This window comes from Diabrotica undecimpunctata, chromosome 8, assembly GCF_040954645.1.
Source record: "Diabrotica undecimpunctata isolate CICGRU chromosome 8, icDiaUnde3, whole genome shotgun sequence".
Classification (NCBI taxonomy): Eukaryota; Metazoa; Arthropoda; class Insecta; order Coleoptera; family Chrysomelidae; genus Diabrotica; species Diabrotica undecimpunctata.
In genome coordinates this window covers 52,285,566-52,357,654 of record NC_092810.1, presented here as the reverse complement: position 1 = coordinate 52,357,654, position 72,089 = coordinate 52,285,566, and the positions used below count along the sequence as shown (strand labels likewise).

General features: G+C 34.0%; 3 protein-coding genes across 3 annotated transcripts; 2 read left to right on the top strand and 1 right to left on the bottom strand.

Moving 5' to 3' along the window:
- The first annotated feature begins 21,765 nt into the window (after positions 1-21,765).
- LOC140448819 (uncharacterized) lies at positions 21,766-22,317 on the top strand. Its single transcript, XM_072541938.1, has one exon. It carries the CDS (start codon positions 21,766-21,768, stop codon positions 22,315-22,317), a length of 552 nt encoding a protein of 183 aa, XP_072398039.1.
- Positions 22,318-27,199: 4,882 nt separating this feature from the next.
- On the bottom strand, positions 27,200-42,685 carry Sgf29 (SAGA-associated factor 29). Its single transcript, XM_072540253.1, has 6 exons — positions 42,515-42,685; positions 42,203-42,456; positions 41,802-41,921; positions 36,694-36,852; positions 36,249-36,483; positions 27,200-28,532 (listed from the first exon to the last, which is right to left on the bottom strand). Exons 2-6 carry the CDS (start codon positions 42,365-42,367, stop codon positions 28,333-28,335), a joined length of 879 nt encoding a protein of 292 aa, XP_072396354.1. The 5' UTR covers positions 42,368-42,456; positions 42,515-42,685; the 3' UTR covers positions 27,200-28,332.
- Positions 42,686-42,925: 240 nt separating this feature from the next.
- On the top strand, positions 42,926-70,059 carry LOC140447544 (lanC-like protein 3 homolog). The gene is made up of 4 exons (XM_072540252.1): positions 42,926-43,218; positions 58,976-59,341; positions 65,784-66,083; positions 69,591-70,059. Exons 1-4 carry the CDS (start codon positions 43,041-43,043, stop codon positions 70,037-70,039), a joined length of 1,293 nt encoding a protein of 430 aa, XP_072396353.1. The 5' UTR covers positions 42,926-43,040; the 3' UTR covers positions 70,040-70,059.
- Positions 70,060-72,089: the final 2,030 nt, after the last annotated feature.

Below are 72,089 nucleotides of genomic sequence, written 5' to 3'. Positions count from 1 at the left end.
TTCTTTCTTGTGTGTAGTAGAAGTAGGTACTTTAATTTTTCAGTAAAAAATAAAAAAAAAACAAAAATTGCAGTTTTCTTCAATATTTGTCTAGCAATTCTATAATTAGCAATGATATGCGAGCATTATATGCCACAGCAGTCGTACTCTGTATCTCAAACCATTCTAAATACGACTGTTAGCAAATATAGACCCAATTTGTCAAAATAACTGTCAAACTTAAGGTGAATTTTGGAATTCTCCCGGAAAAATATTAATTTTTGGCGGTTCTCTGAAGAGATTGTAATTGTGCTAACTAATTATTAATCTTCTCGAGATTTTGTATATTTAAACTGGTAATGGATTATTGATAAATAAATGAATTTTCATGTATTCAGTCAATGTGAAATAAAAGTGAGCTCTAATTGAAGTGAAAATATTTCCAACAGGAAACGGACCAGGATCAAGAAGTGATTTTCAGTACGCAATAGTACAGTTTCCAATTGTAATGCAGAACGAGCCAACAAACCAAATACATCCGTATTACCAACTAAGGCAAATAAATACTTAAGCTCCACCATTGTGTTCAAATCAACCAACAGTAAACCAAATGATACCTTTTGATAATTATCAACAAAAATATCAGGTACAGCCAATAGTTGTCCAGCAAACCACTTTTGTCATTCTACATCAAACTCTCAAGCCAGCATCAAAAACAATCCAGAAACACAGAATGAATATGATTCGATGTCAGATGAAGAACATGAAGACACTCAAAATAATAAACACCCATGGCAACCAATAAGATCAAAAAGAAAAAAGCTTAAACGTCAAGATCCAAAAGAAGAAGAAGCTCTAATTACACTCTCAAATAGGTTTCAGCCACTTCCACAGGAAAACTCCGTAAATGTTTTCTCGTTCGTGATACGAATAAAAACCCACCAATCTCAAAACCCCCTTCAATTTTTTTATAGGCGTAAATGATTATAGCAACTCCGCCAAAGCCGGTCCCAAGCCCGGTTGAGAAAGTAGGAGGGTGAAACGGCTGACTTTAGATCTTGGGGTACTCACTGATGCCGATATGTGGGTATCACAAATACCAAGAAACGTCTCAAAGTATAGAACAACTAACACATAGTCAGCAAATCCTATCTCAGAATGAGAAGGGTGAGGACGAGTCTCCAGCGCCCAAAAACTGGTGCCACTCGGCTAAGGGTAGAAGGCCCCTACAGAAATCTTCCCGGTCCACCAGGATTGGAGGTTGTGGCGATGGGCCTGCTCCCCATCACACGGAAAAAAAACTGTATTGCAAAAAATCCTAGAAAGAAAACGCCGGACGGTCTTAACGGAAAACGACCCAGCTTACGAAAAAGGTTAATGAGTTTTGGAACATGGAATGTGCAAGGTATTCGGACTAAGCTTGATGAGGTGTTGAAAGAAATTAAGAGATTTCAATTAGATATACCAGTCCTTACAGAAACAAAAAAGAAAGGGAAAGGGACAGACGAGTTTAAAGATTTTGTTCATTTCTATAGTGGAGTAGGAAAAGACAGAAGAGCAGCAGCAGGTGTAAGTATATTGATAAAGAAAAGGCTGTCACGAAATATTAAGAACTGGGAACAAATAAACGAAAGGCTAATAAAAGTTGAGATGAAGTTAAAAGGACGTGACATAGTGGTAGTGGGCGCATATGCACCTTCTGAAGATGAAAAGGACGAGGTAAAGGATAAATTTTACGGCGAATTGACGGACTTGGTAGAGAGTATTGGAAGTAGGAAGGAAGTAATTCTACTAGGTGACTTAAATGCTAGAACCGGAAGAAAAGTAAATAGCAAAGTGGTCGGTCCATTTGGAGAAGAAAAAATAAATAAAAACGGTGAGCGATTAATAAGTTTCTGCGATCATATGAATTTAAAGATAATGAATGGATATTATCAGCACAAAGATATTAAACAAAACAACGTCTATAAAAAGAAAAGAAACTGATTATTACTAATAAAGAAATAAAGAAACGAAATAGCAGACCCACGATAATGTTCAATACACAATACCGATGGATTCCGCTTGGCCAAGGACAGAGTACGATCCTCAATACGGAAATCTCTCTGTCCGGATTGGCTCTGTGCAGATCCACGGTAATGTTCAATACACAATACCGATGGGTTCCGCTTGGTTAAGGACAGAGTACGATCCTCAATACGGAAATCTCTCTGTCCGGGTTGGCTCGCAGGTTCACTACACCGGCGAGTCAGGGAGCCTAGAGCGCTAGCTACAAGACTGTCTAATTCCGCTACTCACACGCCTTAAATAGCCGTTTCGAATCCCACTTCGCCGTCACGTTGTAGAAGTGGATGCGCAAATATTGACACTCCCACGGTTCGAACTGTTAAACGATCAGAACATCGTTACAAAATATACTAACAGAGGTTAGTTCGTAGCTCTACAAGTTGACAAACACTGCTAATCGCCGTGCTGTGTGGGCCCCAAGGGGTGAGGACTAATCAACATCAATAGAACTCTCATTAAGACAACCTACAATAAAAATAATAAAAAACATTAAAAAACGGTCTAGGTTAACAAAAAAACTTGAAAAAACATAAAAATCCGGCGAAACCCAACCAAAAAAAATTATAAAAACAACAAAAAATTCGGGTAAGTAGGGCCCAGACACCTGAGCCACAAGTCTATGGACTGGACGTAGACCGGTGCGGAGACTTGGTTCCCAAGCAAAAAATTTTAGATTCGCGGACAAGTCACCAGAGGATATCAGGAATAAAGCTTTAGGGAGTCATGTTGGAGTTCTATTACGAAGGACTACCACATGAAGAGCATGTGGCTGGTAGTTGTCGCGCATCAGAGTGCTATAGGGGGAAAGGAACGGTCTGGAGCAGCCATACTCACTACGCGGTCCGTGGGTTGCATGCGGCCCTCGGAGCGATTTTTCGCGGCCCTCAGACTGCTAGGCAGTAAAATAAAATTTGCGAGTTATAATCTAATTATTTCTATTTATGTATTTAATCAGATTACAGTAGTGTAGAGCGGCGGCATGCATTGTGCCCCATTTCGCATTAGTCATCTTTACCCCCACCACAGTAGCACTGGCCGGCCAGTAAAGATATTTCAAATCTTTGTTGAAGGTTTTTTTCTGTGTGTACTGATGGTTGCCCATCAATGTTGGGGCGAAATGTAGGGTTTGTTCAGCTGTTGAAAAAACCCTTGGGAAATGATAATTTATTAAGTTTCCATTGTATCATTCATCAAGAAAGCTTAGCTGCTAAATTTGGTGAAAATTTCAGCCGTGTTATGAAAACACTTGAAAGATTGTGAATGTCATAAAATCAAATGAACTAAACCACAGAGAGTTTCAAGAATTTTTGAAAGAACTTATGTCGCAATATGGGGACATTCTCTACCACACAGAAGTGAGATGGCTGAATAAGGGTAAAGTTTTGGAACGTTTCTTCAGCATTCGACATGAGATTACTTTTTTTTTGGCTACAAAGAATAAAGAGTTTCCTGATATTCATAATTTTCGTTGGTGGCTAAAGTAGCGTTTCTCACTGATAGGAGGAGACTACAATAACATTGTAACGAAAATGATGAGTATTGTGTTTTCAATGGAGCAGAAGCTAAATATGTATATTGAAGAATTGTCAAATGAAGATTATTCCAGCTTTCCTTCCGTTAAAGAACTGTTTGATGAAAATCCAGATGAAATTAAAGAGATTTCTGACCTACAGAAGCTGTTAGCAGACCTAAAGCATAAAATGTCTGTGAGGTTTAGTGACTTCAGAAAGTTCCTAGAACCATTTCGCTTGGTGGAAAATCCATGGGCAATAACAACCGCAAATGTAAGTCATCTTCCTATTTTTGGATATGAAGCTAGGGATTTGAAAAATGAGTTAATTGATCTTCAGAATGAAACAAAGCTCAAAAGTATTTTTGAAGAAAAAAAGAAGGAAAAGCTCACTATAAGTTTTGGGAAACAGTTGAAAATGACAAATTTCCTAACTTAATTGACTGTGCTCAGAAAATTTTGTGTATTTTTGCATCTATATATGTCTGTGAAAGATTTCGCCCGTCGACTTCAAATAATTAAAAAGTTCAGGACTTGACATTCCTGGAGTCAAATAAAAGACATTTTCCTACTTTTTACATTCAAAACAGTCCATATAATTTATAATTATATTGTTTTTACGTAACTTGTAATAAACTTATGTTATAGTCATATAGTTTTAAAGTTATTTCATACCACCACTTGTACTTGCGGCCCTGAGGAAAATTGCATTCAAACTATTAGGCTCTCAAAGAAATCCTAGTGAGGATCCCTGGTCTGGAGCATTGGAGCGCATTGGAGTGACTTCTGTTTTTAAGTCGAGTTAATACACCTCGCTCCAAGGAATTGTTACACCCAAACATAATTCTTAGGGGTGAATATGTCTCACAGGCTGGGTTTACTTAAATTGCTTGCTTGCTTGCGTAACAGAGAGAGGTACTACGTGGTATTGTCTTTGCTTTCGGACGTGGATAATCGGTGTTCGATTCTTTCGCTGATTTTTTATATAAATTTACTATTAATCAATATAACGTTGATTAAATAATATTAAATCTATAAGTAAATCTTGCAAATAATATATGTGTTTATACATCTTTAAAAATGTAAAAGGCAACTAAAGTTATTATTATTAAGAGTATATTAAGTATTTATTAGCATGTATTCGATCATAATTATTTGGTTGGCATCATTATATCACTAATTATAACAAGCAGTGTAGCAAAGAAAAAAAGTAGACATTTATACATTGATTGAATGATGAATGATCCTTCAAAAAAATTGTTACCCCAATAAATTTGTTACGAAAGCTGCACTCTTCATCTTTAAAATGCATTGGATTTTTGTCGATAGGTTACTCTAATCAAAAGATATCGAGTTTTTACCGTCGAGGTGATAAAAATTTTATTTAAAAAATTTTCACGCGCTTAACTGACATTCAAAATTAGCGGTAGCTTCAAGCGTTGTTTCCGAGAGAACAGCTCACTCTACAGAAAAAGTGTTAATAAACAATCTTGTTTAAAATTAACTTAGCTACATTTCTTGTTTGAAATATTGTTTTCTACGGCGTACTAATTCTTAGTTACTAAATGTTTTACGTTTAATTCCACCCCTACGAGGGGGGTTTTATGGGTAAGCCTGGGGTAGGAGTGATAAACTTCTTTGCATCTTTTTTGGGGTCCTTAAATTTACATTCTCAGCAAAATTCGGCTTGTTAGTATGATTTTTTAAGGTTCAGTGGCATTTTCGTTTCTGGCGACTGGAGTAGTTGTCTAATGATGACATCAAATAAAATCAAATAAAACATTTAGCAGCGGTAAGAAAGGATGTTGTGGTATTAAATAACTATCTTTGCGCTGTTTTCATAAGAATACACTGCACGGCGTTATGCATCACTAGACCAAGCGCCATTTTCTCAAACTGTAGATTATGGCGCTTTCTGGTAAGAAATAGCATAAACTATCTACAGAATAAATCCCATTAGTCTATTAGTAACGGTTAACCAGATATATTTAAAAAGACCAAGTGCCTTTCTTCTTATACTGGATTTTGAATTTTGCATAACTAGACCAAGCGACTAATTTTATGTATTAGTTTTGCATCAGTAGACCAAGCGCCTTTTGCGAGCGTTTTAATTATTGTAAATCGAATATTTGGCAACATACATACATGAACGTTGTTGACACTAACTTGTTGAGGCGTTTAGGTTAAGAGCGTAGGCGCAAAATTTCGGGCCAATGCTTTTTAAATGCAATCATTTTTTTCGAATTCTGAGAAAACTAACAAATATTTTTGAAAAATTTAAACCCAGAATGAAAGACTATATTATTACCGAGGGCCGAAAGTCCGTTAGAATAAACAAGTTTTTTTGAATGAGATAGTTGAAATTAAAAATCACACTAAATTTTCTCTTTTTTTTTCACCCCTGTAACTTATTAAAATAAACATTATAGAAGTTTTCGGGGACTTTCGGCCCTCAGTAATAATGTATTCTTTAATTCTGCGTTTAAATTTTTCAAAAATACTTATTAGTTGTTTTAGGATTCGGAAAAAATGAATGCATTTAAAAAGCATTGGCTCGAAATTTTGCGCCTAGGCTCTTAAGAAGTAGTGGCAGTTATTGCTTAAATTTTTCTATAAAATAACCTGTAACAAACCAAGCCCCTGACGCTACGCCTATGGAGGGAACTTCGTTGGAACAAAGAAGTTGGAAACTATGATTACAAACCGTACCGTAAATAAGACATAGAAAACAGTAAGGTAAGCTGGCTTAAAACAAAAGAAATTGAAATAAGAAAGGATAAACCACTGAGTATTTTTATGAAAACTGATTTTAATACTAGTGAAGTTGAAGTAGATCTTCACAAAAAACTTCAAAAAGGATGGCCCGTTGCAATGCAATCCCTAAGTAACCACTTGATTCCTCTTTGGCCCACAGGCAAACCACTTTCTGTGCCTAAGCTTAACGACTTAAGATCCTTAAGATCTTTAATGCACCTAATACCAAATAATGCAAAACCTCTGTATCGCTCCCTTTTCAGTTACAATACAGTAGAAGATGACATTGACGGATTTTATGTAGACTTATACTTTTGGCATACAAGATGAGTATTGTTTATTACTATTTTTATAATATTCAGAAAATTGTACCTACTGTTAAAACTGAGTTCAAGTTTTATTTTATAGTTTTGATTAATTTATTAAGTAATATAAAATATTCAAAACAAAGATTTTTTTGTCATACTCAAAAAGAAAAAATAGCTTGTGGCCTACTAATCATTCACTAAAAGTGATATTTTAGTTACGCATCACTAGACCAAACGACCTCTATGTCGCTTGGTCTATTGATGTATAACACAATTACACAATGTGGCAAAAATCGTAAGTCGATCAAAAGCCTTTTTATTTTTTTTTTTTTTCGTTTTTCTTTAACATTAGCAAGTTACTATTTCGCACTTAGAGAAAACATAAAAAACTGTCTTCAAAAACAAAAAATTACGACTATTGTAACAGATACTGAATTTTAATAGAGTGAAAACTTTGAAGTCAAATATCTCAAAATCAATTTTTGGCGCTTGGTCTAGTGATGCCGTCATAACGCCGTCCAACTATTAATTATGATTATCAACAGGTATTCAGTGATTTGACGCACATATATTACAATATTAAAAATAATAATTGTGCAGCTGATCTGTAAAATGCGATTATATCGAAAACTGTTCAGTTTTAAAGTTATTAACAGGTATATTATTTTTTGTTGAAATAATGTATCTTTACTATGTTTTGATAGAAATAGCGCTAACTTGAAGAGCAAAAAAGTTAAGCCCAAATTCATGCCACATATTTGGCGCCCTCTATCAGCTATATCAAAGTATGCAACAAATTATAATTCCTCATACTCATAAGCCCACAGTTATAAATTTGTATACATAAATGTCCACAAATATAAAAAACAGCGAAAAATATCATTTTAAATTTCAACTTTAACACTCTGTATATTTTTTAATATCAATAAAAACTAAATATATATGAAAAACTTTTTCTAAAAATCATTTAGCATTAGGTATTATCTTGATATTTTCATAAAAATCATCATCATCATCATTGGTGCTACAGCCCTATAAAAGAGCCTCGACCTTCCCAAGTCTATTACGCCAGTCAGTTCTATCCATTGCCAACTGTTGCCAGTTTGCTGCGCCTATTTGTCTACCATCATAAAAATTTAATATTAATTTGTTTTTAACGATTTAAGTAAAAATAATAATTTAAATAATTAATACAGGTATAAATAATACAATACTATTATCGAAAGAATATTAGGATTCTTATATTCTTATGTGCTGAAAAATTACTTTATGAATTAAGTAAAATAATATACTGCATATAATTTTTAAATTTATATTTTTTTGATTTTTAATTATTAATTTATATATCTTTTAAATAATTTTAAATAATAAAAATATAGAAAAATATACCAGCTAATTATATCTATAATTATCTTCTATAATATAATCCATATCGCGTACATGGTAATAAATACTTAATATCTTAATATATAATTAATAATAATAAGTTCAATTGCCTTTAATTACATTTTTAAAGATATATATACACACAGTGGCAGATCCAAGAAAAAGGCCACGGGGGCCATGACCCCCTCCAAACAAAATTAAATATCAATCAAATAATCCTAAAAAAATAATTTATAACCCATCAACCCTCTAAGCAGAACCCTCTTCGAACTCATTTATTCTAGGGGTAAGTGTAGAATTATGCGGAAGCCTTTATACATTGCTCTTTAAAAAAATCAACAATTCTGAATACAGTAATACCTCGACTAACGCTATCCCGAGTTCCGTGAATTCAGAGTTACGCGATTTTCAAATTTTCTCAATTTGTCATTTGAGTGTCACAGAATCGTTCGATTATATCGATGAGATAGAATTACCGTCCACACATTATTGCTCATTCAATGTATATGCCATGACTTTTCGCACGAAATCAGCACATTTTTATTTTGTATTAGGTATTTCTTATCATCAGTTTTGTCTACGAATTGGTTGTTTGTAATTTAAATATGTATTATAATTGTTGAGACTGTGTGCTACATTTTATAATTTATCTATTAAATATCAAAGTGAATATTGTTGTTGCAGCAGCTCTGTCTGATACGTTGGTGAATACAAATAAAGGAATTTGGGCTGCTTTGCAAGGTATTTGTGAAACTCGTTGGGTTGAAATGCATAAAGGTCATCTGCAGTTCCAGAGCGAATCGATCATTAAAATATACAACACTTTTAAATCAATTTCTACGTGGAAGGACAGTAAAATCCCAGCTGATGCATTTTCATTAATGCAAACTATTAGGAGCCAGAATTTCTCTTTTCAGTGGTTTGTCTTAGTGATGTTTTAGGTACAACTGTATCACTTAGTCGTCTTCTTCAGTCACCACAATTAGATTTGAAGAAGGCTACTGTGGCCATAGAGGACACAAAATGCATTCTTCAAAATAAAAGATCAAATGCTGAATCTGTTTTTAGCAAACTTTACTATGAAGTAAAGGAAATAGCTGAACAACTAGACATTGAATAGAAGATGCCTCGTATAGTTTTTCGTCAAACCTGTCGTCAAAACCAACCTGCTAACTGTTGCGAAGAAGAAAGAGTTTTCACTGTGGATTTAAAAGTGGAAAAGGGTCGTGCAAAATAAAAGAAAACTTCCTGATTCTATTTTAGAAGTATTAGAAAACTGCCTTTTATACCATAAGACAGAAAGACGATAGATGGAATAAGATGATTATAAAAAAGAGGAAGGCCACAAATGCGATGGTCAGATGATTTGACGAAACACGCAGGCCCGAGGTGGATACAAACTGCCTACAATAGAGAGAGGTGGAAGAAGGAAGAGGAGACCTATGTCCAAAATTGGACAGCAAGGGCTGTATAAATAGATAGATAGAAAACTGCGATATTCATATGTATCCAAATATCAGAATATTTCTGCAAATACTAATTACACGGCCAGTCAGTGCAGCAACAGCAGAGCGTAGGTTTTCTACGGTTAAGCGTCTAAAGACTTGTCTTATAAAGAGAACTTCGGGGGAAAGTTTAACTGGTTTAGCACTCATCAATGTGCATCTTGTAATGTCTAGATGTTGATGCAATCATAGAGCGATTTGCTAAATCGGATAGGCGAAAAGAATACATTTTATAAAATTATATAATATTTACTTATCTTATTCTTATAGTATTTTTAATCACTGAACTTTTATTTACCACTCGTTGCCGGCTGTTGCTGACAATTCGTGGGAAAAATTTCAATACCGAGTAAAACAATATTTCACTCACTTGTAGCCTAATATGCCTAATTATAGAAATAACTATTCTTAAATTACATTATGTTTTTTGTTGAACAAATTAATTTAAATAAAATGCTGTTTACACTTCTTAAGGTTCCTTCTTCATTACGGAAGGGTGGCTATAACTAGTCTCTTAGCAGTCTCTTACATTCTTCAGCCAGGAGCATTTTCTTCTTCCTGGACCTCTTTTTCCTTCTACTTTCCCTTCCATTACGAGTCGTAGAAAGTTATATTTTTCTCCTCTGTAAATATATCCTGGATAACTCGTTTTTCTGTTGTTTACAATATTTAGGAGTTCTCTCTCAGTTCTCATTCTTCTCAGCACCTCGTTGTTGGTTACGTGCTCTGTCCACGAAATTTTCAGCATCCTTCGAAAAACACACATGTCAATACGCCTCATACTTGTTACTTCGAGAGTCCATGTTTCCACTCCGTATAGCAATAAGGAATAAATAAATGTTTTACAAAATGATATCGAATATCCAACGATAAGATAGAGTTTATTAGGAATGTTTAATACATTTATTAATGTTTACACTTACATTGAATTATTGCATTTAAATTACTTAACTTTGGTTTATACTTATTTATCCTTGGTTTGTTCTTGATTTTGTAGCCATATGATAGGTGGGTTTATAATAATTGTCTAGTTTAAATTGACAGTCCTTGATTTTTTAGTATTTATATTTTAATAACTTTTCTTTGGTTTAATATTCTTGTACACTTGATTTTACTGTAATAGAGTATGTGGGTGTATATTATTTTTTTTTTGGTTTAAGTTTAAGACCTCTTAATCTTGTACCCTTCTTTGCACCCGTAGAATATTTGGGTTTTAATAACTTCTCATTGGTTTAATATATCGCTTAAAATAATTATTGAGAAAAAGATTTCAATCCCGATTATTCAGGTTAAAAAGCAAAAAATCATGTCGCTACCTCTCTCCAGTATGTCAAACTTTTAAGTTAATTTAAGTTGCTACCCCACTTGTGTTTGGAGATTGTTTGGTAGTGCGAAGGTCACGTGGTCGATTAACCCCGCTTGTTAGAAAGAGATGCAAGAACTGTTCATATATCTTCTTTTCTCTATCGAACTAGGAGAACGATTTTATATTGCAATGCGCAGTCTAGTAATATATGTTTATGGTTTTGAATAACTTTTTTAGAAAATACAGGCGCATCCACCAGAATGGTTATTAACTTCGGCTAGAGAATACAAAATTAAATTTATAAAAATATTATCAAGGATTTTAAAAATTTGGGTATGTATATAAAAATACTATTAGGTTTGTTAAATGCGATACGATAATTAGCAAAACGAGAGAATACAATTAAAAAATGGTTAACTGTAAATTGTACGTTACATGTTTTACATATAGGTAGATTACTTTTAGTGAATAGACATGAATGAATGAAGTCTCGTGTGTACAATTCGTAATCGAGTTATCACCAACTGTTCTCTTCTGTTGCTAGTTGAGGGTACCCAAGCTGCAACGTCATTTTTAATTTGGTTCAGTGACGTTTGAGAAGATTGCCATTCGTTCTTTCACTTACACTAAACTCAATTCTCTGTATTTCACTCGCAAACTGGTCAGCTGCAGCAATTTAATATAACCGCCAGAAAATTTAACATGTTAATTTCCCCAAAAAAGACAAAACGCATGATTACAACAGCAAATTAACTAAGATGTAAATTGAAGCTGGAAGGTCAGATAATAGAACAAGTGATAGAGTTTAAATATCGAGGCATCACATTATTTAGCTAGGAGAAGCCCAAAACAGAAGTGGAAGATCAAGTGAATAGAGCAAACAGAGCCGCAGGCTGCCTGAATAAATTCATATGGAGAAATAAAAATATCGGTAAAGAAATGAAAGGCAGAATTTACAAAACAGTCATCAGACCAATAATGACATACGCAGCAGAAACAAGACCTGACACAGAGAGAGAACAAAAAGGATGTTAGATACAGCGGAGATAAAAACACTTAGAAAAATTGATGGTAAGACGCTATGGGACAGAGCCAGAAGTGCAGATATACGACGTAGATGCAAGGTGGAGAACATCAAGAACTGTGTATGAAAGAGTAGAATGGAACAATCATATAAGCCGAATGACAACGAACAGAGTAGTAAACGAATAGAGTAAAATAGAGTAGTAAAGACGGCAAGAAACAGTTCCCCAACAGGAAGACGATCAGTAGGAAGACCACGAAAACGATGGAACGACACCTTACTGGAGACACATTGAAAAACAGACAGAGTCATGTCTACATAAAAAAAAAGAAAAGAAAAATAAGAAGAACTGGTCAGCTCTTTTACTGGTCAATGCTAATGTGGGATGGTATCCACATAAATCTGATACGAATAGAATTTTCGTCGTCTAGAATTATATGATATTAATTATATGATATAATACGTCTAGAATTTAAAGGCAAAATAGCCATAAGCATATTGCTAGACGTCCAGAAGGCTTTTGGTCAGGTCTGGCATGCAGGTCTGATCGAAAAACTCCGCAGCTCTTAACTGCCAACCGCATTTCTAAAATTTCTAAAAACAATCCACTCATATCTCTCCAATCAAACCATAAGAGTTAAAATCAATGATAAATTCTCCACACCATTCACACCACAAGCTGGAGTACTACAAGGCTCAATTTTAGCACCAATCCTGTACACAGTTTACAACAGCGACCTCTCCCATTCTACAGACCAAAATGAAACTACCCTTCTCTATGTCGATGATACTGCACTACTTTCCTCATACACAATTAACGGAACGATGAGGAACCGCTCTGTGTTCAACAGGTCACAAGCCCAACTTGATAAAATAGTCAAATGATGCAACAAATGGAGAGTCACCCTCAATCCAACCAAGACACAAGCCATGTGTGGATACCTGATAGAGCTCTACGAAGCTAGACTTCCCTTCCAAACTACGGTTTTCTATTTGGGCGTTCAATTTCGGAGGAACCTCAACTGGAACACTGAACTAAATCTCACTCTCACCAGGGTGAGAAGGAGGGATAAACTCTTGGGAGCACTATCAGGCAAATTTGGTAGCGCACAAAGCAAGACTCTCCTGCATACTTATAAAACGTACATCAGACCGATAATTGAATACAGGGCTGTTCTTTACTCCTTACTGAACAACTGCCAAATAAACGCCGTCATGGCCACAGAACGTAAAATCTTGAGGAAGATCATGAGGAAACGTGCAGTCTATCCGTCGGCATTAATCCAGCAACTCTCGAATATTCCTACTATAGGGAGCAGAATCTGCTCCCTCGGCAAGAGTTACGTCTTACGAACTATAAAAAGCTCCAACATCAGAGCAAAGGAGGTCCTTCAAACATCTTGCCACCGCCTAGAACACATACTCACCAGGCATCCCGCAAAGAAAGTTCCTTTCCTCTCTGCCAAACTTCTTAACTTGGGTGGAAACGGACTTCCTCATGAGTATTTCAACACCCTAGAAGCGACACCACTAAAATATCGCATATATTAATAATCTGCAAGCCAAAAATGCTCAATCAAAAGACCCGTTCCCACAAGTATAGCTGGTAACATGCGAAGGTACCCCTCAAGACGGCATGACTAACAACCTTTCTCGCCAACTCTGACTATACACTGCTTCTTAGCAAACCACCCGTCTTCCCAATAATTCCGTTTACAAACACAATAATGCATTCGAAGACTAATATCTGCTCTTGACCCAACTCTCTCCCTGGTAAGGGAGCCCATATATTGAAGACACGCTCCGCCTAAACACTGTTGAAAAACGTTCGTCACTCGGAATTTTCTTGAGCCTGCATGTGTTCCTGTTTTATAAACTTTTTAAGAGAACCTTTGGAATAGATCTGTTTAAGGCTTTGAACGGCGCTTAGTGAGCACTTAAGATAACTGAATTAGGAATGATGTTAGAATGGATATGTACATAGTATAGGTTTGAGCACTTTCAATATCTTCTTTGGGAGTGATCACTTATCCAAAAGATGGAAAGCTTATTCCATCGCCTATGTTAATTATGTTTTTTTTTTTCGATGGCTTGTAATTATTATTAGGATGTGTAATCATTCATTTTATTTTAGAATCTTTATTTGCAAAATAAAATTAAAAAGGTTATTATTTATTTTATATTACAATTAATATTTAAATGAATGCAGGTTATTTAAAATTAACTGTACTTTAATCATATCTATTTAAAATAAAGTAATCTATTTCATGAAGAATTTAATTTGTAACAAATTCTAGTACCGCTACTGAGATATTAAATTTACCTCAAAGTTGGTGAAAGTAACTGTTTTTATGTATTTTTATTTCTATTTTATTTAATTTGCCATTTTAATCTTGTAAGTTTTAATTATCAACCAGAATACACTCACGGACAAAAACGTTGCATGTTTTAGATCCAAGTGTATAGTTTTTTGACCTCATAATATTTATTGTGTTAAATGTAATAGTTTTGTCATGATTTCTCAGTTTACTAGAACATAAATTACGCATTGTCTCGAAAAATTGTTGGGAATAAAAAAGAATATAGAATTTTTCATATAAAAAAAGTGCACGTCATTCAAGATTTACGTCAGAACCCCACGTGGTTGCCAAAACATCAAAATAGTTAATAAGTGAGGAATTTTCAAAATGTCAAATATTAAGGAATAAACTAGTCAATTGGATTTTTAAAATGAAGATAATAATTATAATTTTAAAATTTCTTTTTTTTTACTTTTTAATAATGTGAAAAACGAGATAAGTTTAATCCATAATATTATAAGAGATCACATCAAAATGTATAATCGTTTAGGCCTCTCTTATTCATGGCGTCGTCTACTTCGTTCCTCCAGGATTTTCGGGGTCGTCCTCTTTTCCTCCTTCCTATGGGGCTCCATTCGGTTATTCTCTTTATCCATCTGCTGTCACTAGTTCTTCTTACATGTCCATACCACTTTAGTCTTTTTTGTTGTATGTATGTTAGTATGTCTGTTTCTATTGATGTTCTTTGCTTTATTTCGTCATTACTTCTCCTATCCATTCTTGTTACTCTGCAGCATCTTCGCAGGCATTCCATCTCTGTTGCTACTATCTTACTGCTGTTTTTCTTGTTTATGATCCAATTTTCAGCCCCATATGTCATAATACTTCGCACTAATGTTTTATAAATCTGTGTTTTTGTCTTCATATTTAGATGTCTATCCCACTATACTGAATTAAGCTGTCGGATTGCTGTGCTTGTTTGCCCTAATCTTTTTGTAATTTCTCTTTTGTTGCCTTTTCGTGATTATAAACCCCAAGTATTTGAATTTATCCTTTCCTTTGATTGTTACGTTGTCATCAATCTGTAGATCTTCTATGTCTTCTTCACTTGTAGATAGGTACTCTGTTTTCACGAGGTTAATATCTAGGCCAGCCTTGGTATATTCTTCTTGTAGTTTCTTCATCATGTAGCTGAGGTCGTCTTGGTCTTGTGCAATCACTACTTGATCGTCTGCAAAGCTTAACGTATATAGGTATTCGTTCCGTACCGGTACTCCCATGCCTTCGCATTTTCTTTTCCATGTAGTCAAGGCTTTCTCTAAGTATATTTTGAATAGGGTTGGAGATGTGGAACAACCCTGCAGGGGACCTTTTGTTGTGGTGAAGTCTCCTATGATTCTTGTTCCCCTTTTAATGGACACTTTATTTTCTTTATACAGAGCTTTTGTAGCTTCTATGAGTTCCGTCTGTATTTCTAATTTGTACATTGTCCCCCATAGTTCTGACCTTGGTACAAAGTCATACGCCTTTCTCAGGTCCACAAATGCCAAATGTATATCTCTATTTTTTGCTTTTTTCTTTTCCAACAGTTATTCCAGTGTGTATATGTGGTCTATGCATGATCTTCCTGCCGTGAAGCCTGCCTGATCCTCCCCGATTTTGCCTTTTATCGCTTGCTCTATCTTTCCTCGCAGTATCTTCCCATATAATCTTACTATTGATGATATTACGCTTATTCCTCTGTAGTTTTCGCATCGTTTTCTACCTCCTTTCTTAAATATAGATGTCATATATGTGTCCGTGCATCCCTTTGGGAGCTGTTCTCCATTTATGGCTTTCTGAAATATCCATTGTATCATCCGGTGTAATTTTTTTGATCCGTATTTTATAAGCTCAGGTGAGATGCCTCCAGGTCTCGGTGCTTTCTTATTTTTGATTGCTTTTATGGCCGTTCTCATTTCCCTATCTGTTATTTCTATTATGTATTTATAATAACAGTTTAATAAAGTTATATATATTGCGAGTCAAATTGATCAAAACAAACATATATGTAACCAAACAGACTTAGTATACAGTTATAAAGTATTGACAACATTGTACTGTGACTGTCCCATGTTTGCCACCCCACCATCATATTATTGAAACGTGAAGTATTCCCGTATCAATGGCGTACGATTGTGTAATCTATTTAATGAACATGATTTTTTTTGAATAATTAAACTTATACAATTGTTGTAAAAAATTTAAATAAGAAATGTTTTTGTATATATTCAATATAATTCTAAAATTCTGAATATAATCACGATTGCATTTTTCTTATTATAATACCACGTTGGCGCCTATGAAAGATCGACCAGCTCCGTAAAGATGTCGTATTTTTAGCTTTGTTAGGCAAATTTCAACTCTAAGGTTGATGTTCTGGAAATTTTAAATACAAGAAGAAAGAAAAATGATTTACTTCGATAAGGTACGTCTAAAAAATTTTACATGAAGAGATTCGGAAAATTGTTTTTTTTTTTGTTTTTCGGAAAAGTTATTTGTTAATAACGATTTCCGGTCCACTTGGAAAAATTAAACAAAAATACATTTGAACTTGAAAAAATATATAGAAGCGAATGATAAAGGTTTGGTGCGGTAGAAATGCAATAAAAATTTAGTCGGCATTCCGTTTTTAAGCGTCTTTTTAGGGTAAACCGATCGCCTATTAAAAGAATACCATAATCCATCATAGCATTAATATACTCGGTTCAGAGATCCCAGTTCCAAGTGTTTGGTAAATTTCTTAAAGTAGGGAATTTTTACTGTAAAATTTTACTCTAAAGTAAATTTAGTAATTATTAAAAATAATAAAATAGACGGTTTAGTTTTGATTTCGTTACAGGGCACCATTCGCTGATATGCATAGTTCTGCCTCTTGGTTTTATCAGAGCTTGCCATGGATTCGCTGGTTTACTGAAAGGTGTTCAGAAATAACTGGATCAAATTTGAACAAAATCCATCTTCACTGCTTTTAAAAAAATACCATTATTTCATGATACAACTTCGTAAAAGTCCCTCTGAATGCCAAATTTTCACTTGCTAAATATTGTATTACAGTAATCAGCAACCAGTCTTTCAATGATGGCGCGCCATCGCAGTTTATCTCGATTGTAGACATTTTGTTGTTCCACGTAAATAGTACAATTTTTCCAGCCTCGTCTTTAGCTACACCAACGATCGAATATAATTATTAAGGTAGAGCCATTCAGAAAAGCCAGTAATTATAAAAATTGTGTTGAACTAGCGGTACTAAACAATTTACATATAAAACAAAAACTAAGATTAAGTTTTATGGAATAGGAGAGCTAAATTTTCTGCCACCCTCATTGACCGGAAATTTAATATTTGTTACTTGTTTGGGGCCATGTTCTACCGATAAATCAATATATGTTTTTGTTAGTTTTATGTTAGGCCAAGTATCTGGATCATCTAGTGCTATTTAAACATAATCCTCTTCCTTTTCCCTCGTAGCTTCATCAGGTGTGAAATCAGCTGATTTAGTGTTTTTATTGTCATTAGCCCTGGTGAATGTACACGTTTGCCAATAATCAAATGCCGCATTTTGAATCAAATATTTTTCTTCAGACTCAGTTTTTTCCGGTTTCTGAGTGCTCCCGCTTGTTTAGGGATTTGTATCATATGTATTATTTAAAATTAAAATGTTGTGGAAGTGAGTGAGTTGACAAATGACAGCTATCTGCATAATTAAAATGTATCTCCTTTAAAATAAATATCGACGTTTTTCAGCATTTTCACATCTAATGAATATTGAGAAATATCAGAAAGAATTATTGTTAGTAGTCCATTCTCTATACTCCACTTCATATATACTTACTCCCATGCTATATCTTCACTAGGTATTATCTTCACTATTCATTATATCATTATATACCTACTATTTGCGAGAATCTCTACATAACAGGAGAATATACCATGACAATTCTTTGGATTTGAAGGCAAACGTTGCCGAAGTAGGGAAAAACATTTAGATAGTTTATATAAATAACTATCAAACGGCAACTCTTTTATGCACATATTTTTTCTGAGAGTGTATACACCATGAGAAATATTAATTTATTTTTGAACCTACAATAATGTCAGTTATCAAGTTGTAATAATTGATACAGAAAATATTATCGTCTTGCAGTAAAACTAACAGAAGGTAGGCAATATAGTAATTATAGTAAAGGTTTAGAAAGTTAATGTATATCATAATTATTTAAAGTATAATAACTTAATCAGGGAAAATTTCTACGTAAAAACAGTTAATTACTTATTGCACAAACAATATGTTTTAATAGTACTATAGTGTTCTCGTTAATTATTGGAGATATGAAGAACATACTGAATCTACAAATATGATCGTCAAAATAAACAATGTCGCAAGATAAAAAGTATGTATATATTTATACTGTTACGACTTTATTAATTCCAATTTATTCTTCTTCTTATGGTGCCGTGCACCTATAGTGCGTTGGCGAATTATCTTAAGGTCAGACGTCTGTCTTTTGCGGCATGCAAAAGTTCGCCAGTGTTAGTTACGCCTGTCCAGTTCTTTATATTTCGCAGCCACGACATTTGTTTGCGACCTACTCCTCTCTTGCCCTCAATCTTTCCTTGGATAATTAGTTGAGGGATTGCGTATTTTTCCCCTCTCAGGATATGGCCCAGGTATCCAATCTTTCGTGCCTTGATCAAGCTGAGCAATTCTCTCTCAGTATTTGCTCTTCTTAGGACTTCCTCGTTTCTCACCCTATCTCACGTTAATGGAAGATATTTTCAACGTCCATGTCTCCATGCCGTATAACAATATGGACCATACATAGCACTTAACCATTCTGTAACGGAGATTGAAGGAAAGATTGCGGTTACAAAGTAGCGGTTTAAATTTAAGAAAAGCTTGTCTTGCTTGTTCGGTACGGCATTTTATTTCTTGTTGAGGATCCCATTGGTCATTCACCATCATTCCCAAGTATTTGAATGTTTTCACTTGCTCGATTGGAGCATTATCTACGTGCAGTTGTACTCTGAAAAATTATATATTCACTCCCTGCCTCTCGACGCGTTAGTGTTCTGAGCTGTTGGACGTGAATCCCTGTCCTGGCATTTGGTTTTCACCTCTGGCTGCGTTGAGTAGTTGAGTTACTGTGACCAAATGCCCATCTTGGTAGTTAGTATTCGCCTCTGGTTGCGTTGAGTAACTGAGTTACCGTTGCTAATTACCCATCTTCCTGTCTTTTGTTTCTTTTTCTTTTTTTGTTCTCCTGAAGAAGCTACATACAATTGTAGCGAAACGTCGAGATGAACCCACTTTTGGGTCACTCACAAATGACACGGTCCAAACCCGGAAGACGAATAAACTATAATTCTGACTCTGGCCGTGGAAGCCTACGATTTCATTTAAAGTTTAAAATGTTAGTTTTTCTATAACTTGCGTTAACCAGGTTTTCAAAGTTTATAGCTTAATTTTGTTTAAATCTCTTATAAACAAATTAATTTGCAACTTTTTAGTGAAATTTTTAATGTTTAATTGTTATAACCCTTTAATTAATAAAGTAATTTTGCAAAGCCTTTTTTTAAAGCTAAAACAATTACTTTTACAATAAGAGATTTTGAAAGATAATCGCACGTATGAAAGCTGAGTTATACTTGGAAACGCTTTATCGATTTTGCAATTGTTTCTCACAAAATCTGTTATAACTCCGGTTCTAACAATCGGATCAGAGTTTGCTAAACGCCATTTTGTTATTTTTTTTTTTTTCAAGGAACAATTTTTATTTTGATAAAATTAAATATAATTACTATTTTATTGGGAATAAGCCACAATTAAAGTTTAAAATACGTTTATTGACGTTTTAATTTCCACTTCGGAAATCGTTCTTAAAATACAATCATTAATAAAATAAAAAAAATTTGTTTTTTGTTACTTGGTGAAAAATTATTTTAATAATTTAATTTTATCTGACTCATTTATATTGACATTTCAGATATATATTATTCATTTTAAAGTAGACGAGTTTAAAGGGATATTGCCAATATTGCTGAGTTATGTTCCTGGGACGACTTTGTAAGATAGTTCATTCGATTACATGAAATCAACTTTAACTTAAGAATATATCCGTCAGAAAAAATCATAGCATGTAATTCGTCTTTAAAAAGACAACCACATGCCTTGATGACGGTAAAATTCTCCTGTTGAAAAACCTCATAATACTATCCCGACATTGTAAGTATTTGGTCTTACATTTAGTTTACTCTCAATAAACACCAAATTTTGATTTTATATGTATGTTATTTAAAAAACATAAATGATGTATCCTCGATATGTTACTGACTTACTAATAGTGGTATGTTCTTTTTATTGACTTTCTCTTTTAATATGGGTCAGATCCTACTGCATTCTACCCAGGAATTCGCGAAACAACTGGTCTCATAATTAGAGCCGCTTCTTTGATTTTTTCCTTTCTGCCGTCTGTTTCTTAGGTTTATTAGGATTATACTTGAATCGTTCCCATGCATGTTTACATATTTGAAATCTATCAAATTCTCTATTTTTGATATAAGAATTATGTTCACTTATTCTAACATTTCCTTGATGTTTCACCTAAATAAAACTGATCGCATCAACAAGGTATTTTATAAATACAATTATTTGTTCTTTCTTGTTCATTTTTAGTTTGAGTTTTAGATGAAATAGATCTCGATGTGTTGTCAGTTTTTCTGATAATCGTTTTGTGTATGGTATTGTTATTTTTCTTGTAATATCTATTTTGTATGCTATAGGATCTCATTCTAAGTTGTTCTGTTCTATTCGGTCGATTGTTGAAAATACCTTATTTATAAACGATTAGGGATAATCATTTTTTCATAAAACATATGTTAACAAATGTTTTTCCTCTAAGAACAAATTTTAGTTAGAACAAGTAATTTTGGGTCTATTGTATAAGGATTTAATGATTCTCTTTTAAATATTGATATTGTGATTTGATTTGTAATTTAGATATCTGTTGGTTAGTATTGGTTTTCTATACACCTGAGTCTCATATTCAGTATCGTTCTTAGAGATTAAAACATCCAGGAAAGGTAGTGTGTTATTATATTCCTTTTCCATGGTAAATGTTATTGTCTCTTCTTTATCGTTTATATCATTCAGGAATGTGTCCAACAACTCTGATCCATGAGGCCATATTGAGAATACATCATTTAAAAATCTCCACCATACTGTGGGTTTTAAATTTTGTTTAGAAATAATATTTGTTTCAAAATCTTCCATAATTATATCGGCTAATAATGGAGATAAACTAGAGCCCATTGCTAGACCATTTTTTTTTATAGAATGCATTATTTAGTTGAAAATAGGTATTATCAGTACATAATGTCACTAACTCCATTATAGCTGATATGTTTAGTCTTACTAAACTGCTGATAACAAACGAGTCTCTGACGTCCGAGAGATTGCCGGTATAAGCAATCCCCCCCCTTATTGGCCAACGGCTTCGGGCGGATGAGCTGATAAGTGGAAGGGCACCTTTTTGTCCTGAGATTGGTAAATCGGTCTCGAAGGCGAATGAACCTATTAACAACGTAATGGTCAAAGGCATAAAGATGCAGAAGGCAACGGGGAACTACTGCATTAAAGACTCGGAGAGTACCCCTAGTACAATTAACATGACTACGACAAATCATATAAACCATATTACTGATCATGGAATTCGGATACCAAGATCCGGCAGAGAAGGACAATCACAAGACGGCAAGGCCTTCTCGGTCGCCAGCAGAAGAAATCCTTGCCATTATAGTGTAAAGTTAAACCTCACGATCTGCGCATGGAATGTTAAAACATTATATGAGGCAGACAAGACTCATAATGCAATCAAAACTGGGCAATGTAAAATTAATGATCATCATATATATTACTCAGGTAACCCTAATGGAAGACACGAAAATGGGGTTGGTATAATCTTAAATCAAGAAACTGCCAGACATGTTAAAAACTTTGTACGTATATCGGAAAGAATACTCCTCCTTCAACTTAATACCTACCCAATTACACCTAACATTATCCAGGTATATGCCCCTACAGCTGACAAACCGGACGAGATAAGTGAAGCATTTTATAACGAACTATCAACACCTTAAAACGCCTCCCCAGAAAGGATTTAACTTTGATTATGGGTGATCTAAATGCCAAAATTGGTAGGGCACAATCGGGAGAATTCATAGGACAATTTGGACTTGGAGAAAGAAATAAGCGAGGAGACCGACTGGGTGAATTTGTAGCAGAAGAAGAGTTTGTGATTACTAACACTTACTTCAAACTCCCACACAGAAGATTATATACATGGAAATCACCACAAGATACTCCAGGCCCCATAGTGAGAAATCAAATAGATTACATTCTGATTAATAAAAGATTCCGGAACAGCATAACATCAGTCAAGACATACCTACTCAGGAGCTGATATCAAATCAGACCATAACCCACCGATTGGCAAAATTAGGCTCAGGCTAAAGAAGGTTAGACGTAGTGTCAATCCAAAATTCGACATCAAGCTATTAAAAGATCAACACACAGAACATAGTGTAAAGCGGTATATACAGAACAATTTGAATACCGTTATTCAATCGGATGTAATGGACCAGGAGCTAGAAAAGTTACATATGGTTTCAAAAGACATACGAGAGAAATTTCTCAAACCACCAAAAATAAAGAAGAAATCGTGGATGACAAATGAGATTCTAGATATGATGGAAAAGAGGCTAAAGTTCAAAGATCAAGACATGTCATTATACAAAAGAATTGATAAAAAGATCAAAAAAGCTATTAGAATAGCTAAGGATACACATCTAAGAAAACAGTGTGCGGAAATACAGCAATTGCATCATAAACACGATTCATTTAATATGCACAAAAAAGTTAAATAAGCCGCAGGCTTATACAAACCTAAAAGAGTTGGGTGTTTGGCAGATAACCAAGGCAAACCACTGTTAACTGTGGAAGAAAAACTAGACACTTGAAGAATTATGTGGAAGAAGTCACGTCAGCTATTAAAAAAACTAAAGATGGTAAAGCGGTAGGGCCTGACGAGTTTTGTGCAGAATTCCTAAAACTTATGTATGAACAGGGAATAAAATGGATAACAACTGTATTCATATTCAACAAGATATACGTAACTGGAAAAATACCCCAAAGCTGGTTAAAGTCGACCTTCGTGACCATACCAAAAAAAGTAAATGCCAAGACATGCGAAGACCACAGAACAATTAGCCTAATGAGCCACTTACTTAAAACGTTCTTGAAAGTGATACACGGCAGAATATATAAAAAATGCGAAGAACAAGTATCATGGACGCAGTTTGGATTCCGCGATTCCTTAGGCACCCGAGAGGCTCTATTGGCTGTCCAAGTGCTTATACAAAGATGCAAGGATGTTAACTGTGATGTGTATACTTGTTTTATCTACAAAAAGGCATTTGATAGAGTAAAGCATGATAAACATAAACATCTTGAAAGAAGTGGGGTTAGATGATAGGGACTTAAGAATCATCTATAATTTATATTACAACCAAACAGCCAATATTACAGTGGATGACCAATTGACAGAGGCAGTCTCCATAGATAAAGGAGTGAGGCAAGGATGCATTCTGTCCCCGGTGTTATTTAATATATACTCTGAATATATCTTCGAGCAAGCGCTAGGCGAACTACAAGAAGGCGTATTAGTCAACAGAATACGTCTAAACAACATTAGATATGCCGACGACGCAGTAGTTTTTGCAGACAGTCTGGACGGTTTGCAAAGAATAATGTCGCGTATATCAGATATAAGTAGAGAACACGGACTTGATCTTAATACGAAGAAAACAAAGTACATGGTAGTCAGTAAGCGCGAAATATTAAATACACAGCTTTTTTTTAACCAACATCCAATTGACAGAGTGGACAGCTACACATACCTTGGTACCAACATTAACAGCCAATGGGATCACTCCAGTGAAATAAAACAACGCATAGGAAAAGCGAGATCGTGTTCATAATGATGAAGTCTCTTTTCAGAAGTCATGATTTACCACTTACTACCAAAATCTCTCTCATTAGATGCTATGTATTTTCTACGTTATTATACGGAGTAGAGGCCTGGACACTTTCCGAAGCTTGTTTAAGAAAACTCGAGGCATTCGAGATGTGGTGTTACAGACGTATTTTAAGAATTTCATGGGTGGATCGTGTGACTAATGTTGAGGTCCTACGTAGAATAGGCAAGGAATGCGAGATTATTAACACCATCAAAGAGCGCAAACTAGAATATCTTGGCCATGTTATGAGAAATGAACAAAGATACGGCTTGTTGCAACTCATTCTTCAGGGCAAGGTATTTGGAAAGAGAGGACCAGGGAGAAGAAAAATATCTTGGCTTCAAAACCTGAGAAAGTGGTTTAATACATCCACAACCGGACTATTCAGAATAGCAGCAAGCAAAGTTAAGATAGCCATGTTGATCGCCAACATCCGGAACGAATAGGCATCGTAAGAAGAAGAAGAAACTGCTGATATGTCAAAACTTACTAAAATATTATTTGAATTAAATTCAATATTTGATAATTTATTTAGTAAATGTGTATTTTTTATAAATGTGTCATTTTTATTTGCAAATGGTTGTATAAGGAGAATTCATGGTAATACAAATATGTCTACTAAATATCTCTAATAGCTTGGGAGATCAATCATTTAAACAATTAAATTGTTAATGACAAATTATCTGACGGGTTTCAGACTAGTACCCTCGAAAAATCGAATTATCGAATCGAAACTAAAAAATATAAAAAAATCAAGGTACTGAAAGTGCAATTTCAACCCCCCCCCCCCCCTGGCTCTTAAACTTAAATCTTCTTCTTAGAGTGCCATATCCCTACGGAACGTCGGCGACTACCATGCTTATAATATTGTTAAACTTAAATAGAAAGGAATAAAAAATAATCTATTGAAAATATCTTTATTAAACACATATTATTACGTAAATTTAATTAACATACACACACTAGATACATAATTTTTTATTTAGCACACCATACTGAAACTGAGTAAAAAGACAAAGAAAAGCTTAAAAGGCCAATATAAACGAAAATATTGTATCCTAATTACAAAATGTTTTTAATGATTTCTTCCTTGTGAAAACTACAGTTTTTACAAAATATTATTTTAGCACTACAATATATGTACAGAAAAAGCAATAATTGATAACATGTCAAGTGTTTACTTTATTCAAGTTTGATATATTGACATTGGTCAAGAACCGTATCAGAATCGCGCAATTTCGTCCTTCTCAAAACCGTTCTAAAATAATCCGTAGTTCCTTTTTTCTTCTTCTTCGCAAAAGAAAAAACTGCATCTTTCTTGAATATTCATTTTTTTTATCTGTTTTTTATGATTGTGTCATTACAAATACCAAAGTTGTGACATAAAAACAACTATTTTGTTCTTAGATATTGACTTTATCGTCGATGTCTTGAACGCAGATATATCAACAACAAAACTTCAAAAACACCGAAATCATCAGTGAACTAATCACTCATTCCATTGGAAGATTATATTAGCGAAATAGTGATTCAGAACAACGTGACATACCTTCTTTCACCGCTAAAAAGAAAGGCTGAAATTTAAGAAGAGATGACGTTTTGTTTTTAAAATTTTCTTTGTATTTAATTTAGCGGATAGTAAAGTGAAGTTGCGTGGATTGTCATAGGACACAATATTTAGTAAAGTGCGCACTTTTGAATATGAAAAATTATCTTGCCGATGGACGCAGCGTTGCTGACCTTTGACCAAAAACATGATCGTGTGACCACTTCTCATCCCTTTTTAGATCCACTACTACACACCAGAGAACAGAATGAATGCGTTTACTGAAGTGCTCCGAAGCGACCAAGAGTGGCTCAATGGGCCAGAAGGGTTATTTTTTTATTGCAAAGGAATAATTTTAATTGACTATCTTGAAAATGGTAGAACTATGAACAGCCAATATTATTGTGCATTATTGGACAAATTGAAGAAAGAATAATTCAGTGAGAAATGGTCCAATATACAGAAGAAAATTGTGTTGTTTATCCAAGACACGCTCACAAGAGCGTTATGACAATGGCAAAAAATTCACGAGTTGGGCTTCGAATTGCTTTGTTATCCGGATTATTCTCCTGATCTAGCTCCCTAGCTCTCTATGTGTTACCAAATCTGAAGAGATGGCTCGTGAATAAAAAATTCACCACGAACGAATTATTAATTGACGAAACAATCGCTTATTTTGCAAAGCTTTTATAATTGTATTATTCGAACGGTACAAAGAAGTTGGAAAATCGCTAGAATCGTTATATTAAGCTAAAAGGAGACTATATCGAGTAAAATAAAAGAATTTTCTGGAAAAATATGATAGTATAATAAAGAAATGATGGTGTGTTGCAAAATATCTGAGAGTATCGTCGTGAAAGAATAAAAGTTTACTATTTAAATGAAACGAACGATTTTCAACAGGTTTTAAACCACCAGTGGGCAAAAGTGGAAGTTACAGGCAGCGATTCAGTTTTCTTGGATCCTTTCCAAAAATTTCAAGAAAAGTACGCTCAAAACGACCATGGTAGGTTTTCAAGGTTTTGTCTAATCCTAAACCTAATCCTGTCATCATTATGGAGAAAGATTCCACGATTTTGGCAGTCACCAATAACTGCCTGGCGAAAGGGTGACATCACCAATTGGCTCTCTCAAAGAAATATATCATTCGACGTAACATTTTGAAAGTGCATATACCGAATTCAAGAAACATGCTGTGTGAGCTAAACTCTATTGAGCTCATATGAGATCCGCTAAAAAAACAAGTCTCAAGAGAAAACTTGGTTTTTATAGATGAGTTGCCAGGTCTGCTAGTTACTACGATAAAAAATGCCACGCATAGTCATGAAAAATTGCATAAAACACTCTTATAACAGAAGATAACAATATGGGACCTAGAAACTAGAGTCAATGTTTCAGTTCAACCAATAATTATCGACGTGAATACTAGTGATCTCGGTAATTGTTCATATCGAATTTTCTTTCAACTCCAATATACTTTAATCTTTTTAAAAACCTAGACAAACCTCATATTATAATGTATCAAGAATAATTTTTAAAGTTCACTTCAACTGCCTGAACGGTAATGTAACAATGAATGATATATTTGTCTCTACCTTGCGGAAACGTTGACATATTGTTGGCGCTTTTCTAGCTTTTACAGAAAGAAGTTTTAATAAAAATATTGATTTTATTAAATATATTTTATTAGATACCTTAACGAATACAATCAGTTATTCTATGACTATTTCCCGGCATAATAATGTCATTTTAACATATTTACAATTCTGAGAACTTATTGCCAATATTTTGAAACTATCATATATTATAGTTCTTAGCTGTGATGTAAAAGTCTTGTTCTCAGTTACTTTGTATGATTAAATGTTCCTGAGGATACTACTTACATGCATTCATCGTACTATCTATAATACTAAAAGTTATTTAATGTACAATTGAGAATTAAAAAAGCAATACATTATCAGATGATCTAAGAAGATTGTGAAATATAGAGAAATGTGCAAAAGAATAAAAAGAAGACTCTACAAATCTACAAAACTACGTTGAGATCCAGCCTTATATATTATACGAGTGAAATTGTTGATAATGTTTTTTGTATGAAAACTTGCAAATTTATAAATACAAAAACAAACAAAATAGAAAATATGGAACATCGAATGAAATGGCTTGACTCTTAGAATGAACAGAGAGACAGGCGTAAATAAGTCATATATTATGTACATTGGAAAGATGTAGACCTTCATACTGATAATTATATAGAAAAGTTTAACACCTTGAACATCTCCTTAAAATGTGAACGTTAAAATATAATTTGTATCCACACACCATTAAGCTACATATTATTATGTAAATTATTTATATCTTGAAAGTATATTGTCGCACAATAGTAGTATCTAATAAAGCATAGTTTATATTACAATCAAGCATTGTACAACGCGATCAAATTCGTTTTACATTCTTTTTACTCAGTTTGCTATGACACTGGCTTCCATCATCTCATCATTGTCAGACATGCCACTGTCCGAGGCGTACTGTCAACTAGTACCTTGACCCACCTGTTTGTTCTTCTGCTTACAGGCAATAACGTACCGCTGAACAACAGAATGAGGTGGACTATATCCTTCTGTATAGTTAGGATCTTCAAACAACAATTCGTACTCGTCCATATGGGTAGAGGGTGGTTTGTTTACCAAAGCCTGATAAAAGCAAGTAGTTTGAGGAAACAGCGCCATTACTGAAATAAATAGATATATACACATTACAAAAATTTAAATTCTGCAATTTATCATTTTGTTAGAGATGTTGTCGATATATATTTTTCCAGAAGTAACGATAGTAACTATCTAATTACAAACTTTTCTTTTTAGTAGATTATATATGACCAAGGTCAGCGGTTCTCAATTTTTTTTTTTAGCGGAACCCTTTTAAAATATTTTACGGAATCTAAACCTTGAAGCCCTAAACTAAACGCAAAAGCAGTTATGTGTATTGTTTATTAATAATCATGACTTACTGAGTAAGTTCTTAGTAAGTTCGAAAGCAAATGATAAAACTAATAAGTTCATTTAACCTTCGGAGTACGAAGTATGGGTCAAGCCTGATCCGAAATTCACTTATTTCTTAATATTTCGTGAAATATTTTTTTTGACAAACCCGATATATCGTATATTCTCCTTATTTGTGTCAATCTATTTTTTCTTGTATCATTTGTGAACATGCAAATTACAGTTTTTCCTCTACATAACATCTATTATGCCGGGTCAGTTCTGACCCGGTTTTGGATTTCAAAGAATATTTTTAATACGTTTGTAGGTACACGTAAAATGTAGTCGTCTCTGTTTACCGGTGTACACATTCAAGGCCAAATGATTATATTTGTAGAAATATTAGTAGCTAGAAATTAACCTTCGGGTTAATTGTAGTGTCTAAGGCATATTCTACGAGAACGTCCGAGACCTCTACTTCGGTGTAAAGCGGTGCAGTGTTATATCAAAATGTGGAAAAGGAATAAACCTTTAAGTGAAGCCTCACTCCTATCAGATAGTGAAGATGACGTTGCAGAGCTGGACGAAAGTAATAGTGAAGCGAGTAATAATGACGGTTGTAAGCCGGAAACACATGAAGGTAATTTATCAATTACTGGAACTCGAGAACGAGGAAGTTGTAGCGACAAATTCTGAAAATACAGATAGTGAACGATCTAATGTGTCTGATGTTATGTGCGAAGGACGAACATAACGTTATTTAGCTCCAAAAAAGGGTAAGACATTGGCATGTAATTTAGTACAGAAAAACATAGGTGTCACTGGGAAAATCAAAATATTGAGACATGCATGGATGCCTTCAATTTATTTTTTTCTGATAGTATAATGTCAATAATTCTTGAGTATACCAATAAGAGAGCTATTGAGTTCATAGCTGCGTATAACAGTAAGAACGAGAAAAAAAGGAAGGATTGAATTGAAGTTGATCTAGTCGAAACGCTTGCTTTCTTTGGTATACTTTATAGTAGAATTTCATGAGAAGGTGCATAATTTATGGTCCAATAAAAATCATGCATTTACGCGTCCTATTTATACAGCTTCTCTAAGTCGGAATAGATTTATAAGTATTTTGAAGTATATTCGTTTTGATAATTTGGATACGAGAACAGAAAGGAAAGAACGAGATAAATTAGCTCCTATTCGAGAAATCGCTGACCTATTTGCCCAAAATTGTAGAGAATCATATGAACCATCTGCTTTTGGTACTATCGACGAGCAACTTATAGATTTTAGGGGACGTTATCCATTTCTGATTTACATACCTAGTAAACTAGTAACGGCTTGGATCCTATGTGACGCTGAAAATTTTTATTGCTACAACTTTGAGATATGTACTGGAAAGATTAGTGATCAATATGAACGTAACCAAGACCCAAGAGTTGTCAAAATACTTGCAGAACATTGGTATAGGTCTGGTCGAAATATTACAACTGACAATTTTTTACTGACATTGCTTTATCTAAAGAACTCTTATCCAAAAATTTAACTTTTTGGGTACTATTAGAAAAAATAGGAAGTTTGCCCAAATCATTGCTTGAAATGACAGATAGTTCACAGTATAATTTAATGGTATATTAGGTCTGCCATTTTTATTACCAACAAATTTTCAAAAATTTTTAATAATGTCCCTGAGATATCATTGAGTTAATGCAATGTAATCTCGATAACATTGTTATTTTAAGCATTAACATTTAGTAATAAAATATTTTTGGAACTTCATATAAATAAATAATTCCTTTATCTTGATGGCTATGTTAGTCACCAGTCATTAATGTATCAATTTTAGCAAATATTGAGCCAAATAAAAATTTTCTAATACATAGATCAATGTTTATGACCCAGGTCAAATATTTTTCTATTATAACTGTAATTATGTCCTTCAATGTCCATATACATAAATAACAATTGTGTCGTCCTAAAATATGCAGGCAGCCTTGAATTTGGTGGTAGTATTTATGTCCTGTATTAATATCGATTTCATCCTGATGATTATATGATACAATATATTTATCTGACTTGCTCCTAATAGGCCTGATATTGTCAGCCAAATACCTGTAGACTGCACATCTAAATTCACTGTGTTTCTGAGAAACTCTAAACCATTCTTTTCATGTGTTCTTCCCCACTGAATCGATTTAATGCCATCCAAATTATAAACCCCTAAAAATGATAACAGAATATGTATTTTATTTTAGGTAGATATGAAAGGTAACAAAATGTGTTTATTATAAATGATAGTTTTTTTCACAGTGTTTTTTCTTTAAATGTAAACAGAAAAGACCAAGAGCCTCTTGTAAATATTTGGGAATTCTTCCTTCTTGCACAGTCATTTCTTGATATTTTCAAGATTACTACACCGATTTTTATTTGATTTAATTTAAATATTTTAATTGTTATGCAAAAACGGTTCATTTTTAGTTTATTTCTACAATCTTAGATTTTAAAAATGGGTACAACTATAGAATATTTATATGTATTCTTTTTTGATTTCATCTGAAAAAAATTTCAAATAGATCAGCATGTCAGAACCGCGAAACATTTAGCTAAAAAAGCAAAAACCCCATCCGGTGAAAAATATCAACCTTCAGTATCCAAGTGCTTTCAGTCAAGTTCCAAAAAACAAACCGAACAAGAAACTTTTAACGAAGACTTGTGTGGTGCATTAGTATCTTCTAATATACCGCTTTCAAACTTATCTAATGAAAACTTTAGTTCTTTTTTAAAAAATATTGCAAACAAAATTTTAAAAAATATTGCAAGTGAACGAACTCTAAAGAGAAATAATGTCAATTTGTTATACTCCCCAGTTATCCACAACATAAAAGACGAAATAGGTAATAATTACTTTTACATATGTGTGGACGAGACCACTGACTCGTCAGGAAGATACATTGTGCACTTATTGATTGGTGTACTTAGCGATGAAACCTTTCCAAAATCGTATTTAATTTCCTGTAAGCAAGTGGAAAAAACCAACGCTCTAACAATATCACGGTTTCTACATTGAAGCATTAGCAAACTTTTTTCTTCCTGTTACTGTGCCTAATGATAAATTATTGCTTATTTTATCTAATGCCGCGCCATATATGGTGAAAGCAGGACAAAATTTAAAAATATTTTATCCAAACTTAATACATGTCACTTGTTTAGCGCATGGAATAAACAGAGTTGCGGAGGAAGTGAGAAAAAAATGTCCACTAGTTAACAGTTTAATAGCGAGCGTCAAAAAGGTATTCCTGAAATCACCTAAATACAATGTTACAGAGATATGCTTCCTGCTGTTCCACTGCCACCGCAACCCAATTTAACACGTTGGGGAACATGGTTGGAAGCAGCTAATTGCTATGCGGATCATTTTGTTGATTTAAAAAAAAAATAATTAACCTTTTAACGGATGATAGTTGCCAATCTTTATTGGAAGCCAAGCAAGCCTTCCAAAATAACATCCTTCAACAGCAACTGTCATTCATAAAACCAAATTATAGTTTTGTCCAGAAAACTATAACTCAATTAGAATCCTCCAAATTATCATTGTTAGAGAGTACAGTTTTAATAAAAGAATTTGAGTCATTGTGTCAAAACGTTAAAGGTACTATTGGAAAGGAAATTTTTCAAAAATTTAAAGTAACCATAAAAAAATAGTGGTTACCAGGTTCTTTCTGAAGTGGTTCAAGTACTAGCTGGGGCATTTTCCGAATCACTTAATTTAGAACCATCTATTATAGTAAATTTGAAAAATGCCCCAGTTACATCAGTTGGTGTCGAAAGAAGTTTTTCTATTTACAAATATATGTATTCATATAGAAGCCATAAGTTTTTATTAGACAATTTTGAACATTTGATAATCTATTGTTACCACAATTCAAAATAATATTTATATGTTAAAATAATTGTATATGTTATGTATTTATAATATTGTAAGTATTTTTGTAAATAAAAAAATATTGTAAATATTATTTATTACATGCATATTTTCGAGATAAATCTGTTACTCCAGTGAATAAGTATTTAAGTGATTTTTTGCCGAAATGAGTTTAGTGCACTAATAAGTACAGAATGACTTCTCGGATGTGGTGAATAAGTAGTTAAGTTGTAAGCATACTCTAGCCAAGGTTATACGCATGTGTATTTTTTTCCATCTTTGAAATTGATGTACTCTTTAGATTAAGTCAACTTAACTAAAAACATAATAAAATAATGTCTTAGTAAATAAATGGTTAAGTTGACCTGCCCAGTTATGACCAATAATTATTTTCTGTGCTTAACAAGTTAACTCGATTTGACGTATTTTGGTCCACTGTGCATAACTGGTTAACTATAATATAGTTATTACATCATAAAATTTTCTGACTAATTTACGATCTAAAGCAGATATCTATCTAGCAGATAGAGCGTAGTTTATATACTAGTCGTTAGATAGCGTTGTATGTACATTTATTGAATTTTTAAAGAACACTATTCGAGAAAGTACAAGCTCATATAACGATATTATTATCGAGGTTAAATTCAAAGTTTACATTCATTTTTATTTTTATTCTGTGTCCGATAACATTAGTTCTTCATAGTATTTCTGTATTGTGTTTAAAAGATGGATTCCCGATCAACATTTTTAAGAGAATTAAAAGAAAAAGCTTTGACAAAAAAGGCTGTACTGATTTAATGCAAGGTAAGGTACTTATTTAGATCTCTACAAAACAGTTTTAGAATAGTTCTTTGTTTTAGATGTGGATGCCGCAAATACATCATCAGCTAATAATAACGTTGCCATTGATGTGTTGGAAGATTTCGATTTTTCGATTTCGACAACCCGCATATTCCAGCTCTTCAGATGAAGGAACCTCCAACAAGTGGACGAAAAAAATAAATCTGTGCCAAGAAGACAACAATGGAAACAATTGCTGTAACACTGAAGTTGTTGAGGTAAGAACTAATAATAAAAAATATATTAAAAAGGGGAGATCCAGACGTCAAAGAGCTGAAAGCAAAAAATTGAGGAATTTAGGAAAATCATATAAAACTGAAAAAGGAAAAATAATTTCTGAAATGACAATGAGTACTTTAAAATCATGTAGAATGAAATGCAATGAGAGGATAACAGAAAATGATAAAAAAGTTTACTTTGAAAACTATTGGAATTTAGGAAGTAGAAACAAGAGGACGAGTTACGTTGGTTCTTTGACAGAAATAAATGACAAAAAGACTAAAAAAAATATTACTAGTCCAAAAAGAGACTGGTCATGCAGTTGCTCTTACCATTTAAGAATTGATAAACAAAAAGTAAAAGTATGCAGAGATTGTTTCCAAAAAATATTGTGTGAAACAAAAGGTTTTGTGCAATTAGTAATAGAAAAAAAGAACAATTCTGCAAATGGTATAATACAAAAAAACCAACGAGCTATGGCCTCACCTTCAAGTAAATGGAGCTTAAAAGATTTTCAAGATGTCAAGTCCCATATTTTGTCATTCCCCACTTACGAGAGCCACTGTTGTCGAAATCGAACTAATAAAAAATTTTTACCGTCCAATTTGACTATTTCGAAAATGTTTGATTTGTATAAGGAAGGACGAGCATCTTCCGTTTGTCTAACTAAACTAAAATTTTTCGTGATTTAGGTTTAGCTTTTAAAAAATCAAAGCAGTGGCAAATGCGAGAATTTTTATGTACAAATTAAATTGTCGTCAGGGGAAACTAAAACCCAAGTAATAGCAGAAAGGGACGAACATCGTAACATGGCTCAGTTTGCTTATGAGCAGAAAAGTCGAGACAAGGCAATTGCTAAAGAAAATCAATCGAAAGGAGTTTATGCATTTGACTTGCAACAGTGCCTGCCTACCCCTTACCTTACAACCTCAGTTTCTTTCTACAAGAGGCAGCTGTGAAGCTTTAACCTCAAGGTGCATGATATGGTAACAGATAAAGCAACTTGCTACTTGTGGGATGAAACCATATCTGGCAGGGGAGCCAATGAAATCGCCTCATGCCTTAATCATTTTTTAACACACTTGTCCTCTGAAAAAACGGAAGTAACATTTTATTATGATACTTGTGGCGGTCAGAATAAAAATAATATCGTTGCATTAATGTTTCTTAATTTTGTTAATCAAAAATCAAACCTGAAGATCAACCACAAATTTTTGGTTAGTGGTCATACACATATGGAGTGTGATACTGACCACTCCGTTATTGAAAGGGCCAAGAAAAAAACCAATTTAAAAATAAATCATCTTAACGACTAGGCACAATTAATCAGAACTGCTAAACAGAAAAATCCCTTTGAAATTGTGATGATGTTGAAAGAGAAGTTCTTTGATTTCAATTCACTTGTGACGAAACATGGCCCTTAAATTATTAAAAAAATTGATATTGATGGCGAACAGTTTCTGTGGAAACCTGTCCAATGGCTTCAATATACTCAAAGCGGCGGCCAAATTTCATTTAAATGCTCATTAAGACAAGAAGATCGTTTCAAAACAATAAATTTTACTCGTAGAGGACGTTCAACTGGATTATTTAGTTTACCTAACATTAACAACGAATCAATGCCGATAGCCACAGAAAAGAAAAATGACTTATTGTCTTTATTGCTTTTAATAGATCCTTTATTCCATGCATTTTATCAAAACCTAAAAACGAAAAACGATGTCGCCAATAATGCTGACCTGGAGGAATTGGATCCTGACCAAGATACACAACCTAATTCAGAATAAATGTTTTAAACTTACTGTAAAACTGTTTTTGTTAAAATTTAAATAAAGACGTATTCTTTTTTTACGTTTTAAGTCATTAAACCAAAAAATAAAATACATAGATTGGCTTATTTTCATTAATATATCGAGGTGAATAACTGGGTAAGTCGACGGTGAATAAATGGTTAAGTCTCATATCTCATTATATCAATCACTTAGTAGTTACAGAATGAGACCAATAATACGTTTGTATTCTATCATATTTTTTTTGTAAAGTTTTAGTATTCTATCATATAAAATGGATTTATGACATGTTGTGAAAACTTGTAAGTCGTCTCCTGAAAACTATGCAAAATGGACTTAACCACTTATTCACTTGAGTAACAGAAATGTGCATATTTTGCATAAAATTTATGGGCATATTTCATACTATTTTATATGCATATTTGCCTAAGTCTACTGATGATATTAAAAGAATTTATTAAGCTAATGTAGCTGTAATTCTGCATCAAAATTATAAAGCCAAATTAACATTTTACATGCTATTTATTTGATAATGTCAAATTTTATAATATAATCCGTGATCGGAGACACTTTGTCACTTACTGTTGTGTGGAGTAAATTTACGACTTATTTCGTATGCTTTAAATGATGACGCACGGGTAAAGAACCATGGACTGAACTGTACATTATGTACATGTAATGATCCAAAAACTCACCTAGAGTGCCCTGAGGAAACAGAGCCTGGGGATCAGTTTCTGGATTTGCCCTCATTAAAGGTAATGGTATAACCCTACGCCTACTTAATGTATGACGGCCCTTTTGATTTTGCTCTTTAAGAATATCATCCACTTCATACTTGCTTGTACTGTGATTGTAACAGACAACTTCCGCTAATATCCAATTCTCGCCTTCTGTGGCATGCTTCGCCAACGCAGCCACCATATCACCTACCTACAATTATTAACTATTAGGTTATTTTACAAACTACATGGTTATTTGAAATATTACTGATCAACTTAGCTGTCCAATTAAATTTTAAAATATAAAACATAAAATTAATCAAAAGAAATTCAAAACTAAAGTTGAAAAAAAAACAATACGAAATGTTACTTATAAGAGCTATTTTTATCTCTACTCTATACAAGTTCTAAAAAAGTTTACTTTGGCAATATAATTTGGATCAGCTGGTATGGCTCCACATAGCGGTGGTGGTTTTTCTCCAATTTTTCCAACATAAAGGGGTAGAGTCTGAGCAGAACTATACAGCATTTTCATCCATATTCCTTTTCTTAAGGATTCCTTATTTGAAGCAATTCTGGCCTAAAATATTAAACAGTTTATTTATAAAACCAACGAACTACACATAGTACGATAACCCCATTAAATACAGTTGCTTTATTTGTTATTATTTACACAGTTCTTTCATATAAAATTTATATCATTTTACTGTCATTCTCTTTTAATTCATATACGATATATTCCTTGCATACATTTTTGTTAATTATACAATAATCTAAGATTTGACATAATGAACCTTGTTGCCTTATAGTCACTGTTTGAGTGGTCTCGTCAGTTTCACATTTTACCTGAACATGAACCATTGACAGATAAAATTATGGGAGAATTGGAGAAATTAAAATTTTCCGAAGACACTCACTTATACAGGTATCTATGAGTTATTCTTAGTAAATTTAGTTAAGATAGTGTAAGACATATAATATATTTTATGTCATTTTTCACTTATAAACAAATTAGGATCTCGAAGAATCTGTAAACTGTAGGTTAAAGCTAGCGAATTTAATTCAATGTTGATTTTTTTTTAATATTGTGTTTATATGGGATTAAGCCATAATTGATTGTAATGATAATTACATTTTTAACTACAAAAATTTGACGCTTTGATTTCCACTCCAGTAATTGTTCTCAAAAAAATGATTTAATGATTTTGTTATAAAATAATCACCAAATAATTATATGATAGAGCCAAAAACACCTGCTCTAACGAAAAGGTATTTCTAGAAGAAAAAACATACTAACAAAGGTTTTTACAAAAAATTACTGCCCACTGTCATTTATGAACAAGGAATTCCACAAGATAGAAGAAAGAAAACAACAAAACACCACAATCAATCCAGAAACACTCACAAGAAAGCACTCAAAGATAGCAAGAATACCATATGTAAAGGGCTTATCAGAAAAATTAAAAAGAATGGGTAATAAGTACAACATCACAACATCATTTAAAACAACCAATACACTCAAATATATCCTGTCCAAACCAAACCTAACAACACACATGAGAGATCAAAGAATCTATAAAATACCCCTTAAATGCAACAATAATTTCTATGTGGGAGAAACTATAAGACCACTAAATCAGGATAAATGAGCATGATACATACATCAAAAACAGGGACTTCTTCAAATCACAGACATGTAAACATGCCTGGGACAAGGACCATAGAGTACAATGGAAAGATACATCAATAATCAGAAAAAAACCAGACATAAAACAGAAACATCAAAGATGCACCCCTCATTCTACTCAATGAAGAAAAATGTGTAGCAAACCCATCAGCAGAATGTAGCAGGCTTTGGTTGCCAATACTTGAAAGAAGAAGTCAACAAGAATATACCAACAATAGCGAATTGAAAAACTCTGAGACAATGTATTCAATCATACACAATATAATAGGCAACACAGAACACACATACACCCTTCAATTTGAGGATGAGTCATTTTTGTTAATTTTTTTCTTAAAAAATTAGAAAAGATTGTTTTTTAAATACACTTCTCCAAGAAATTAACGCACCACTTCAATAAATCAATTTTATTTGTAAACAGGCAAAGAATAAAAAATACAACTCCACCAGATTTATTCTACATTTTATTAGTAATTATAACAATTTGTCTAATCATCAGAAAATGTTGAAGTACAGGAGAAAAAATTATAAAACGGAAAATTCTAAAAAAATAATGATAAGAAAAGTAAACTAAAATATGAAAAAAGTCTTAATAACGAGTGTTTCCACCTCTACTACTTATAACAGCCTCACATCGTTGGTCCATACTTAAAATTAATTGCCGTGTTTCATTTTGGTCTAGTTCTCTCCAAATCTGGATCAGCGTCTCTCCCACTTCCTGTAAGTTGTTTGGTTGGATCGGTGTCGCTCTTAATCGCCTACCAAGGATATTCCAGAGATTTTCAATCGGATTTAAATCCGGACTATGTGCTGTCCATTCCATAGTGTTAATTTCTACCTCTTCTAGATAATTTCTGACGATCTGTGCAGCGTGAGGTCTGGCATTATCTTGCATTAGTTAGAAATTTTCACCGATATAAGGAGCGAATGGTACTACATGTTACTCCAGGATCTCCAATATGTACCTTTCAGCTGTAACAGTTCCATTTTTTATGACCACTAGGTCCGTACGTGCGGTCAAAGAAATACCACCCCACACCATAAGGGATCATCCACCAAAAAATGTGGTGTGTGAGATGTTACACTGAGCATATCGTTCGTTGGGCCGTCGCAACACACGAACACGTCTGTCGTTATTGTACAAACAAAATCGGGATTCATCAGTAAATAGCACTCGTTCCCAGTCAACCTTTAACCAATTTACGTGTTCTCTGGCAAAATGTAGTCTCCCCCTTCGATGCTCTGCAGTTAATAGAAGACCTCGGGTGGCAATCGTAGGTGTTAAGTTGTATTCCCTAAGTCGCTGTCAAACAGTTTCAGTACTAATTTGTATAGAATGCACGTCTCGAAGCTGAATTTGTAGACTTCGATGTGTTACAAAACGTTGTCGAAGAGCAGAAGTTCTTAAAAATCGATCCTGAATATAGGTAGTTACACGGTTTCGTCCTTGCCTTGGTCTGCGAGTATGATCCCCTGTTTCGAGGAATCTTTCTAACACCCGTGAGACGGATGCGTGGGACACATTAAACTGACGACCAATTCTTCGGTAACTCCAATCTTCTTCCGACAGTATCACTGCTTGGGCACATTCATCTCGGGTTAAATTACGTGATTGACGCTCCATAATAAACACAATTTTAACAATAATCAACAATTAAGTAGTAGCCGAATAAAATTCGTGAACACTTGGAAATTAGTATATTTATAGAATTAGTACATTTTGTGCTTCTTTTTGTTTTGTTGCAAAAAAAAAACTATAGCGATAAAACACAGTCAATAAATATAGAGTGTATGAATAGCATATACAAGGGGCTTGCAAAATATAACATTAAAATGAAAATTTTTATTAACGCTAATAAAATATTTTAATATTTCAAAGTGGTGAGTTAATTTCTTGGAGAAGTGTAATTTTTAAATCCTTTGTTAAAAATACATAAAAGAGGGTTCAATGTTTTGTGAAAGTTGCGGATATGTCATTAGTTTTAAATGATAAAACTTTTATAAATTTCGCTCAACAGTTTATTGCAAATTTGAATTAGTTTATTTCAGCAGCATTTTTTTGCAATATCATTATGCGTAAACTATTGAGTTTACAGGGATTCTGCAAGTGCCAAATTGATGTGGGTGACATATTTACAAATTCAATCACTTAATGTTTAGTTTACGGTGTTTTGAAACATTTTTTCACAAATTTAAAAGAAAAAAGTGTGTTAAGACCCTTAGGAGCAAAGTTAGCTCTTTTTTTACGATCAAAACTTCACTAGGCCATTATTTATAAACATTGAGAAATGTAATAAAGTCGATCAGATAGCCAAACGCGCCCAATCACATTCATTTCACTGTGAATTATCTTCATGGTAGTTTAAATATCATCCGCAAACTAACAAACACAAAATGGGAAGCACAACCACACACTCTCCATACTTCTGCCTTAGCATTATGTTTTTCTGCCGCCGAGTTTGGAGCACCAGTGTGGGAAAACTCTGCTCACGCTAAAAACGTCGATGTTGCGTTAAATGAAACGGTTCGTATAATATCTGGTTGCCTGAAACCGACACCTATTGAAGAGGTCTACCCTATAGTTGGAATCACTCCACCTGCTATCAGAAGACAGAACACATCAGAGATAAAGCAAAAGAAGCAGGAGACGGATCAAAGATACCCCTTATATGACCACCAAGTTCAGCCCAGTAGATTAATATCTCGGAAATGCTTTCTGAAAAAATCACGATCCCTTCCCGAAAAGCCAAAGATGTGCCCAATACACCTATGGCAAGCGTCAGCTTTGCTTCCATACACATTTTACTTCCTCAGAGCAAATGGCTGCTGGACAGAATTTACTGTATCCCACATGGAAAGCGCTAAACATACTAAGAACTGGCATTTCATGTTGTACTTGTAACCTGAAAAAATGGAGATACCAGGAGGACATGGAGGACAATGGCCAACCATTGGAAACACAAAATTTAAAGCTGTTGGTGTTCTGGACACGGAAAGTAAGTAAGTATGGTAGTTTAAAATTCTAAATGAATCTGCTGTCAATAAATCCGAATGTATCGAATTGATCTATGAGTGAGCATTACAGCAAAAGATGAGCACTTGTGTCCCAGTGTTACTTCTCATAGAACCTTACTTGAAGAGTGGGTACTCTTAAAAACCATAATATAGATGGATAAATAGAAATGTAATAGACGCCATTTGACAAATCATAAGCTGAAGTTTCACAAAATTTCAAAATGATTACTCTAAAAATGAGCCCTTGATTACACATCAAAGATGAAGGGTTGGTGCTTTGATAGCTGTCTGATCTTTGATTTTACTACTTTCAAAATATCAATTTGTAACTTCAAATTATTTATAAATCTTCCTATTTCTGGTTCTAGGTAGCAAAAATTGATGTTTTTTTAATGTGGGGTAGCTTTTCAATATATTACAAATGGTCCTAATTAAGCAGAAGTAGTACAACCCAAAAAAAGTGATTAATAGCAAATTGAATTTAAAAGTCTCTAATGCTCTATAATAAGACTAAGCATATTTTATTTTTATGGCAGTAATTTTAACATTTGAAATTAATTTGCTAAACACTATCTTTGCATATTTTTTTAAAAACATAATTTTAAAGCAAGGTATTTTGAAAAATATGGGTTGGACTTACTAAATAAATAATATCAAATTTTTAAAATTTCTCACTGCACTTAAGAACAAGTGATAATAGGACCTGTTATTATTGGGATATATGGTTGACTATAATATATCATCTAATATAGTTGAAGCATTTTATATTTAGCATTCATCTCAGATGAGCTTTGGTTATGTAGCATGAATATTAACACAAATGTACAAACCTGAATTCTTCTCTCATTTTTTATATTCCTTATCTCAGTGATTTTCAGTAAAGCTTTACGAATCACATCCTCTTCCTGTTCTGTTTGAGCTATAACATTTTTATACAGGGATTTAAGTTTCTAAAAAAAAGTTTATAAAAGTTATTATATTCGTAGTTCTAATGACCTAAATTTAATAACAATAAACAAAATTAAAGGATTTGTATGAAAACATAAACTTGTGTCAAATTAGGGTGGTATACAGATTTAATTTATAATTAACACATACAGCAATTCAATAAAAACTCTCATATTCCTTCCTAATTTTCTTTAAATTTATAAGCTCCAATTTTCAGTTCAAATATCAGTAAAACTTGGCACTTGTGAGTCATTTGAGATATACATAGGTAAATGTAACATACTTGTGAACTATGTCCTCCTTTTTCGTCCTGTGTGTAATTTTGTAATGCAGCGATTCCTAATTCACATTGGGCCCTTTTCTTTTCGATTTCGTGTACAAGTTGTTGCACTGATTTTAACCGTTCTTGCACTTGTTGTGCAGCTGCTGCATCTGCTGTAAACGGCATTATTTAGTGGAAAACTTTTGATTACTCCAGAAGTAATGATCCAAATTAATAGCACAATACCAAGAGGCAATCACCAGAAACCACAAAATCTACAAAAAATATATATGTAAAAAATTAATAAAACAATGGTCTTTCTGAGATATTTACCAAATTGCAAATAAGTTTAGGTGGCACTTCGATTTTTATTAAGTTAAACAGCATTTATTAAATATTCAACTTCGATATATTTAATACAAACAAAAGTAAGTAAACCAGAAATTAAACCAGGACTAATTTCTTTTCTCTATAAAACCTAACAATATCTGATGGGTCTTCTATTTGTTTAATGGCCTTTTTTCTCGTGACCCTCAGGCATTCGGACTGATTTTAATTCTCGTTAAAAATACCTAATTCAATATCTCCCAAAATTAACTTCATTATTTTCAACAGTAGAGTACAATAAACTACAAACAGGATAAACGTATATTTTGTCAGATGAAGAAACATGAAAAAAGTAACTCCGGATATACAAGGGATGGATGTTTTAAGTTTCAATACGTTGTACAAAAAAATAAAGAAGAATATTATATTGTTATTTTTATTTGAGTTATTTCATTTGTTAGTAAACAAATTATGTAAAATTAACAGTTTGTAATGGACCAGAAATGTTAAAAAATGTCCTATTAAATAATAAATGAATGACATTATACCTTTCTCGCAACGAATTTGTAGATTGTTTGGAACAATGTCCCGATCAAAAGCTAGATATTTTGTAAACTCAAGAGAAGACTATAGAGGATCTAGTCAAATTGTAATTCCAGTACCAGATATAACAAAAGATTTAAGTAATACTATTGTCAAAATAGAAAGTGGTAAGTAGTTGTCCACTGTGGTTGATTTTTATTCATATAGATCCTGTTAAACAATATAATCAAAGAATATAGACGCTAAGCGTCTATATTCTTTGATATAATCATTCTGATAAGGGCATTTTTGTTAATATTTTTTTGGATTCTTTGAGGTATATATTGTTGTATTTTAAACTAGTCTATCAGGTGAACTTCATACTGCCTTAAAATTAAATAATATATTAAAGTTCAAGAAGCTCATCTTCAGAGTCTTTTAACTAAGAGAAATCTCTGGGTGATGAAATGAATTAGGTCCAGGTGTCAATAGCGACTTTAACATTTCCAATATGCTTCAAAATCCCTGCTAGCTAACTGCTTCGAAAACACAATTGCACTTTGATGATCTCGTTGCAAGAACACTTGCATGTTATTTATCAATTGGAGCATGTTTACATGCCGCCACAAAAAAAACTGTTTTTGATTGTCATGAATATCTTTCAAAGTTGTGTCCATTATATATATTATATTTTTGGTGATGTTGCAATCTGGTGTTTCATTCATTTCTATGTTTAATGGCACTTTCAAGGCAAATTGTACAATTTGTCCACCTTCTAATAAAGATGCACATACTCCAGATGAAGCCAACACTAGGATTATTGTGATCTGAGCCTTGCCAATAACAATAAAATTAGTAATGTCTTTTCTGTCTATCAAACTGGAGCATCAAACAAGTAAATTCCACCAGATCCAATGTTTACAACTTATATCAAAGTATCATATGCAATCCTTTGTTGTTGATACAATTGTAGAAAATTTGTACAAACTATTACAGCAAATGCTTCAGTGTTGAACTCGTAACTGTTGTTCTCTGTCATAAAGTCACAAAAGAAATTAATAACATTTATTTACTGTCAAATATTAATGGTGCATTATAAATTTTCTTTGAAAGATATATTAAGCTACATAAAAAAACAATGTCTTAATAATAAACTAAAATAAAATAATACAGATCAAACATTTGAATTAGCATACTGCGGATCTATTATTATTCATCAAATTTAAAATTTGATTTTATTATATTTTATTGTATTCTATTGTGTTTTATTGCATTCTATTTTATTCTATTTTATTGTACTCTATTTTATTCTACTTTATTTCTTTTTATTCGAATTTATTTAATTTTATTTTGATTTATTTTAATTTTGTTTTGACTTATTTTATTCTAATTTATTCATTGTTATTCTAATTAATTTTATTTTAATTTTATATATATATATATATATATATATATATATATATATATATATATATATATATATATCTTCTTCTTCCTATGCCGTCCCCATTAACGGAGGTTGGCGACCACATTTTTAAAAGCTTCTCTGTCTTTTGCAACATGGAATAATTCGTCTACAGTCATGTTTGTCCAGTCTCAAATATTTCGCAGCCATGACTTCCTCTTTCTACCTATTCCCTTTTTGCCATCGACTCTACCCTGCATGATGACCTGCAGAAGACTATATTTATTATTTCTCAGTATGTGTCCAAGGTATGCAGTCTTGCGTACTTTTATTGTTCTCAACAATTTTTTGTCTCGACCCATCCTTCTCAGCAATTCCTCATTGGTGACCCTGGCACTCTATGGAATTCTCAACATTCTCCGGTATATCCAAAGTTCAAAGGCTTCAATCTTCTTAACTATTTGCGCTTTTAGTGTCCATGTTTCTACCCCGTACAATAGTTGCGACCAGACGTAACATTGAACAAACCTCAGTCTCAGCGCAGTATTCAGATTTTTGTCACAGAACAATTGCTTGAATTTTAAGAACGCTGCCCTTGCCATTTCTATTCGTACCCGGATCTCTTGGTATGTAAATAATAATAAAACAAAATATATATTTTATTTTGTTTTATTTTATTTTACTCTATTTTATTCTACTTTATATATTTTGTCAAGTCCTTTTAACACGCAGCATGCAAATTACGCCTATGAGCGTCAAGATATGTGAGTTTTTAAGATACCTATGTTTTGTATTGTCTATCATTAATACTCTTGTGTAAAAAAGTTTACTTTTTGGAAGAGTTTGTAGAAGAAACTATCTGTTAACCTATTTATCAAGCGGTTCTCAAAAACATTTTCTACCTTTCCTACTACCACCAATAGTTCCCGTTCTTATGGCTAAAGTAATTTAAGTATTTTCGGTTTACTTTTTTTATTAGCCTGTCGTTTATATGAAGTTATTCCATAAGTGATAGGTTGGTTCTGCCAGACCGGCCACGGCATTTTTATATTCATAATGAGGAATACTCTGTCTATGTCCTTAGTATTTCTTTTTCACCTTTTAGAATGATTCCATTACCTTTTTCAATTTCACTTGTATTTCAGTAATTTCTTCTCGAGTACTGTATTCAATCAAATTATTTTCGATTTGCTTCGTAAATTGGGGTTAAAAAATAATATTGTTTCTGGTAAAATTATTCAAAGAAAAGCAGTAGAAATTTCAAGTGAACTAAGCATTGATATGAAAGCTTCTAGTTCTTCTAGGCTTGAGAGATTTTGAAAGCGACAAAATAGTTGCTTTAAATTTATATATGACGAAACAGCTGCGAAAAATTACTTAGTTGTTTCTGAGTGAAAGGAAAAACTGCTAAATTTATTGAAGCGATACTCACCGCTAGATATTTTAACGCAGATGAGTCGGGATTATTTTTATTTTGACGAAATCATTATCTAACATAACTTATACCCTTTTCTCTCGCATATTTTCCGCAATGTCAGAGTTTATTTTTAAATTATTAGCAAGAAGGGGAAATGTTTTCAAATTGTTACCTGTGATTGCACTCCACTGTAAATTGCTAGAACTCGTATCTCGAACAAGTATCTCGTCTGACGAAGAATCGCTGCTCCATTTTAATTTCTGTATAACACCCTCAATGATTTCATCAACGTGAGAAGAATGACTTGTACTTAGACCTAACTCGTCAACTTGCCTGCTGCTTTCATTTACCAACCGCTGTTGGTAAGCTACTTTCGAAGCCAAACAAATCTTTTTTTTGTACGACGTGCTTTTTTTTCTTCCTTGCAGGCGAGCAATGTTCAGAAGAAGAGGTATCACTATCACTATTTACATAACTTTTCGATGAATATCCGAATGTTTCTTCATCTGACAAAATTTCATCATCATCTTTGGCTCGACAATCCTCTGTGGATCTTGGCGTGCTCTAAGATTCGTCGCCATTCTGTTCGGTTTCTGGCAACATGTTGCCATCTTCTGATTTTTAATATCCGTAAGTCGGTTTCAAGTTTCAACTCCATCTAACCACCTAATTCGCGGTCGGCCTTTGCTTCTTCTTCCTACAGGTGTTCCTGTGGTTAGCTTTTTAGCAATCATATTTTCTGACATTCGTATTATGTGTCCAGCCCATCTAAGTCGCTGTGTTTTAATGAACGTTATGACATCTGGCTCATCAAAGAGCTGAAACAATTCAAAATTATATCTTCTGCGCCACTGCCCTTGGTCGTTTATAGCTCCAAATATTTTGCGGAGTATTTTACGCTCAAATATTCCCAAAAGTCTTTCATCTTTCTGCGTTAGAGTCCATGTTTCTGCTTCCATATGTGAGGACCGGCCTCAGCAATGTTTTGTATATAATAATTTTAGTTCTTCTTTGAATGTTTCTTGAGTGGAAATGCTTTTGGAGTCCATAGTATGACAAAATTTCGTTCATCTTTTTTTCAAGTTGAATTTGTTTTTTTTTTCGTATTCGCCCATTTTAGATGCACAATTTATTGCACTTATTTAGACAACGACGCGAAATAGACTGAATGCTTGTAATATAAAGCTATGATAATCGACTACGACCGACAAGTTGATTCCTGTCGGCGTGAATCACGGGTGGGTCGCGCGGCCTCGAAGAGAGATTTGGTACTGGGGGCCGCGTGGTGCATACTTGCTTCGCGGTTCAAAGTACGATTTGGAAAAAAAATATTGATGTAACATGTTTATGTATGGAATATTCATGACATATAAATATGTTTGAGTAAAAAATATCCTCGGCCCCGAATATCATTTATATTATATACATTACGGCGTTCAACGTGTTAAATGTTGATAGTAAAGGTCGGATAAAGAGAAAAATATGTAAGGTATGTTCAGTTGGAAATTGTTTTGTACAGTTTCATAATGATAATAATTTGTAATTATTAATATTATTGTAACATATTTTCTATTAAAATTTCCATGTAAATGTTTCTTTTGACAATAATGACATTCTGCAATTTAAAAATCAAAAACGCACATGTTAGTCTCTTAGCATATGGATGAAACATTCACATTAATGATCTATTGCTGACGACGCCTATGAGCGTCACGCGTTAAAAAAGACAAAATTTAGCAAAAACTTTATAAATGTATTCTGACAACAAGAAACCAATCAGAGTTATAACGATTTACAAAAAAAATACTCTCAGCACCTATCAGTAGCATATCGTTAGGCTTTAAGCATGCGACGTGTTAAGAAAAGGTAACATTTCAACATTGTGTTGTATTGTTTAGCTCTTTGCGTTGCGTTTTTTCCCGTGAAATAAAGTCGTTGTTCATTCACCACGTGAGCAGCTAAATTAACTACAGTGGGATGCCGTTTGTATGTGGAAACCGCCTCATTGACATATTATTTTGATCTGATATCTTGAATCTTCATCGTTATTATTTGGAGCCACAATACCAAATACAGCTATGTCGTTATATCAATCTATCAATACTGACATTTATTTTGTTAATCATGACTTCCTTTGTCAATCATAGTATGGCGCCATCTATTAGTTATATTGCGATTTAAAATGACAGAAAAACTGTTTTTACGCCTTTCCGTTCAATTTTTTGAAAATTATCTTTTACAAAAACCTTCTCTGATAATAACAAAACACAAAAATAATTATCTAATTTGATGCAGTCGTTCTGAAGTTATGTGCTTACAAACATTTCGGAGATTCACTTTTATTTACATAGATTTTATAGTACTTTCAATTGATGCTGCTAAAATATCTTCATGAAACAAACAAGTTGAAAAAACAGCGTAACACATAATTGAAGGAATTCTTCATCAACAACAGAGACTACTTAGTAGCATTCGAGTTTCAGTTAACAGATTATGCAATTAAAAACAAAACTACTAAAATGATAAAAGGAGCATCCAGTAAAATCGACGAAGTTTCTAAAAAGACTAACAAGAGATTCAACAAAACTTCAGAAACTATCAAACAAACTTCCAGAATAACCTACAAGGTATTAGAAGAAATTTCCCAAAAGACTAATGAGAAAATACAAAATTTTTCCAAAAATTTATTGATGGTTCGACAATTATTGAAAAAACTTCTAAAACAAATGTTGAAAAAATAAAAGGAACAGCAAAATGTAGGTGGTCTAAAAGAGAAAATAAAATAAATAAATATAATGATAACTAATATGATCCCAACAGACGAACTATCATCAACTGAGACAGAAAGACAAACTTTTACAGAAGAAGAAAAGACTGTTTTTGACTACGACTTTAAAAAGTGACACTACTAGGTGAAAAAGAATATCAGATATTATGGCAGTATGTATAGGACAGAAGATAGACAAGTACAAAATAGTAATTGCTGAGATGTCTAACCAGTTTATATTGACGATGAACCTTTAAAAAAACTTGGAGCTGTACTAGATGTTAATAGTCTAGTGTTCAAGACAGTTGGGAGTTCCACTTTCTTGAAGAAAAGGAAGGTGTTGCCTGCTTACTATACATATAATATGTCTTCTTCTTTGTCAACCATTTTCCATCCACTCCTGAATGTAGGTCTCTAATTGCTTCCATCTTTCTCTATCTTGCGCCAATCTAATCCGCTGTTTGCCTGCCACTGTTCTTATGTCATCTACCCATCTTTTTTGAGGTCTTCCCAAGCTTCTTGTTGTCGTCCTTGGTCTCCATTCTAGAATTCTCCGTGTCCACCTGTTGTCATTATATCGGGCTACGTGACCTGCCCATCGCCATTTCATTTTTGCAATGTCTTCCACAATATCCCTAATCTTCGTTCTACGTCTTATCTCGGTGTTTCTAATCTTGTCTCTTAGTGATATTCCAAGCATGATTCATTCCATTGCTCTTTGCGTTGTTTCTAATTTTTTAGCAGATTTTTTGGTAAGGGCTACTGTCTCAAAGCCGTAAGTACAAACTGGTAGTATGCATGTGTTATACACCTTTTTCTTTAAGTTTACAGGAATGGAGGTGTTTTTCAAGATATATGCTAATTTGCCGAAAGCGCCCTATGCCAGTTGTGTTCTTCTTTTAATTTCAGCATCTTGATTTGGTTTTCCTGGTTTGATAACATGACCTAGATATACATAATGTTCAACATTTTCTATGGTATGATTTTGTATTGTTATATTTGTCTGGTCTCGGCTCAGTATTTTTGTTTTGCTGTAGTTCATTTTTAAGCCTACCGCTCCTGAAACTGCATTTAATTGTTGTAACATATCATTTAGTTCTTGGATATTATCGGCTATTAAAACTATGTCATCTGCGAATTGCAAGTGGTTTAAGTATGATCCGTCGACGTTGATACCATTATTGTTCCATTCTAGTTTCTTAAAAATGTCTTCTAGAGCAAGGGTAAATAGTTTGGGAGAGATGGTGTCTCCTTGTCTTACTCCCCGTTGTAGTCTTATGAGATTAGTTTTTGTGCTTTCGTCCAGCTTTATCTGCATGGTGGCATTTTCATATATGTTTTTAATTATGTTAGTGTATCTTGAATCTATACGTGCATTTTCTAGAGATTCAAGCACTGCCCATAATTCGATGGAATCGAATGCTTTATGGAAATCGACGAACGCCATATGAATTGGAACATTATACTCGGTGCATTTTTCTATCAGTGTTCTTACGGTGTGCAAGTGGTCTATGGTACTAAAATGTTTTCTGAATCCAGCCTGCTCGATAGGTTGATAGAAATCGAGCTTATGTGTATTATTATGTATATAATATGTACTAGTACCTAATGTAATTATACCCAGCCTTAAAGAAAAAATTCTTATGACCAGAATTAATGTGTATTGTACAGAGGGAAGTCTGAGAATGGTCAAAAACATAAACACTAAAGATTTTTCAACAGCAAAAGCACTTGTAATAGTTCAAAATATTGTTGTTAGAGTCATGAATTTAAAGTAAACTGCTATCAAATTGAGTAGAACTTTAGTAGAATAATGTGTTCCTGTACCGTTGACTTGTTCTGTGACTCTGACTGACAAACTTTTAAAGTCAAAGTATCTGATTGAGTTTGTTGATATCGTCATTAATGCAAGCCGAGATCTTGGCAATTGACACAAAAAATAAAGTATATATTGCCATGGATTTTGCCAGTGCTTAAAAGGTTAAGGACGAACATAAGGACAAAGAGAAAATCGTGTGAAGGCATTTCCAGGAGATAGGACAGACTGCAGAAATGTCAAGGCTCCATAAAGTTCTCTCAAAGGACCCTCAGATAAGTATTCCCTCCCTCCAAAAGTAGTCAGGTGAATACACTCAGAATAGTTAAGAGGCCCTCAAAGAACTTTTCAGGGTGTACTGGCACTGTCCTGAGTCTAAAACAAAACTGATACCACTAGACACATGTTAGCAGACTGGACTGGATATCACGACGTATGGTTCTAGGGAAAACTAGTGAACCAAGATAAAATAAAATGGACAATAAACTCATTTGAACCATATAAATCAATAGGTCAGGACAAGACTTATCCATTGCTTCTACATAATATAGTACTGCACAATCACTACATAACTACATTCAAACATAGTTCATCAAACTCACACTTACATCAAACATACATTTAAAATTATGAAATTTCATTGATAATAGGTTGCCAGTCAAAAAGTGACTGCAAATAGTTTTAATTCAAGTAGGTAATAATAATTAGTTTTTGACAAATATTGAATTCCGTTCATTTATTTTTTAAATAAAATACGCTATTCATGACGTATATGCATGTTTTTTTATATAAAATTAAAGCTAATTTTTCATAATTGATGATATAAGGTTGCCTGAGGAAAAATGGTCAAGAATTAGAGTTGCCAGCTATTAAAATTCGTACATCTACTTGGGAACAACAGTTAACTCAAATTGGGATCAAGCGAAGGAAATACGTATAAGAGCAGAAAAGGCAAGAGCATCGTTCACTAGCATGAAGCAAATTTTCACCTCTAAAAGCCTCACCCTACCTCTCAAAATTCGACTTCTGAAATGTTATGTATTCCCGGTTTTGTTATATGGAATGGAGGCGTGGACAATGACCGCAACATTGATGAAAAAAGTAGAGGCCTTCGAAATGTGGGCTTACCGACGTATATTACGTATATCCTGGACTGAGCACGTGACCAACGAAGAGGTACTACGCCGGATAGGTAAAGAGAGAGAGGTAGGAATAAGTATAAAGAAAAGAAAGTTGGAATACTTGGGTCACGTTATGAGACATAATAAATATAGAGTACTACAACTGATCGTTCAAGGGAAAATAGACAGCAGAAGGGGTCCAGGGAGGAGAAGACACTCGTGGCTCCAAAACTTGCGGCAATGGTTCGGATTGTCATCTGCTGAACTATTCAGATCTGCCGTAAACAAAGTCAGAATAGCCATGTTGATTGCCAACGTTCGGAACGGACAAGGCACATGAAGAAGAAGAAGCTATTAAAAACGCGAGGTGTCAAAGCTAACTCGAATTTGACTGACAGTTCAAACCAGTAACGGTGCGCGCTAGCTGTCTTTTATTTTATCTTTGATACATCGCGATTTTAACTGCTGGCAACCCTTATGTTCGACCATTTTCTGTCAGACGAACTTTTATCAACTTATTAAGAAAAAAAATGAGCTTTAATTTACTGCTCCCTCTATAGCATCAAACTCTGCCTGTATTAGGTGTGGGGTGAACTGAGTAGCTTTACACCTGATACAGCCGGTCCCAAGCCCGGATAAAAGAGGATGGGAGAGGAGTAACACCTCTATAAAAAAACAGGGTTCAGCTGGCCCGGCTGATAGCACCCTGTAAGGGCCCCTTGTCTAGGGTTACAGATAAACAGAATGATTGTCGTTATAACCATCTCCCACTTACTGGCCAACGGCTTCGGGCGGATGAGTTGGTGAGTGGTAGGGCACTCTGTTGTCCTGAGACCGAGAAATCGGTCTCAAAGGCGGAGGAACCAAGAAATGGTCAACGGTATCGGGATGTAGAAGGCCAGGAGAAACCACTACATTAAAGATCCTTGTGGATATCTCTAGTACAGCTTCCCATGACAGAGGAAGAAAGTGTGCATACTTTTAATGATCATGGACTTGGGAATCCAAGATCCGGCAGGGGAGGAAGATCACAACCAGACCACGGGGCCTCTCAGGTCGTAAACCCACGAAAACCCCGTGTGGTGGAAGTTTCCATGATAGCTACGTGGAATGTCACAACTATGAAGGCGCGAAGCTACACAATATTCAGCTGGAAATTGCCAGACTAGACATTCCTATCCTAGGTATCTGCGAGACGAAATCGCTAGGGTCAAACATATTCGAGAGCAATGGATACATTGTCTACCACTCGGGAAAGGCAGAAGGCCCCAGACGTAACGGAGTCGCAATTATTGTCAAAGAAGAAATTCGTAACTGTATTAGAAATTTCGTTCCTTTGAAGGATCGCATCATGATGATACAGCTGCAAAATAAATTAATGAATATTAATATAATACAAGTCTATGCACCAACAGCTGACAATCCAGATGAAGCAATTGAGCAATTCTACAAACAAATTAAACAAATTCTCCGGAGCACAAAAAAACATGATGCTACGATTATTATGGGAGACTTCAACGCAAAAGTGGGTGACGAAATAACACAAGATATAACCGGAAAGTATAGACTTGGAGAAAGGAACAAAAGAGGGCAGAGACTAATACAGTTCTGCCAAGAAGAGAATTGCATTATAGCAAATACTTTGTTTCAACAACCTAAAAGACGACTATATACCTGGAAATCACCAGCTGATCAAGAAGGAAAGGTAGTCAGAAATCACATCGACTACATTATCATCAACAGAAGGTTTAAAAACAGTATTACATCTGCAAAAACATTCCCAAGTGCAGACGCAGCAACTAATCATAATCTGCTCTGTGCTGGATTCAAACTAAAATTAAAAATAATAAAAACCCCGACAGCTCAGAAAAAACATAATAATCGAGGAAATAAGATAAATCATGAAATTAAAAAACAGCTAGAAAGATCTGAACAAGAAAATATAGGACAAAATATAATATAATGTAAATATAATGAATTCCGCCATGGTTACCATAGCAGACGAAGTTTTGAAATCAGAAAAAGAGCCAGTAAAGAAAAAGGATTGGATTACCGATAACGTACTAGACTTTATTCAGCAAAGAAGAAATTGTAAAAATAAAGATGAGACTCAAAATAGAGAAATATATCGACAAATAAGATACGAGGTTAAGCGAGCGAAAGAGGCGTGGATGGAAGAGAGATGTCGTGAGATGGAAGAACTACAAAGAAATTATGACGAGTTTAATATACACAAAAAACTTAAAGAAATTACCTACACTCAGAGAAAAAGAACTCCTCACTTTATGAGTGAGATCCTCAAAGATCAAATTATTCTCGACTTAAACGAAAAAAAGGAAGAATGGACCAAACAAAAAAAACAAATTAATTCAATAAAAAATGCCTGTATACATAAAATATCTAATACCTCGTAAATACTTATACTTATATACATATACTTCATCTAATTTACATTCCGTTGCACGTCATCGGCGTCATAGCCCGTGACGTCACATGATACTAACACAAAATATTTAGGCGGTAGGTGTGTTCTTTTTTAGAATCACTTTGCCGAGTACACTGGCATTACATACAATGTTAACTTAAAGAAATACACAATAATATGTTTCATTTAATTTGTATAAATGCATTATAAAGCGTTTTTATGAAGAACATTTGTTCGGAACACACTGTAACTGTAATCGAACGAAGGTGAAATTTTGGCATAAATTGGTAACACTTATTTGACTTAGTTTTGTTTTTATTATTTACTATTAATTAAACTACGTTGTTTTTTAAACAAGCGGCTCAAATTGTTTTTAACAGGATTATTTTTTAACTCTTCTTGTTTTGTCTCTATTTATTTACATTAAATATTAATTTATTTTGTTGTATAATCCACTTTTGCAATAATTATGTGACCTATTTGATTTAAAATGGATTCAGGAATTTTTTATACTTTGGCAACTATGTCAACTTCGATCTCTGACGTAGATAATGACGTGCAACGGTATGTAAATTAGATGGACTGTATATACTAAAAAAATGTAAGTAGTTTACCCTATACGACACGATAATATATATATATATATATATATATATATATATATATATATATATATATATATATATATATATATATATATACAGTGTAGGTAAAAGTTTATGGTCGGTATGGTAAAATTTAACAGGATATCTAACGCAGATATAAAATCATATTTTCAGCGAACAGACAAAGATAACAATCATATTTCCCCTTGGTCTCCCCTCCATATTTCTTATTGCTGCCTATTGCCCATTAGTAAGACGATTAGTTCCGATGTGAGATATACATATCTCTGGTTCCGATCCTAAGAAACTAGAGGTGGGTCGTTGACATTTTTATCGGAACCGTTTTTCGTAAACTGTAACTAGTTGATTGTTTATCAGTAGTTTCAAATAAGCGAGTACACAAAAAACATATTATTATATTGAAATAAACTAACGAAGGATATATTTATTATAACTTAAAAAATAAATTAAACAATACAAATAGTACTTACATTTACGACACATTATTAAATCGCGAATCGTCTAAATTGACATTTAAATCATACGTTTTTCCACTTTTCTTGTTGTTTCTTCTTTTGTTTAAAATTAAACCAGATTTTGAACATATGTTCACAATGAACAGATTTTGTTACAATACTACAATATTTTATGAATAAAGTGGTTAAGTTAGGATATACATGGCGATGGTTTTTCCACCACTGTAATGGACAGTTCCAATCACCGTTTGAAATTTTTTGTGGGTAATATCATCAGACAAATACATGTCGACTTCTTTTATATCTCTAGATACAGGTGTATATTTAGATGAGTCATGTCTAATAAATTCATCAAAAATACACCATGGACTTAAGTCATCTTTATCAGTTTCTTTTTCTTGTACTGGTTGATTTTCACTAGTACAATCTTCTTTTTCTTTTTTTATAGAAGTAACCAGCTTCTTAACTCTTTCTTTTGTTTTTTATAACTAGGTATTCTGATTAATGAATGAGTTTCGATTTACGATTGATCTGCATTTTCGATTTCAAATCTTTATTGATAGTTCGTCAAAGGATTTATTTATTGTAAATATTCAATTATGAATTATTTTTCTTAGTCAAAATTATTGACCTAGTATAAGAATAATAATTTTATTTTCAAAAAATGCGCATTTGTAGAAGATGCAGCTTTTATGGTCCACTTTCTGAATATTGCAATGATTGAAACTTCTCCTGACGCATTTTTGTCCGTGTCGACTACTTCTACTACAAGTACTGACATACTGCCACCGCCACCCAAGCGTCAAAAGGTGATGGATACTTCCATTAATAAAAATATTAGTTTAGAACAAAAGAAACAAATAGATACGGATTTAATAAACCTATGCAAAGACTCGTTTCATCCGTTTTCCATAGTTGAAGAACTAGCTTTTAAAAAGTTTGCAGGGTGGATTCCTGGATATAAACCACCAACAAGAAAAACTTGTTCATTACGTCAGGCTCATTACTTCAGGAATGTTATACCAAAACTAAGCAAATTATTAGATCACAAGTTGTTAAAGAAGTAGAAAATATATGTATTACTACTGACCTTTGGACATATGGAGTAACTGAGAGTTACATCGCATTAACAGGACAATATTTAACCGAAAATTTTGAATTTAAAACGATTTTATTAGGCTGCTGCCATTTTTCTGGAAACCATAATTCAGAAAAGATCGCTTTTGAAATTAGTGAAATTATTTCACTAATTTCAAATTTCAGTTTCTAAAAAAACACATTTCAAAAAAAGTACCTTATCTTTAGAAAGGCTTTTAAAGTATCAATTACAACATAACAAAGTTCCCAAACGGCCAATCCAAGACGTGGAAACTAGGTAGAACTTCACCTATTACATGTTAAAAAGAATGACCGAGTTAGAAGAGGCAATCCGTTCCACTTTTGTATTAGTTAATACAGACAGACTTGGACCAAATCTAAATAATGAAGACTGGATTATTTGTTCTCAATTTTCCCAAATTTTACGGCCTTTTAAAGAAATAACAAGTACAATGAGTGGCCAAAAATACTTGAAGGGTAGTTCAGTGATTGTTATGGTACGCTGCCTTCAAGAATCTTGCAATAAAATTTTAGCAAACGGTAACCTTACATCCATAGTATCCGACGTAGTACAATTACTAATATAGGGTTTAGCAAAAAGTATTGTTAATGTGAACACATGTTCAAAATCTGGTTTAATTTTAAATAAAAGAAGAACACGGTTAACAAGAAGTAAAGTAGAAAAACTTACGTTTTTAAATGTCAATTTATACGATTCGCGATTTAATAATAACGTGTAATGTAAATGTAAGTAAGATTTACTATTTGTATTGTTTAGTTTATTTTTCAAGTTATAATAAATATATCCTTCATTAGTTTCTTTCACTTCAATAAATATACACATAAACGATAATAGCCATTATGTTTGTTTATGTAGGTACTCTCTTACTTGAAACTACTGTTAAACAATCATAGTTATTGTTTACGAAAATCGGTTTAGTTGCTTTAAGAGCGTAGGCGCAAAATTTCAGGCCAATGCTTTTTAAATGTATTCATTTTTTTCGAATCCTGAGAAAACTAACAAATATTTTTGAAAAATTTAAACGCAGAATGAAAGGTGACATTATTGCCGAGGGCCGAAATAAACAAAAAGTTTTTTTGAATGAGATACTTAAAATTCAAAATCACACTAAATTTTCTCTTTTTTCGCCCCTGTAACTTATTAAAATAAACATTATAGAAGTTTTCAGAGACTTTCGGCCCTCGGTAATAATGTATTCTTTCATTCTGCGTTTAAATTTTTCAAAAATATTTATTAGTTTTCTCAGGATTCGAAAAAAAAATGCCCACCTCTACTCGTTCGTTACCTGTGTTCCTACTTTGATTCGGTGCTTTGACTACGCGACATGAGACGTTGCCAAATAATTTCGTATGAAGGTTTATTTATTGTGGAGTTATATGCATTTTATTATTTTTATTGGAAATAAGGCACAATGTGACTTTAAAATAAGCTTATTTTGATGTTTAGATTTTTAATTCGGAAATCGTACTTAAAATACGAAACATTAATAAATTTTATTTACATAAAACGATTTCCGAAGTGGAAATCAAAATGTTAAATTAAACTTATTGTAAAGAAAAATTGTGGCAAATTTGGCAACGTTGAACTTCTCCTCTTTTCTTAGTTCCACTAATGCTATTTCGACGATATAATGGGCTGACCTAATATACCTCTCTCTTTTTAAATAGGTGTTTCTCACTCGATCTCACATAAGGTACATACCGACCATAAACTTTTACCTACACTGTATATATATATATATATATACATAAAATACACAAGAAGATCATAACTGAAATGTACTGAAGTAGTACTAAAAAAACAAATGAGCATTAGTCATATCAATTTATTTGTCATATTTATGACAATAAATATAGTGAGTAAATATAAAATGAGTAAATATCTGAGATATTTCTCGTTAATTATTAATACTAATCGCAATCAGTAATCTAAATTGTCCTCATCCTCTGAATCATCTCCTATATTAATTATCACCGGTTCAATATATTCCTGCAAATTGTCCACCGCAAACATTTTCTCTTCTACTTTCTTGACGTGGTTCACATAATTATGCCACTGCTCTTTAGATACGCGTTGGTAAGCTTTTTTTATCAACCGTTCTACCGATTTTTATTTAAACTCGACGTTGTTTGAAGCCACATACCTTTTCACTTCTCAATCACCATCTCAATCGGGTTCAGCTCACAATGATAAGGCGGCAGTCTCAAAATCTTAACGCCACATTTTTCCGCAATTGTTTCAATTTTGTACTTGTTGTACTCGTCTCTAAATGCGGCCGCACTATCCAGTAATTTACTTGTTAGGTAAGCTTCCTCGAAGAAAATGTTCTTTTCAATTAGCCAATCCTGGATTCGCCTTTTGTTCCACAATTTTTTCGGGCAATCAAATTTGCGGGAGTGGTATAACGCGTTATACAAAACGACAACGTTTACTTTGTCTATCGGCAAATTTGGAATTAATGTCTTCTCAAACCATTCTTCATATAGATCCTCGTCCATTTCATATAGTTTCGCTTTCAGCATGAAAAAGAACAAACCAAGGACCTCTTTGAGTTGGAGCTTTCAGTCCAGTAGAGAGCCCTTTTTTTTGTTTTCCTCTTTTCAAGACACTTGAACTGTTGTTGGTTTTTTTAATAATGTTCATATTATCCGAAATTTCGGTTCTCCCGGTTCCACTGTATTATGAACTATGCTATAAAATACTCTACCATTTTTTCTTATCCAGTATCACATATATTGTGAACATTAAATTCGTAAATAAAAAGGTTCATTCTACTAATATTATTTTTAACAGGCGTGAAACCAACAGAAGAGAATGCTGGAGATGGAATCTATTTAGGTACTGCTGGGATAGCGTATATGTTCTACCATCTAAGCAAGGTTCCAACACTTTCGTCAAAGAAATCTCAGTTTTTAAGACAAGCTGTGACTTATTTAAAACCGGCTATAACAGTAGCAAACTGTAACAAAACAGATAGTGTTCCATCTTTTATATTAGGAAATGCTGGAATTTATGCTGTAGCGGCTACAGTTTTCAATAGTTTAGGAGATCAGGATCAACGCAATCACTATATTCAATTATATTATGACTCAGCTAATACTGTGAAAAAACAACGTTTTCTTAATTATGGATCTGATGAACTCTTTGTTGGTAGAGCAGGTAAGATTTATTTAAATATTTTTCTATATAGTGTACAAGACTTCTTTTTCGCCGTTATATCAAAAGAATAGTGAGTATTGCTGCACATACAGGCATAGGAATGTATATATCAATTATACAATATACCAAGTTATATCTAATGAAATGTGCAAGAAATATTACCGTCTAAGATCTAACTAAAAAATATATTTTCTTTTGGTGCCATACGCTATGCAGGGTTTAGGTGTTCATACCGGATGTCAAATACACATCTCTCTTCCGATCTTATTGTTATTGTGCTATTATTATCTAACTATCATCAACTTGATCTTTGCAGTATTATCATGAAGTTCATACTCCTCTTTCACTCTATTAACGATATTCATTACATCTTGCAGATTTATACATAAATCTTGAACAAAACTGTGGTGAAAATGGAACCCTCTCTCATGCTTATTTGCTTAATTTTTCAAGTATATATATATATATATATATATATATATATATATATATATATATATATATATATATATATATATATATATATATATATATATATAAGGTTCTTGAACTCCTAAGTGGAGCATATAGCTTCAGTGAAAACGCGCCATCGGGTTCTATTTTGCGCTAAGGCCTTCACCTCATTTAAGACTTTCCTTGGCCTCTTATCTCGTCCATGATGGATCTTCTCCAAGTTTGTACTGGGCGACCTCTTTTTCTTTTCCCTTGGGGATTCCACTCTAGGGCAGTCTTTGCGATACTGGAACTATTTTTTCGGAGTGTGTGACCGATCCAACCCTACTTTCTGGACTTAATTTCATTTTGTACCCTCTTTTGTTCGGTCAGGTGTAGCAGATCTTCGTTTCTGACGGTGTTAGGCCAGAATATACGAACAATTCTTCGTAGACATTTGTTAACAAAGACCTGCAGTTTGTCTGTGAGGGTGTTTGTCACTTTGCAGGTTTCACATCCGTAGAGTAGAACAGACATGACATTTGATCGGAATATTCGGATCTTTGTCCTTGTAGTATTCTCGCCAGATCTCCAAACAGGGTTGAGCGTGCTGAAAGCTTGTTGGGCTTTTCGTATCCTCATACGAATATCGTCTTCTGTACCTCCGTTTTCTGTTATGACACTTCCAAGATACGTAAAGTTTTCCACATTTTCAATCTGCATATTGTCGATAGTAAATAGCGTGTTGTTCCTTACATTTATTCTCATGGACTTGGTTTTACTGATATTGATTTTCAAACCTATTTTATTGGCTTCAGTGGAAAGTGTTTCCAATTGGTAAGCCAGATCTTGGAACCTTTGACCTAATAGGCAGATATCGTCCGCGTATTCTAGATCGCTTAGGCGTGTGGTTAACGTCCATTGTATCCCTCTTGTGTCGGAGTCTAGTTTGGAGAGAACATAGTCTATAGCTATGTTAAAAAGAAACGGAAAAAGCACGCATCCCTGTCTAACTCCAGTAAGTACGTCGAATTCGTCACTGTTGATCCCATTGTGTGTCACGCTGCATTTCGCATCAGTATATAGTGACTTTATTATAGAAATTATTTTTTGCGGGATGTTTCTTAGCTCTAAAATTTTCCATACAGCAGCGTGAGACAAGCTATCAAAGGCACGTTCAAAATCAACAAAAACAAAACAAAATCAACAATCATCAATTTTTCAAGTAAGTCAAGCCTAAATTCCAGTGTAGTTGTTATATCATCCTCATATCTGTGCCATCGAGTCTAATTTTGTTTCCCTCTCGTGATTCTAAACCGTTTTTAAACCAAATATTATTGTTTCATATCGTCAATTGACCTTTAAAAATGCGAGTATGTATGCAATCTTTGAAGTATTTATGCTAGTCCAAAATAGATATCTTAGAAATGAAATTTTTGTATGCTTCGACCGCCTCATCTCGTATGTTAAAACGTTTACCGCGTAGTTCGTTTTTGATTCTCAGGGACCCAAACGTCAGGACTGTATGCATAATGACCCACCAAATCGATGCTTCTCGCTTTCAAATACCTGGATATTAATCGGAAAAAAATATCTTAGACCATTTTTTTTTTGCCAAAGCTGCAAGCGCGGACTGTTTTGTAGACTTTAGGTCGTCTTGAAACACTCATACTGTTGATTGGATTTTAGTTTTAGGATCATAGTGTAATATCCATGTTTCATCAACAGTCACGAAGCTCCTGCCTCCGTTTAATCGCTTGAGTGTGGCGCGGCATCAAGCGTCCCGGCTTTCTTATGGACAGCAGCCAAATTATGATGAATCCAACGACTACACTTCTATCTCACTGACAAATGGTCATGTAAAATTGTTTGTATTTAACTCATGCCTTTGCCCAATCATACACGAATCATGAAAGATAACATGTCGATCTGCTTCAATCAGCATAGCACAACATCAATGTTTTGTGGAACAACAGCTATGGTCGTATGGCGTTCCGGGAATTTGACACTGACGCTGTAGCGTCCAAAACTGAATTCTTCAAACCATCTGTGAACACTTGATGGGTCTGATGCTTTATCACAAAAATCAAGTCGAAGTCCATCGACGCATTGTTGTATAGTTAGGCCAATTTTAAAATCGTATAAAAACATTGCACGAGAGATTTCCATTTTTTCACGAAATTGTTTTGAAAATTTGTTGCTGCTAAACCACGCGAGGGAGTTTGAGTCTGTCAATGTTGTTTATCATACGAAATGTCAATATTTACGAAGTCGAGTAACTTCCGCTAGATGGCTTTGTGTAAAACTTTTAGTGTACGCCTAGTAATGGTGCTGATGTCTGGTATCATCATTCAATCTTCGCTTATCCACTGCTGGACATAGATCTCCCTCATAATTTTCCATCTATTTCGATCTTGTGCCTCTTGCATCCAATTCCTATGACAACGTTTTAGATCGTCAGTCCAACGTGTTGGTGGACGACCTCTGCTTCGGTAGGCATCATCTCTTGGTCTCCATTCCAGTATCCGTTTTGTCCATCTATTATCTGTCATTCGAGCCACGTGACCTGCCCAGTTCCATTTCAGTGTTGCTACTCTCTCTACTGCATCAGCCACTCCTGTTCTTTGTCGTAGCTGGCGATTTGGGATCTTGTCTCGTAGTGAAACGCCTAACATAGCACGCTCCATCGCCCTTTGACACACACGGATCTTTTGAACTGTTCTTGTCATGGTCAACGTTTCCGCACCGTAAGTTAACACTGGCAGAACACACTGATTAAACGTTTTTCTTTTAAGGCATATTGGTATATCAGACGATTTGAAAATATGGTTCAGCTTGCCGAAGGCTGCCCAAGTCAGTCTTATACGACGGAGAAGCTCAACGGTTTGGTTATCTTTTCCTATGCGAATCTCATGACCTAGGTATTTATAGGCCATTACCTGGTCTATGGATCTTGTTCCTACGCATATATCTTCGCTGACTACAAGATTTGTCATCATCTGGGTTTTAGATATATTTATTTTCAATCCCCCTTCTAGCGAGGAAAGGTAGAGCTGATTTAAAAGTTCTTTGGCCTCATCTATCCTATCAGCTATTAGTACAATATCATCTGCAAACCTTAGATGGCTAAGCTTTTCTCCATTTATGTTTATGCCCTTGTCGGTCAGTTTTGCCCTTTTACATATATATTTCAAAAGCGTAGTGAACAGTTTCGGCGATATGGTGTCCCCCTGGCGTACTCCACGTTGTATCGGGAATTTCTGGGTTTGACGATCACCCACTCTAACACTGGCTGTTGCGTTTTGGTATATGTGTTTAATTATATTTATATACCGATAGTCAATTCGGCATTCTGTCAAGGCTTCCAACATTTTTTGTTGATTTACGGTGTCGAATGCCTTTTCATAGTCGACAAATATTAAAGCTAGTGGTTTATTATATTCATTGCATTTTTCTATAAGATTTTTTATTGCCAGTAGGTGATCGTTTGTTCCATAGCCTTTTCTAAAACCCGCCTGTTCTATGAGCTGATAAAATTCCAATTTATTTTCTAGTCTATTTTCTATGTCTGGTATCATCTGCACCATATTACAAAATTTGTAATATATTACTTTGACACAAGTATAAACTAATAAACCAAGCATTTAAAAACAGGAACATTTTCATCTAGTCTATTTTGCCACCAGGTTATACATATTTCGACCTTTTGATCCCATCAGACACGACTTGCAGGAAACATAAGATGACAAATGTCTCCTCTTGTATATCTACCTTTGAACACAACTTTTTAGTCAGTGCATAAAGACTCTCTCTCTCTCTCTCTCTCTTCTCTCTCTCTCTCTCTCTCTCTCTCTCTCTCCTCCGCCTCCAACCTTGCTGTCCCGCTCCAATCTTCTCCAGGTTCTGACATCTAGCAAATTTTGCGCGTCCGCTGCCACTTCATCCTCCCATCTTTTCCGTGGCCTTCCTTTTGGTCTTGCGCCCTGCATTTTACTATCTAGGGCTCTTTTTGGCAATCTTCCGGTCTCCATTCTCACTACATGACCAGCCCATCGAAGTCTCTGAAGTTTAACGAATTCTAAGATCGGTGCCTCTTTGAACAGTTGGTAGAGTTCATGCTTGTACCTGGATCTCCATACTTCGTTTTCGTTAATAGGTCCAAATATCTTCAAGTCGTGTGTCTACTAACTTTTAAGGAGAAGGTCAGAAGATGTCATAGTATTAGGTTTGCTTTTATTTGAATTAACTGAAAAAAATTCTTTGTTAAGAAGGAAATCGTCATCACCTAGGGCTGTACAATCCTCTGTACAACTTGATTACTCGTAGTAAATAAATGAAGCAGTCGATGTGCAACTTCCCTTCATCTTTTGACCTTTAGAATCTTAACGTCTTGTTCCACATCATCAATCCATCTGCTACGCGGTCGTCGTCTAATTATTCTTCCCTCTGAGTTTGAGAATGCCAATCTCTTCGTGTACTCATTATCTGACATCCTAGCGATGTGTCCAGTCCTTCTTAGTCTCTGCTCCTTTATAAATTTCACAATATCTGGATCAGTGTATAGCTGGTATAATTCAAAGTTATATATTCGATGCCATAGACCATTTTCATTTATGGCCACAAATATCTTTCGAAGTATTTTTCTTTTAAAGATACCAAGTAGTCTTTCGTCGTTTTTTGGGATAAAGTCCATGTTTCAGCCCCATATATCAAAACTGATCTTATTAAGGTCTTGTGAATACCATGGAAATTTCTGTTTGCTATTTCTATGCGTCTGTTTACTTCGTCGCTTGTCGTGTTTGTTGTATTTACTAGCAACACGAAATATTTGAATTCTTTGACTTGCTAATTTTCATCTAGCTCAACGGTATAGTGGTTAATTTGGATTCTGGGAGTTTTTAGCAAACCAACATAATATTTGGCTTTTCCTCGTTTAAAATACCTAATTCACTTGCCCTGTTCGCAAACTTTGTAAAGTAGTTCGTAAACTGCACTGGTCTTAGACCATTATTAATATTAAAGAACGTAGATGCAAACCAACGATGCTCCTCTTCCTAACCTTTGCTCCACAGTTCTCTCCCAAATTTTCATTGTGTGCTCTATAGTTCTTACAGTAGAGGGATAAAGCTAATGTCGTATACAATGAGATGTCCAATAATATCCTTTCTAAAGAGTTTCAAGTCTGTCAAAAAGTACGCTTTCGAATATTTTATATGCAGGTACTAACAGAGTAATGGCTCTAGGGTTTTTGCAATCAAGTTCAACCCTTTTTATGCAGCTAGCATATTATTCTCTTTAGCCACTCTTCTGGTATAAATTCGTTCTGATATGTAAGTATGTACTATCAGTTTATGAATTATTGCCAAAAGATGGTCACCACCTTCCTTGTACATTTCAGAGTAGATTTCGTCGATTCCTGAGGCTTTATTATTTTTAAGTTTTTGGTTGGAATTTGACACTTATTCTCTCGTTGGTGCTTCAATGTGTAGTTGCTGATGTATGTTCAGTTGATTTTCTATGACCTTCAACATAATTTAAATTGAGCTGATCGCTGAAATGTTGTGTCCACTTATTAAGAACCGAGTTTGTATCATGTAAAATTTCACCGTTAATATCTCTACAACTTTTTATTCTTTGCTTAAATTCTTGACGGCTACTATTTCATAGTCTGTAAATATTCCAATTATACGTTCTTGTACACAAGCATAAACGAAGACCTAACCACTACATGTGTTTAAAATTTCTATGTGTGTTACCAAGTTATCATTCATTAGTTATTATCTGGGAAGAGCATATCAGGTCTTCACATTTGCTTTACCTATTTCGCTTGTAAAAAACCTCATATACAATTTATTTAAACAAGAATATCTATTGCCTATCTGTTTTATTTAGTTACGTTTGTATTTTTTAGTTCAAAATGTTAATATAAAAATAGTATTGCAAATCTTATATTTTGTTTTGCAAACAATGAACTAAAGAATTTTACAAACATATATAATTCAATTTTTAGGCTACGTATTGGGAGCTCTTTGGATTGCTGCAGAAACAAACACCCCCCTGAGAAAGGATGACGTTTACGAAATTTGTGATATTATTGTAAAATCAGGAAGAGAATACTCTAAAACTCACGATTCTCTTTGTCCCCTTATGTATTCATATTATGAAGTGGAATATTTAGGGGCTGCTCATGGACTTTGCTCTATACTCCAAGTACTATTGACAGTTCCTGGTTACATGGATTCGCATCCGAACGAAGCTAGAGATATTAAGAAGAGTATTGATTTCTTACTTAGTGAGCAAGACGAAGAAGGTAATACATACAAGATAAACTATATATTAGAAAGCTAAAATATGCAATAATTATAATAGTAATATAGTAATTAATTTTTTAAGGGGAAAGACAGATAAGATTTGATTTCACGTATAGTACCTCTATATATTCGCTTATACGTATTTCACCCTAAAAGCAATCTTTGGAGCGACTATTTACAGAAGCTCTGAACGTGAAAACAATCTTTCCTGTCGTAATAGAAGCAACACTAAAATGCTTTCGATATGGACGCAATAGCGACATCTGATAATAAATCACGAAACTCGAAATCCGAAGATTTCTAATTGTCGAAACTAAATTAATTTTTTCTTTGTGGGATTTCAATTTGGCGAGAACCAATTCATAATACACTGTTCAGCTACTGCTATAAATTTTGTTCTTATGTAACTGTAATAACTGTGTGGCGAAAATTTTGCGATATACAGAAATATGATCGTTAATATATTTTAAACAATATGAAACGTTAAATAAAATAAATAATTGTGTTTTTAGTGTTAGTGTAGATAAATAATAAGTGTACATAAATTAAGGACTAAATAAATTAAAAATAATTAAACATTGCACAGGTGTTAGAAGCGGAAAATTTAAATAAATTCTGTGAAAAATGGCTATGAAAATTTGTGAGTTAAAGTTGATCGAGTTACGCCGGGAACTGGAAGATAGAAAATTCAATTTTGTCGGGAAAAAGTCTGTACTAATACAACGACAAAAGGACGTCTTGAAAAAGAAAGGTTTTCGATGACAGGAATGCTGCTGTGATTTCGTCGATTACATCATTAGAAAACAAAGTTTCTGGTGACATCTCTAAAGTTTCGACGGACATTGTTTCTTTAGAAAACAAAGTTTCTGGTAATATTACATCGTTAGAAAGCAAAGTTTCTGCTAATATCACGTCTCTGGAAAGCAAAGTTTCTAACGAGACATCTTCTCTGGAAAGCAAATTTTCTGCTAGTATCTCTTTGGAAACTTCTAAGGTCACTTCTTAGATGTCTTGTGACGGATTACTTCACACAATTCCGGACCAGAAGGCCGCTGCTATTGCGGATGTGTTAATTAAAGAGTACATCAGCCGATTTGGGGTGCCTTTAGAGATCCATAGTGATCAAGGAAGGAACTTCGAAAGCAATTCGAGATGCCACCAGAAAACAAAGGGTCTGGTGATCCAAAGGATCGACGGACATTGTTTCTGTAGTAAATAAAGTTTCTGGTGATATTACATAGTTAGAAAGTAAAGTTTCTGCTGATATCACATCTCTGGAAAGCAAGGTTTCTGACGAGACTTCTTCTCTGGAAAGCAAAGTTTTTTCTAGCATCTCTTTGGAAATCTCTAATGTTACTTCTGAGATGTGGGTTCAGCTCTTTGCAATTCCGGACCAGAAAGCCGCTACTATTGCAGATGTTTTAATCAGAGTACATCAGCCGATTTGGGGTGTCTTTAGAGATCCATGGTGATCAAGTAAGAAACTTCGAAAGCAATTCGAGATGCCACCAGAAAACGTTTCTGGTGACATCTCCAAAGTTTTGACGGACATTGTTTCTTTAGGAAACAAAGTTTCTGGTCATATTACATCGTTAGAAAGCAAAGGTTCTGCTGATATCACATATCTGGATATCAAAGTTTCTGACGAAATTTCTTCTCTGGAAAGCAAAGTTTTTGGTAGCATCTCTTTGGAATTCTCTAAGGTTACTTCTGAGATGTGGGTCGAGATCTACGCAATTCCGGACCAGAAGGTCGCTACTATTGCAGCTGTCTTAATCAAAGAGTATATCAGCCGATTTAGGGTGCCTTTAGAGATCCATGGTGACCAAGGAAGGAACTTCGAAAGCAATTGGCGATGCCACCAGAAAACAAAGTTTCTGGTGTGACATCTCCAAAGTTTCGATGGACAATGGTTCTTTAGAAAACAAAGTTTTTGATGGAAAGCAATGATGATTTGCTGAATTCAAAAGCCGTCGTACCGGCACCAATGAAGCTAAGCGTCTGGAAGGCCAATGATGCAGTAATTCCCGAAAACATCGAAAAAATGTTGTTGACCCCCCAACGGATTACCACCTTTTTTTTCTATCTAAAAAAATGCTCCGCGGTAAGAGATATCGCTTCGATGAGGAATTAATCGCCGAAACTGAAGCCTCTTTTGGCGGCAAAAATTGATTTACAAGAACGTTATCGAAAAATTTGAAAACTAAGGGAGATTGATAAATAAATAATAATTTTTTTTAAATGTTGTTTTACTAGTTAGGCCCGGGACTTATTGACCGATGGGTTACTTTGGAGACCAGTTGGATATTCCAATATTTTTTGAATATTTGAGAACTGTTTTGTTTATCATTAAATAGCCCTTCCACATTAACTACATAACCATCTGTAGTGGTTATAGTTAATGGTTTCTATAGTGATTTTTTTTATGGTCAGAATAAAATTTGCGCTGATAAATATTGTTGGCACTCTTTTGGTGCCACAACTATGCACCATCACAAATTATGGCTAGATGATCTTCTAAATCGTTAACTTACTTGCTACAGAAGATACCTGGTTGACAAGAATTCCCGCGAATGAGCGCAAAGCAAATTTTTTTTTACCGCCGATGTACTTATTTTATTCGCATATTCAGCACTAATTATTATATACACAAATACATTTAAAAACTTCGCAACAGAAAAGTTTTTATATATTTATGTAAGGCTGGAAAATATACTTTCTTGCATTATTTTAAAACATTCTTTGAAATGCGCGGCTTAATAATGTTTAAATGTGATAAAAGATGGAAAAATACAGTAAAAAATTTGAAAACTGGGTTTTTTGCATAAGATGAGGTTGTATATATTTCTCTATGGCTAGAAAATATATTACCTAATGTTTTTCAAGAACATACTTTGAAACGTGCCATTTAATGGCGCATAACACCAAAAAAAAATAGGAAAATTGAGGAAAAACACTTGAAAACCGGGTTTTTCGCATATTGCAAGAAATCTCTACCTTCTCTGAATATGGGAAATGCATCGTCTCATATTATTCTAAAAAATTTTTTTTGATGCTGTTTAATGATGTACAAAAGTAAAAAAATGTTGGGTAAATCCAGTACAAACCCCTTGAACAACCCTTGAAAACCTGGTTTTTCGCATGAGCGATAGTTGTATTTGCTTGTTTGAGACCTGAAAATATTCTTTTTCATATATATTTTTTGAATATGAATTGGAGACGCATTGATTCAGGTTGTATCGATATCGAAAAATATGATTTCCCCTCCGTCCTCCGACCACGGTCGTGATTACCATTTTGATCGAAATACACAAGAAAACAAGTTTTAAAACCTACCATTTTGATCTCTTAACAACTTTACGATGTTATATTTGGTCAACCATGTAATAAGTTGTTTTTTGCGATTCTTAAGTTTATTAACATTTTGAAAGTTTGTTAAAGTGAATAATTTCCGATTTCCGATAAAACATTTCTCAGCTGTTAATAAATATATACCCTATTTTTAGGTAATTTTCCAGCAGCAGTTGATGAAATAGGCTACAGTTCGGACCTTATTCACTGGTGCCATGGGGCTGGTGGAATGATTTTCCTTATGGCAAAAGCATATCTTGTCTTTAAAGAACAGAAATACTTAGATTCTTGTATAATTATGGGAAATCTAGTCTGGCAAAAAGGTCTATTAAAAAAAGGCCCAGGAATATGTCATGGCATTGCTGGCAACGGCTATGTTTTTCTTTTGTTATACAGATTGACGCAAGAACAAAAATATTTACATAGAGCTATAGAGTTTTATAAATTTATGTGGTCGAGTGAGTTCCTAAATGGGTCTAGAACTCCGGATTTTCCTTATAGTTTGTTTGAAGGTTTAGCTGGAACTACCTGCTTTTTGGCCGACCTAACTTATCCTCCTGAAGCAAAATTCCCCTTTTATGATATTTTCTGTGTATATAAATAAATATTACATTCTTAGAATATTTTGTGTGTACATTAATAAATCCTCTTTCCTAAAATGACTACACTCGTTTATTTTTAAAAATTTAGATATACAGTCCTCTCTCTCTATAACGATATTCAAAGGACCGGGAATTTTCATCGTTATAAGGAGAGATTGTTATACAGAGAGAGACAAAATTCGGTACTGTAATATTAATAATACTGTACTAAATAACCAATTTTAATTTAAAAAAATTATCAAAACGAATATAAATGAATTATCATTGTATTCCACATAGATTTATTAACGAATAATATAAGCAATACAGTATCAAAAATGACTGTACAATTAAAACATATGTACTGTACAATAAAAAAATAATATGCTACTGTAAAATATATTTAGCCTACATTACCAAAAAAATCTGTCACCTTGGTCTATCTTCTTTACCCTTTCCACAGAACTGACCTGACCTTATCCTGAAGACGCATCGAATCTTCCACAGCACTCATATCGTCTTCCTGGTGGATGAAGAATCGATGCAGTACTTTTGTCGCATCCAATGCCTGCTGTGGGGTCGGTGCTGGTTCTGGCTCTGCTTCCACTTCCGAGTCACTGTTTTCTTCTTCTTCTTCTAGACGAACTGCTTGCAGGATGTCCTCGTCAAAAAGTCCAGATGTTGTAGCTACATTCTCATCAACTTCTTCAAAATCTGTTAGCTCTTCCGGTCCGTAGCTGGCAAAAGCATCTAATGGCAGGTCATCTTCATCATCAGTCAATTCTTGATCTTCCAACCATCCTACGTGTTTGAAGGAATGTTTTGCTCGTCACCTCGTCCCAGGATTTACTAATCATTAGGATGGCGTCAAGAATGTTTAGTTTAAGATCGCCATTATTCTCAACCAATTCCATCAAAAGCCTTCTCCTGTAATAGCTTTTCAAACTCTTGATGACACTTTGGTCCATGAGCTGAAGGACACTCGTTGTGTTTGCTGTCAGAAAACAGAGTTCGATGTTTTGAAGGTCGCGCAATACAGGATGAGCTGGACAATTGTCTACAAGCAAAAAAATTTTGTTCCCTTTAAGCTCGATATCCAACTTTCTTATCGCTTCTTCAAAAACAAGGTCATCCACGCACTCTTGTTTGCTTTATAGGTCATCGGTTGATTTTTTATGTTTTTAAAGCAACGCGGGTTTTTCGACTTCCCTATCACTAACAATTTTCGCTTCACCGAACCTGTCATGTTAGCGGCCACTAAAACTGTAATGCGTTCCTTAGAGAGCTTTCCACCAACGCACTTTTCCAATTTAAATTTTAAAGCTCTGTTTGGTGTCATTTTAAAAAACAATCCAGTCTCATCCTCATTGAAAATGTTGTCTGACGTATATTGTGCCTTTAGTCCAGGCCACACGTTTTCTAGACAATCATCGGTTACGTTTTTGTTAACATCGCGAGCCTCTCCGTTGATTTGTCCGTAGTTGATCTTGTGTCGCAGCTTCCAATTGCTCGATGCCTTGAAATTCTCAATTTCAAGTTCAGTTGCAAAAAACTCAGCTTTTGTCCTGACCACAGGCCCAGAAAGTGGAATATGGTTCATACGCTGCTGCTGGAACCACTGAAGCATAGCGCGATCTAAATCTTCGTGCTGAGGTTTCCGCAACTTCTTCCTGCTACCGCCCTCCATCTCCGCTTTAAGCCACTTTTTTCTGTACTTCCATATCGTAGCCACAGTTGACTGAGAGAGCCCCGTCCGGCGAACGACATCCGATTGCTTTTCACCTTTCTCTATTACTCGAGTTATCGATAACTTTTCCTTCACCGAGAGCACTTTACGCTTTTTCGAAAACATGTTGACTGTTGACACACTAAGACACAACTCAAACTGTAAATGAAAAGTCGTCAATAGATGACAACATCTCTGTAATAACAGTTAGGTACGCCGCCCGAACAATAAAAGTGAGTCACTTAATTCTCTGATTAACAAAGAGTAGAAAGGGTGGCCGCATATCTTAAGCGCAAAACAAAACAACCGCTGGACAATGACCTTGCCACTCGTGACTCAGGTAGTCT

Excerpts from the sequence above, each read along its gene's own strand:
- LOC140448819 (XM_072541938.1), top strand. The coding sequence starts at position 21,766 with ATGGTCAAAGGCATAAAGATGCAGAAGGCAACGGGGAACTACTGCATT.
- Sgf29 (XM_072540253.1), bottom strand. The coding sequence starts at position 42,367 with ATGCCGTTTACAGCAGATGCAGCAGCTGCACAACAAGTGCAAGAACGG. Across the intron at positions 36,484-36,693 it reads ATCCAAATTATATTGCCAAA|GTAGGTGATATGGTGGCTGC; the intron begins GTAAACTTTTTT and ends TAATAATTGTAG. Across the intron at positions 28,533-36,248 it reads GTTTCCTCAGGGCACTCTAG|TAATGGCGCTGTTTCCTCAA; the intron begins GTGAGTTTTTGG and ends TATTTATTTCAG.
- LOC140447544 (XM_072540252.1), top strand. The coding sequence starts at position 43,041 with ATGAATGACATTATACCTTTCTCGCAACGAATTTGTAGATTGTTTGGA. Across the intron at positions 43,219-58,975 it reads TATTGTCAAAATAGAAAGTG|GCGTGAAACCAACAGAAGAG; the intron begins GTAAGTAGTTGT and ends TATTTTTAACAG. Across the intron at positions 59,342-65,783 it reads ACTCTTTGTTGGTAGAGCAG|GCTACGTATTGGGAGCTCTT; the intron begins GTAAGATTTATT and ends TTCAATTTTTAG.